The sequence below is a fragment of the Vitis riparia genome, chromosome 10 (genome assembly GCF_004353265.1).
Source record: "Vitis riparia cultivar Riparia Gloire de Montpellier isolate 1030 chromosome 10, EGFV_Vit.rip_1.0, whole genome shotgun sequence".
NCBI classification, from domain to species: domain Eukaryota; kingdom Viridiplantae; phylum Streptophyta; class Magnoliopsida; order Vitales; family Vitaceae; genus Vitis; species Vitis riparia.
In genome coordinates, this window is record NC_048440.1 from 10,840,224 (window position 1) to 10,912,312 (window position 72,089).

General features: G+C 32.3%; 3 protein-coding genes and 1 long non-coding RNA gene across 5 annotated transcripts in view; 2 read left to right on the top strand and 2 right to left on the bottom strand.

Moving 5' to 3' along the window:
- LOC117923094 (LRR receptor-like serine/threonine-protein kinase GSO1) overlaps positions 1 to 617 on the bottom strand; it is a 3,822-nt gene extending 3,205 nt beyond the window's left edge. Inside the window, 3 exon segments of the mRNA XM_034841342.1 lie at positions 1 to 6; positions 120 to 191; positions 272 to 617. The exon segment at positions 1 to 6 is cut by the window's left edge and continues 2,262 nt beyond it. Of these exon segments, the coding sequence (XP_034697233.1) occupies positions 1 to 6; positions 120 to 191; positions 272 to 617 (424 nt within the window).
- Positions 618 to 18,187: 17,570 nt separating this feature from the next.
- On the bottom strand, positions 18,188 to 28,891 carry LOC117924351 (receptor kinase-like protein Xa21). Its single transcript, XM_034842963.1, has 3 exons — positions 26,296 to 28,891; positions 18,989 to 20,443; positions 18,188 to 18,858 (listed from the first exon to the last, which is right to left on the bottom strand). Exons 1-3 carry the CDS (start codon positions 26,444 to 26,446, stop codon positions 18,521 to 18,523), a joined length of 1,944 nt encoding a protein of 647 aa, XP_034698854.1. The 5' UTR covers positions 26,447 to 28,891; the 3' UTR covers positions 18,188 to 18,520.
- A 7,017-nt stretch (positions 28,892 to 35,908) lies between these two features.
- On the top strand, positions 35,909 to 36,837 carry LOC117924164. The gene is made up of 2 exons (XR_004652735.1): positions 35,909 to 36,164; positions 36,356 to 36,837. It is a non-coding gene; the product is annotated as an uncharacterized LOC117924164 (long non-coding RNA).
- Positions 36,838 to 56,697: 19,860 nt separating this feature from the next.
- Positions 56,698 to 72,089, top strand: part of LOC117923951 (nuclear transcription factor Y subunit A-7-like) — a 17,835-nt gene continuing 2,443 nt past the window's right edge. Inside the window, exons 1-4 of one of the 2 annotated variants that reach the window (XM_034842465.1) lie at positions 56,698 to 56,716; positions 56,797 to 56,863; positions 59,403 to 59,466; positions 65,595 to 65,740. In XM_034842465.1, coding sequence (XP_034698356.1) covers positions 59,439 to 59,466; positions 65,595 to 65,740 — 174 coding nt within the window. In that variant the 5' untranslated portion in view covers positions 56,698 to 56,716; positions 56,797 to 56,863; positions 59,403 to 59,438. The other variant, XM_034842464.1, reaches the window with a different exon arrangement.

A 72,089-nucleotide genomic window follows, 5' to 3' on the forward strand; every position in this document is an offset into this window, starting at 1 on the left:
TTTCTCCTGCAATAGAATTAAAATGAGTGGGTTGGAAACACAATAAGGTTTTGCTTATATCTTTGAGAGCTTCAAGGAAAGTGAGAGAATAAAAAGAAAAAAAGAATAGATGATTTCACCTTCTAGGTTATTTGCCATCAGATTCAAAAACCTCAATGAAGAGATGTTGAACAGTAATTGAGGTATTTCTCCTACAACACATTTAAAATCAATGGGTTGGGAAAGTGAGAGAATAAAAAGGAAAAAAAAATAGATGAAAGAAAAAGTGTACCTGTGAAGCTGTTATTCCGTAAAGACAATCTCTGAAGCTCCACCAAGTTACCGATTCCACTTGGTATGCTTCCCGTGAAATCATTATATGCTAAGGAAATTACTTGAAGCTTTATACATTGGCCTAAACCAGTGGGAATCTTTCCACTCAAATGATTTGATGAAAGATTAAGCTCCTTGAGCTTTGGATTGGCGTAGCACATATCCATGGGAAGACTCCCAGAGAGGTTATTATTGGAGAGACTAATATTGAGCAAAGAAGATATGTTGAAAACGGTGGCCGGTATGGAACCTGTTAAGTTGTTCATTAGGAATGACAATACCTTCAGATTCTGAAGATGATTCATGTTCTTTGGAATTTCACCAATCAACTGATTATTGCCAAGATATAGCTCTTCAAGTTTTGATAAATTACAAATGGCTTCTGGAATGCCTCCAACCAATTTATTATTAAATAAATTCAGCTGTTGAAGCTCCTTGCACTTACCTAACATTTAAAAAAAAAATGATTTGAAATATTATTATCATCAACATATAGACTATGTTTGGTTCCATACAAGAATAAAAGAAAGAAAGAAATATTCAAGGAAAATTAGTTTCTCATGATTGATTTATAAGGACCATAATAAAATATACTTAAATTTAATTAATTTTTATTCATTTTTAAATTATTAATTTCTTATATAGAAAGATTAAAATATGTAAATGAATTTGAAGAAATAAATAAAATCAATTTATTTACTTTAAATCTATTTTTTAAATTTTAAATGAATTTGAAACAATATATAAAATTAATTTATTAACTTTAAATCTTTTTTTTTATATAATTTTCTTTCACTTTTTTCTTTTAAGTTTCCTCTTTATTTTTGTTTTCCTTCATATTTTTTGGGAATCAAATATAGCCAAAGGTTTTGCCTTATTCGAAGAAAATGCGAGTGAAAGAAAATAAAAAAAATATATATAAAAAATAAAATAAAAGCAAAGAAAAATAGAAAATAGATTTGAAGTCAATAGATTATTTAAATGTTATTTCAAACACATTTACTTGTTTTAACTCTTCCATATAAAGATTAAATAATTTAAAAATATTCACTTACTTTAACTCTTCTATATAAAGTTTAAATAATTTTAAAATAGATAAGTTTTAATTTATTTTAATTATATTTGAATTTTTATATAGTTTTCATAGTAAAATTAAATATAAAAAAATTATTTTCTTTATATTTTTTAAATACTTTTTTGGAATCAAACATAACGATAATATTTGAAAGAGCCACTAATATTGAGGAAAACTTGTCATGAATCTCACTAATATAGAGAAAAACATATCATGAATCACATATTGATGGTTAGTTTGATTGAATACAATTTGTAACCTATATGATGGTTTGAATTGTGTACAATAATGTTTCTTACTCTATAATATATTATCAAATAATTTGTAAAATTAACTGTACACTTAACACAAATATTGAGTATAGAATATAATTAGCTAATTAATGCATTAATTTTATTTTTTGTTAGGAATATTAACAACAAAAATATCTACTGTTGTTGTCACAAGTAAATATTATATTATATTATAGCTTTAAATATATTATATTAAATTAAATTAAGTTATGTGTATCTATATATATATATATATATATATATATATATATATATATATGAAATTATTGATATCTATTAAACAATTGATTACATTTTAATGTATAATATATTTCCTTAAAATGAATTTATTAATTTATTTAATTATTTTATATCTATAATAACTTATTAAGTAAAATGAATTTCATATCAAAATAAAGAGAATAAATTAAACTTTTTATCATTCTTATTTTTGATATTATGATTGATCACAATAATTTAACAATCCAATTGATCAAATATTTAATTATTATTTTTGAAACTATAATTTATCAATTACCCAACTATCTTTATCACAACTTAATTGTTTTCCTTTCATCACCTTTGAAAGACCAAAATAATCATAATCTCAACCATGCCCAAGATTGGAGAAGAAAATTATTTATAATGAAAATCAATTGAAATTTTTGTATTTTTAAATTATTTAATCTTTATATAAAATAGTTAAAATAAGTTAAATGAGTTTAAAACGAGATATAAAATAATTTATTTATTTTAAAATATTTTTTTTATTTTACTTTTCCTCTTTATTTTTTTACTCATTTTCTCTTAAATTTTGGGAACCAAACATGAATTGCCTTTATTGATATTAAATTTTTACTTGCATTTCTCTTAAATTTTAGGAACCAAATATGAATTGCCTTTATTGATATTAAATATTGAAGCAGGAAACACAAGAAAACATGAGTATTGACTCATAAAGTAGACAAAATTTATGAGAATCTTGCCAATATCCTTAGGAAGAGATCCATGAAAGTGGTTATTACTAAGATCAAGGGAAACAAGAAAGGAGAGGTTGCCGACTTGTGGCGTAATAGTTCCTTCAAGACCCATGTTAGAGAGGTTGATTGCAGAAACACTTTGTTGAGGAGCGTTGCAAGAAATTCCAATCCAACTGCAGTGGGGGCTTTTGGTAGACCAATTTGTTGCCAAAATACCTTGGGAATCATATGTAATATGGGTTTTCAAGGCAATAAGTGCAAACTCATAAACCAAATTGATGGACAACACCATGGGTGCGAAGCAATGCACCCAAAAACACACTAAAACATAAGATGAAAAAAGATGCATCTTTGCTATGAGAAAGTAAGAAGAAAAGATAGTTGATAATGGTTGAAGGAGACGATGAGGTTTGTAAGAGCAGATGTTAAAGAAGGGAGACTAGGTGGTGGGCAACAAACATGTTGGAAGAAGTGGATCAAGGAGGTGGAAAAAGACTTAAGTGGAGTCTCATCTAAAGTGTCAATCTTTAAAAGCATTGGTTATTTGGCTTGGTAGTCTCACTTTCGGTGCCACTCATTTTTTAAAAGATTGAAACCTATTTAATAATTTAATAAATTACTTTAACAACTTTTATATAATTACAACTCAATCATGAGTGTACTCAAACTAAACCCATGGTGCCCTAGTCCATATTCCATAGGAGACTTAATTCCACTTGCATGTAGAGCTGTCTACATTTTGTAAATGGATTGGTCATCCACTATCCAATACAATTATTTTGCCTCTTCGTCTTTTCAAGGAAAAAGGATAAAGAAGCAAAAAAAATATATAAATTTTTATCAAATTTGATTTTCTATGGTATTTTTTATCCCATAACAAACAAGAGAATTTAAAGGCCTCTTCACCCATGTTTTAAAAAATAATTCTCAAAAACAGATTTTTAAAACTGTATTAAAAAGTTTTTTCAAAATTGAACACAAATATTAAATACAATCTTCTAGGCTTATTCTCTATAAATATATTATATACCTATGTATAATAAAAAAAATCAAAATAATTTTTATTTTTTAATTATTTCTCAAAAACTATTAAATAAAAAACAACAACTTAAAACACTTTAAAAATTATTCTAGAAAAAACTTGTTTCGGAGCAAATTCTAAAAAATAAACTTGTTTTTTCATCAAAAGTTTGTTAAACTCAATTTTTAAGTTAAAATTTTGTTTTTCTTTAAAAATACTTTCCAAATAGAGCCTAAGATTTCTTTACATTTTCTTTTTCTTTTTCTTGTAATTTTTTTTTTTAATTCTGACCAAATATAATAATAATAATAATATAATTGGAAATTGGAAATTGGAAATTCTAGTATTGTGCATTTATTAAATTAAAATACCTTTATTCTTATGATTTAATTTAATAATATAAAAATATAAAATGATATTATGATTTTTAATTTATTCATATATATTTTAAATTTTTATAATTAATTTTAATTTTAATAATATACAAATTATACATTTATAACGTTATTCAGCCATACTAATTCAATCACCACCAATCCCATTATTTTCATTACTTTTTGCTTCCTGATTTTTATTGGTTTCTTTCTCTTTTAATAATCGCATTGACTAGACCCTCATTTACTTTTTATATTATATTATATATCTATAAAACGTTTTTTCTATCATCCTTCACTTTCTATTATTACCATTTATTTATTTATTTTGCTTTCTCTTCATAAGAAAACTCCATCCGTCCACATGAAATAGTTGGGAAAGAAAAGAACAAGGAGACCCATCTATACATTTTAATTTTAACTTCTTCTGATTTTTTATTTTTATTTCATTCCTTCACTTGCCGTGAAAAGGAAGCTAACTTTAAAGGACAATAATTCATTAGGTGAACCCACATCAAAGGAAATGAATGTCACGGATTTATTTGCGTCTTCACCATAATTGTTGTTAGGCAAGTTCATAATTACAACATAATCACAATTGTCCACCCAAATATTCTCGAATAAAAGAAAGAAAAATTTGTAAATTAATAATTTCAGAAAATAATTTCCGATATACCCTCTAATTAATGTTATAAAGATAAGAACACCATTTTAAGTAATTTAGTACTTAATTTTGGATCAAAAAGGATTTCATCAACAAACGATAGATTATAAAGTTTTTCAATAAAAAGGAATCTTCAAATCTTCTTTTCCTCAAGAAATCTTTAAATCTTCTTCTCTTCTTAAAGAAATCTCCAAAGAAAAGCTACACAATAGTATTATCTTCTCTTCTTAAAAGGAGTGAATATGTATTAACTTCTTTTTAATGAAAGTTTTTATTTTTAATTCCTCTTTAACTCATACTAAATCCATCAACCTTAATTGTGCTTGGAATTCTCTATCTTAATTATACTCAAAAAAATTTATCCACGTTTTATAAATTAATTGAATAACATGTTAAAAGTTTATACATTTTGATTATGAAACATAAAGAGGGGTGAATATCTAATAACTTTTTTGGTACAAATTTTTGTTTTTAATTCTTCATCAATAATTAGAAAGAAAGAAGAGAAATCAACGATTTTTATGTGGAAAAGCATCTATGAAGTCTTTCAAAGATCATATAGATATAAAAATAACAGGATTAAAGACTGTAAAAGAAAAATATACAAATTTACGTAGTGGATATATATTATCCCTAAGTTTTATTCACCAATACATATACTAGTTTTCAAGTTTGCAACGCAGCATGCATGTGCAACCAATAGACTATCTCAATACCTGAAAGGATACATATTTTTCTCACGAACCCAAAGAATGAGACCTATAAAAACCTAGGAGTGTGAGAATGTAGTAAAGGCTAATAATCTCTTTTTCAAATTTGCATCAATAACAAAAACAATTTTTAGGCATAATATTTATATAGGGATGAAACCCTAGTGGATAGATATGTAATTGAAGTTTCCAAAAACCAATTCTTAAAACAAAATTGAGAATTCAAAATTGGAAAAATATGCTTCAAACACTCAAGCTTCCCTTTCTTGAGTGCTCTCAAAGCGCTTAAGTGCCAAGTATGAGCACTTGAGCATTAGGTTTGAGCGTTTGTCCGGTTTTTAATAATCTAATAAAAATATTTTAGCTCAATTAAAATCCTAAAGTCCACCATATCTTATAATTGGGAAAAAAAAAATGAAGCAATGTGACTAAGGACATAGAACAATTAGATCATGGTACAAATTAATAGAATAAAGGATTTATAACTTTTCCATTGAAAGTAAAATTAAGACATATATGTATATTAGAGTGGAATAAAGCAGAATTAGGAATTATTAGAGAAGAATAGTATTATATGAATTATCGCAGTGGAATAACGGATTTATGGGTGTGAAATTAAGGATTATTGGAGAATCATATATACATGAAGTCTTACATTTTCTAGAAGTAAGTTCCAAACCTATAAACATGAAGATTTACATTTTTTGAATGCCATGATTGAACCATTGAATAATCATCAAAGAAGCCAGACTTTTCTAACTCCCATCCAAATTATAATTCGAGAGAATAATTTTCTGCATGACCATTGACCAAATAGAAAGTTTGATACTTCCTACACATCATCGAATGCATGGACTATGACTAGAGTTGCTGCTACTGTCTCTCGTTGGACATATTTACTCAAAACAATTCAACAACATTTGAATGTGTCATAATGCAATTGGAGAAATGTAATAAGAATGAAGAAAGAACAAAGTAATTGTTGGGTAACCCGGTGTTGTGGACCCTACAATGACAAGAACACCCTCAACCTCTTTTGGAGAAGTGGGTTAAGCCGGTCAAGAAGGGGCAAAAGACCTAGTCTCGAGTCAAGTCTCATGCAGTGAATAAGGAATTATTAGAGTAGAATAAAGCAGAGTTAGGGATTATTAGAGAAGAATAATATAATATGGGAGCATGATACAAATTATAGGAGTGGAGTAATGAATTTATGGGTGTGAAATTAGGGATTGTTGGAGAATCATATATTCATGAAGATTTAGGACCCATTTGGTCATGTTTTCTTAAACTTCTTTTTAAAAATTGTTTTAAGTTCAAGAATAAAAAATAGTTTTTAAAAACAAGTTTAAGAAAATATGGTCAAATGGGTCAATGTTTTCCTTTTATTTTTAAAAACTAGTGGCAACAACTCTTGTTCTCTAATGAATGTTCTCTATTCTACTTTATTTTAAAAAATTGTTTCTAGTAAACAATGAAAAAACAATGTAATAAATTTTTAAAAACAATTTTATATTTTTAAAAGTAAAAAACTGTTTTTAAATCACACAGTCAAACAAACTTCTACATTTTCTGAAGAAGTAGTTCAATCCTATATACATGAAGATTTAAAGCTTGTTTGACGGAGTTTTTTAAAACAGTTTTTAGTTTTAAAAAATAGAAAACAAATTTAAAATTTTTTTATATGTTTGGTAATTGTTTTTAAGTTACAATTTTCAAAAACAAGATTCTCTATTGTTTTTGAAAACTCAGGCTTGGGGTACCTGAGGTTATGGGCAGAAGACTGCAGAATAGCACTGAAAGAAGTGTTTGAGGTGTAAAAGGCCGTGGGTACTGGGACAAGAATCTCGGAATTGAGACACATTGAGCAAACTTTTCCACAGTAGGACCTGAAGCTAATAGCAGAATGAAAAGTAATGGAAGGATGGCAAGTTTTTTGTTATTTTGTTTTTAAAAACTATTTTTTAAAACATCTTATCAATCACTCTCGTTTTTTAAAAAAATTAAAAAAAAAAAAAAACTGTTCTTTTTCTGCATGACCGTATACCAAACACAGTTTGATACATGGATCATGACCACAGCTGTTGCAACAACTGTCTTCCGTTGGACATACTCAAAACAATTCAACAGCTTTTGAATATGGGGCTCCCTAAAATGACAAGAAAACCCTCAACCTCGTTCGGAGAAGTGGGTTAGGCCGGTCAAGAGAGAGCACCTACAGTGCAGTTTTCCAAAAGGGGCAAAAGAGCTAGCCTCGGGTCAAGCCTCATGCAGCAGAAGAGTGCGGCCTACGGTGCCCTAGTCCACGTTCCACAGGAGACTTAACTCCACTTGCATATAGAGGTGTCTACCTTTTGTAAATGGATTGGCGAATTTATGGGTGTGAAATTAGGGATTGTTGGAGAATCATACATTTTCTGAAGAAGTAAGTTCCAAACCTATATGCATGAAGGTTTACATTTCTGGATGCCATGCTTGAACCATTGGATACTCATCAAAGAAGCAAGACTTTCCTAACTCCCATCCAAATTTTAATTCCAGAGAGTTATTTTCTGACTGACCATCGACCAAACAATTCAACAACATTTGCATGTGTCATAATGCAGGTGGAGAAATGTAGGGAGAATGAAGAAAGAATAAAGTAATTGTTGGGTAACCCTGGTGTTGTGGTCCCTACAATGAAAAGAACCCCTCAACCTCTTTTGGAGAAGTGGGTTAAGCCAGTCAAGAAGGGGCAAAAGACCTAGTCTCAGGTCAAGCCTTGTGCAGTGAAGAGTGCCGCCCATCACGGTGGCCTAGTCCACACTCCAGAGGAGACTTGACTCCACTTGCATATAGAGGTGTCTACTTTTTGTACATGGACTGGCCATCAACCATCCAATACTATTCTTTTGCCTCTTCTTCGTCTTCTCAAGGAAAAAAGGATAAAGAACTAAAAAATGATTTTTAAAATTTATTTCTCTTATTTTCTCGTTCATGTAAGAAACAAGAATTTAAAATATACAAAGTATAATCAAATTTGATTTTTATGGTATTTTTTATCCCATAACAAATAAGAGAATTTAAGGGCATCTTCCACCCACGTTTTTTAAAAAAATTCTCAAAAAAATAGATTTTTAGATGGATACTAAAAAAAAATGTCAAAATTGAACACAAATATTAAATACAATCTTCTAGGCTTATTCTCTATAAATATATTATAAACCTATGTTGATAAAAAAAAATTTCAAAATATTTTTTATTTTTAATTATTGCTCAAAAACTATAAACAAAAAAAGAAAAAAAACCAACAACTTAAAACACTTTAAAAGTTATTCTAGTAAAAACTTGTTTTCAAAGCAAATTCTAAAAAAATAAATTTGTTTTTTCATCAAAAGTTTGTTAAACTTATTTTTTAAGTTAACAAAATAAAATGAAGCCAAATATTTCTTTACATTTTCTTTTCCTTTTTCTCGTACTTTTTTTTAAAAAAAAATTCTAACAAAATCTAATAATAATAATATAATTAAAAATTTGAAATTCTGATGTTGTGCTTTTATTAAATTAAAATACTATAAAATCAAGGTAAACTATTAATAAGAATATATTATAGGTTGGGGTAATGAACCATAATTGTGGTAACATAACTTCATGATTTAAAAGATTGGATTTAGGTTCCCAATTTTGACCTAAGTTAATAAATTGTTGTTAGGCAATTTCATAATTACAACTGTACACCCAAATGTTCCTAAATAAAGAAACTATGGAAAAATAGTAATTTTATAATTTGAGGGAAATAATTTCCAATAACAATGACAAAAACACCATTTTAATAATTTAGTACTTGATTTTGGATCAAAAAGGATTTCATCATATACAAATTTTCTGATAAAAAGTAATCTTCAAATCTTCTTTTCCTAAAAAATATTCAATTCTTCTTCATTCTTAAAGAAAAATCTGAATCACTTTGATTCTTGAAGAAATCTTCAAATTTTCTTGAAGTATACAAGAAATCTTAAGTTTTCCAAAAATTTTTCAAGAACTCTCTAAATTTTCTTTGATCTTCAAATTGTCTCCTTGAAATTTTTATTTTGATATTATCTCTTGATTTTCTAGAGATAATTATCTTATTGATTATCATAATTATCATTTATTTTAATTATAATAATTAATTATCGAGAATAATTATTTGTGGACTAACATTTTTCACGTGTGTTCCATTTGATAGTGAGACTAGTTTTTTATTGTGAAAAAAATAATTTTTAGAAAAGATTTGGAGTAACCACTTATTTTTGTTTTATTTTTTATAGAAAAAACAAAATAAGAAAGAAAACCCTAAGTATGACTCTTAAAAAAAAAACAGGTCTATGAAAAACAAAGTATAAATTCGGGGATCATGTTATATATAGGAAAGATACGATGGTAAGTCGTAACACCCCTTTAAACCCTAAAATCAGGTCACTAATAATAAGTTAAGGAAATGGTTAATCTATGGATATCGAGCAATAAATACAATATACAATAATCAAGATATGGATAGACATATAATCAAATATGAGAATGAATAGAAGGCGTACTTGAGCAGCTGACTAAGTGCTTCATGAGAAATTAGGTTAGTGTATAATAGCAATAATAGCAAGCATAAAATATCTCATGCATGTCATAGAACCGAGCAAAATCAATCGATATCCAATAAAAAAAAAATTAGAGATGTTGGGCTCCACTAATGCCCGATTTATTTTTGTATGAATTAATTCTATAAATTCCATTTTGCTGATGAGGAGGAAGGATCATAGGAATTTGGAGAAAATTCAATTACCGTAGAATTATAGAATTTATTCATTTTTATTAAAAATTGAGAAAATCATAAAATTAAGAAATTATTTAAAAATCAAGAAAAATAAAAGAATGCATGCCAGAAGGAAATTTGGCAACAAATAATTTATTAAAATCAGGATTTTATTATTCTAAAAGAAATATTAAAGAAGAATTTTAAAAGAAAAAGTTATGTGGAGATAAATTTATTGAAAATAGGGTGTAAAATCAATTTTAAAGCATGAAAGAAGGTGCAGTATAAAACCAAGAATCTGCACAATTGGCAAAGGCACACGTGTGCTTGAAAATGGCACACCAAAAGTGGCCATGTAAACCATGCAAGAGTGGGTCCCAGGATGCCAAGGTGTTGTTGATTGCAGCTTCAGGGAAGAGTGTGAGCTCTCCAATTCTGCTATCCGTGGTCCAACAAGTCTTTGTATTGCTGAGAAAAGTTTTTATCCGCCGAGTGCAGCTGCATGACATAATGCTTCCAACAAGAGGAAAGTAGCAACACTCCAGCTTTGAGAACTTTTGAGCGTCATATTGAGAGCAGCCATAATGCTCTTTTATCAACAGCTTCTGGATGACAAGAACCCACTTCTGTTTCAAGTTAACATCATCACTTATGTTGACATCAGCAAAACATTTCTCCAATAGTGGTAGAAATTCAAGAACATGGGCATTAGATAGTGCATTCTAATCAACAAACCAAACTGGAGCTCCTACACTTCAATGCAGATATCATCTAAGGGTCCCTCATACAAGTTCTTAGCATGCACTGAAGTGGCCATGCATTCTTTTGGGAAACTGCAAATGCAGCTTGTTCTGGAGCCATGTTGTCTTGAAGAATCTCTAAGAAGATGGCCATGCAGCCATGCAGAAGTGCGACCTTCTGTTATCTAGCCTCCACACTAGGATGTCTCAGCTACATTAAAGCTGGACTCTTATGTCAACTGCATTCATCCCAAAAATCACAAACAAGCTGCACTCTTGGACCACCATAGATAGTGAAGTACGGTGTATATAAGAATTTTTTTTTTTTTTCAATATTCTAAATTTTTTCTATATCTAAGTATTGCTAATAGAATACTAATAAGCATATTTATAAATAGAAGCTGAGAAATCATTGCAATAGCCGTAAGAAAATCATGTTGAAGACTCTACCCCGAATAAAAAACCATATACATCTCCTCTCCTATACCGGAGTGTGCATATATATATATATATATATATATATATATATATATATTTAAATTAAAATTAAGAATCTAAACACCATTATCTAACCTATTGGAAAAAATCGAAATTGGTAGAGGAATGTGGTCCGTTTATTGAACACCGTTATCTAAAACCACCTCTCCCATCCAAAATCTCATCTTCCCTTTGTGTGTTTAAAAAAAAAAATTAAAAAAAAGTCTATTTCAACAAGCTTTACCAAGTCTATTTTTTTGGGAGGTCTTTTTCTTCATTTTTAATTTTGTAATATATATGTATAAGATTCTTTATATTATAAAAATAATAATCTTAATAATAGAAGAAGTTTCATTTTTATAGTGTCATTTTTTCTCCTTATAAAATATTTGATAATAAATAATATAATGTTTGAATTCTCATTATATTGTTAGTTGTGAGTTTATCTACTTAATGCTCTATGTTCAACATAATAAATTACAAACATCTTTCTATATATTTATACTTCACTCTAACATTTTCAATTTCCATATTGGTTTTCATGCAATAAAAGGACATTTATCCTCAATGACCACTAATAAGGTATTACATCTTAAATATAATATTCAAAATATTAAGTTTTAAATGTGTACTACAATTACTAATTTAACCAAAATAATCTTAGTTGAAGCTACAACTTTATAGTCCATAATGGAGTGCTACAGACAAAGTTAATCCGCCAAATTCTATGGATGATGCTCAAAAATATTTTGACAAAATAGAAGAAACAATGGTTTATTTTCTTAACTTATAAAAACTAATTCATTTTTATCATGTATTTATAATAACTCTAATTTCATATTTTTACATTAATCAAGAATACAATTGCTATATCTTTAGAGTTTGAATTGACTATGGTACGTATCTCTTTATCGATAATATTACACAAATTAATCTTTATACTATTCTTAGTTGGGTAAAACTCATCAAAAAGACGATGGGATGTCGACTTTCTTAACACGAATATCCTATATATTCTATAGCTTATTTCCAAATAATTAAATTGAATTTTTATAAACAAAATCTATCTTCCCACCAATTCATTTCAGGAAAAAAAAAATATATGAAAGAGAAGAATTTTATATTAGTGAGGTAAGTATATGTTAGTATCATTATAAATGAATGTTAAGTTTCATCAATATTACCATTTTCTAAGTTAAATTTAAAATAATAAAACTTTTCTTCAATGCAAATTATGCAGTTTTTTAAACATCAAGAGAAAAATGAACGATATATATATATATATTCAAAAAACAATATAAGGTAATATACCCTTAACTTAGATAAAAATGTTTTGCACATATTTTTTAAAACGTTGTTTTTCTATTTTATTTAATACCTTTTCAAATATGTGTTACTTTTATGAAGGAGAAAAAAAGGAAAGGAATATGACCCAAACTATTGCAAAACAAACAAGTAGTTAATGATCATTATAATAATGATTCCTCCAAAGTTTTACAAGAAGACAACTAAGTTAATTGTTTAAATGATACATCACAACAATGGTTGATTATAAAACATATAGATTATGACACAAATATGTTCATTGAAATTTTATATTCTATCTATTTTTCTACAAGTAAAATGTCTTAAAATCATAATAATAAATATTGATTTAAATAATATATTTCAAATAATGATGAACAACAAATTCAAATTTTTAAAAACAAATATATGACCTTTAAGATGGATTTCATACCTAACTTAATTACTTAATTATAAAAAATATAAAGAATTTAAAGCAACCTAAAACATCATCTTACATTACAATAATATATTACATATATTATCTATCACTATAATCATATACAATAATATATTCCATATATATATATAATTATTATTTATGGATTAATTAAATTATAGGTATGCTACATCATTTTATATATTATTTTAATCAATGTAAAATTATTTATAAATAATTCAAACCAAATAAATTATAATTCATTCACTAATTACCTTTCTAGACGTTCTTTATCCCCTTCCATTAATCTTATATATCAACATCACCTATCTACATACACACCTTCACATGCATCGCATGTGCTTTCTAGACAAAAACTCATAATTTTCCCGACATTCTTTCAACTTGAGCACTTTTAATTTGAAGATGAAGCCCATATATAAAGTTGGCTTTACTCGATAATATTAATCTTCAATACTCTAATTAGGTTGGAAGCAGAGTTGTCACATAATTGAGATGGATTTGTCAAAATAGTTTGGAGTTTCACTTCAAGTATGAGCCTGTTTGAATAAGTGATTTTTTTTTCTTAATCAAATTCTATTAATTTATTCCATATTTTTAGTATCACCAATCCTAAATTCTTTAATATACTTTATGAAAGAATTATTTATCATATTTTCAATTCCTAAGTTGAAGTATTAACAAGAAATCTAAGTTATCTCAAATATTTGATTAAAAAATTAATTTGAGTTCAAATTTGTTGATTACTATATATGTTAATTTGATGAGATGGAAACTTTTTGTTTATAAAAATATAACCGTAGTTAGCATTGCCTTTGTGATTTTATTTTTAGGAAAATTTGTTTCCTTGACAAATCAACTATAAATATTATCTCAAAAGCTAATCTTCATTCTTTTTTTCTTTTTTCTTTTTTCTTTTATAACATTGTACTGGTTCGTTGTTGTTGTTTTTTTTTCCAATTTGAGATTTTAATTCTCACATATAAAAAATAAAAGATTAAAATTGTAAGATTTCTCAAAATTGTTTGAATTCAATTATAAATATTGATCATGTCATATCTTTGATTGAGTAAAGCAAACACCCTTTTTACTCCATTTTTTCAACAATCAATTGTTATCAATTTATATTAAATTCTTTTGAAACATAAAACATATTTGGAAAAAGAAAGATGTATTTGAATATCAATTCCCTAATTGTTTAATCCGCACATGTCAGGATTTTGAAATAAGTCAAATCCAACTATGCATACGTGTTAAGTATAATTAGTTTGTAGTTAGAAACTAAGTTTATTATATTATTTAGTTTTTTATTATTAAAGATTGTTATCTATCTAAATTAGTATTATATATGAAATAAAGTTCAAAGTTGTCATTTACAATATGAGTCTTTCATAGTTATTTCCTTTAAATTTTATATTCTATTTCCGTATCATAACTTGGTATCAGTGCTTTCTTGACTAATATAAATGGCAATCGATCAACGCAATCCTGTCCCTACTTCAATCTCATACATTAAAACTTCTCATTTTGTGAATCCTCAATCAACCATTGAAACTAGTACGATATTGCAATGGTATCAACTGCAATTCCTTTCTCTTCTAACCTAAATCCTATTTCAATCAAGCTTGATAGGAACAACTATGGCTTTTAGAGATCTTAAATTCTTCCAGTGGTAAGAGCCCACAAACTTGATGGTTTTCTCATTAGAACCAAAATTTGTCCACTATGATCCATCGAAGTTAAGATTGAAGATTCAATTCAGGTCATTCCAAACCTTGAATATATGAAAATTGGATTGTGTTTTTATTAATTTCTCATGAGTTGGTTACTGTCATCCATCTCTGAATCAATGTTAGACATGTCGTTTGTTGCATCAACTCTACTGATATTTGGTCTACCCTAGAAATGCTTTTCATCTCAAAATCCAAAGTAAGAACCATGCAACTCTATTATATGTTGCAATCTTGCAAGAAAAGGTTTCCTTAACATCAATGACTATGTTCTTAAGATGTAAAACATATTTGATACTTTCTCAGCTTTTAGAAAAATTATTTTAGATGATAATTTGACTCTCTATGTTCTTGAAGGTCTTGGATTAGAATATGATTCTGTAGTAGTGAAGATCGACTTAAGGAATGACAACACCTCCTTATAAGAAGTGAAATTCCTCCTCTAGAGCCAAAAACTGTGTTTAGAGTAGTTAAATACTGTTATCCATCGATATGACAATTTCTGCAAATTATGCAGGAAAGGAAGACTACACCTACAATATCAGTTAAAACAAAGGTAATTTCCAAAGAAATTACAACCAAAACACACAAAAGCATGAATTTCAAGATTAACAATGTTACCACTAAGCAAACTAGGTCACATAGCAATCAAATGTTATCACAAATTTGATCTTAATATCACTGATACAAACATTAGTCAGAACAACAATTATACAACTTGTTAGGCCAACAACCCAAATCAAAATTCTCAAGCATACTTCGTTAGTCCAAAAACTGTGAACGATCCTTCTTGGCACATGGGCAGTGGTCCAACAAATCATGTTACTTCATATCTCAATGGCTCGTCTCTCAAGAATGACTACGAAGGCAAAGGCAAATTAATAATAGGTAATGGTAAAAAATTATCTATTTCTCATATAGGTTATTGACTTAAATGCACAATCTAAACCTCTTCATCTCAACAACATTTTACACATTCCTCACACTACCAAAAACCTATTGAGTATATCATAATGTACCAAAGATAATAATGTGATTGTTGAGTTTCATCCTTATTTTTGCTTTGTCAAGGACAAAAATATGAGTATCTTACTTCATGAGAGACTTAAAGATGGTATGTAGCAAGATATTAGCACTACCATATTTGTCATCAATAAGATGCAAATCGTCCTCATGTTTTCTTGATTCAAGTCAATTTCGTGTTAGTTCTACCTACACTTCTGCCACTAGTTCGTGTCAAAATAACAATAAAAGCAAAATGTTTTATTTGTGACATAGAAGATTTTGTCACCCTTGTATTATAGTTTTATCTCATTTATTAAAACACCTTTATATTAATTTTAATTCTACTATGGACCTTTCTTTTTGTCAAGCTTGTTAATTAGGTAAAACTAAACTAATCTTGTTTCCTAGCTCAATTAGTAAAACTTTTTCTCCCTTTGAACATGTATTTTTCTATTGAAGTAATTTCAACTCATAAGACAATAACTAAAATATGTCTACAAGGTTATTCATGGATGATGCATGCTGTGTGTCATTGGCTCTTTATTACCGTAACTTTATTGTAGTAAACTTTATCTAGGTTTGGAAGGCATATCAATCCCATCTTTGACAAATCTTGAAAAGAAAAACACCAAATATTCATTCTAGAAGTTACTCCTCAAGTACCTTCTCCTAACACTATGCTGATTATAAAAGATGAATAAACACATACAAACCCATGAATTATTCAAGCTAAATGATGGAGTTAACTCTCAGCAAGGATGAAGGTTGAGGCTCTCTCTTTAGAAGACAATGGCTAAGAGTATCCAACCCTAAATGCCTGAGGGTTTATATAAACTTCTTATAGGTGAATTAAGCCCATCTTAAGCTTGGATCACTTAATCTAATCCACTTGGTCTTAATTAGTTAGTTGTCCTATTATCCATTAATTTACTAGCCAATCCAAAAAATCATTCATAAACTCTTTCGCAACCTTGCATATTTACCAAACATATATGAATAAAAACTCATAAATCACTGAAAATAATATGTTACCAAGGAGTGTGAACTCAAATAAGCACCACTAGGACCCTAAGGAAATACTAGCTCCCTTAGAATCCAATTTTGAAGTTAACTCAACATTTTAGAGAGTTAACTAGAATATTCTTGCACCCTATGATATTAGATAGAGAAAAAATTGATTAAATCCAATTTAATCAATCTTTCGAGTTTGTGACTTAGTAAGCATTGTATGTAAGCTCTTCATGAACTGGTGTTTGTAATATAGTGAGGTATAGTCATCATCCTCTTAAGATTACTCTACTATCCTTGAGTCTTAAATCCTCTTATTATGTAATCAACTGAGACACTCTAGCTCATAAGAGCTTATGTCAAATTCCACCAAAGGAATTATTATGACATAGATTTCATGATCACAAATGATAACCTAAGGGAACACATTATCTCAAACCTATGAGATATCATGGTGTATGTCTTGAAAATACCTATTGTCACTTATCTTAATCAATAGTAACTCAACCATAGGGAATATATAACCATCTTAAGGTCTCACTTGTACGTTAAAGCCACTAATGACCTCAACTATCGATATACCTATGAAAATCAATAATTTTTTTTAATATTTTTCAATATATCCCTAAAATCCAACTCTCGATATAATAAAATGTAAAATTTTACAAAAGAAATTTTTTGCTGATTGTATCTTATTTTCCCTTTTTTTCATCCATTTTTTAAATTGTGGAAGGATTAAAAATATGATTGCAGCCATATTTTCAAGGATTTGATTTGCTCATCTGAAATTTGAGTAATAATAAAAATCATTTTTCATAATCCAGTTTTCTTGCTCCAAATTCATCTCCATAGCATACAATTCTATCTACAAGTTTAGTCTGGGTTTGTACATAATTTGTAATTACTATTCATATTTTTATTTGGGTAGTACGTTTTTCAAGTAGTAGAATCATTAACAACTTAGAGGACTATTTTGAATATGAATTTGTTTGAATGGTTGGATTTTAGTTTTTCTTTTCTTTTTTCAATGTCTCAATTGTTTCTAAAAATTTAATGAAATTGTGAAGAATTTACTCAAGTTAACAAACAATTATGTTTTCATTTTATATTTAGAGAAAATTAATCCCACTTACAAATTAAATGTATGTCAACTAAAATTGTACTATAGACTATCAAGGCAAGAAAAAGAAATCCAGATGCTAAATTACTTGAGGACACAACAAGCTTTAACACATATAGCTCATTAAAACTGCATATATTTGGAAACTATGTTTCTATTGAAGATATACTTAAGAATAATACCTTGATTTTCATGGTCATTTGATCAACTGGTAGTTGTGTTGAGATAATCTATTACCATGATTCCTTTAGTTTATGTTTGGGTCTCGGGAAGTATTAAGGAAAGAAAAAAAAAACAGTATGGAAAATTATTTTCTCATAATTGGTTGTCTTATGGAAAATACCAAAGAAAATCAAACATATATACCCATGACATACATATACCTAATAGTGCCAAGGGTGTTGTTTTGTGTACTCTTAACTAGCTCCGACTTCCGACTTCCGACTTCCTTTGAACTATTGACATGAAGTATTGTGTAACACTTTGATGTTCTTAAATTCCATCCCATCTTTTGAAGTAATCCTTACATCAACAGTTTGATTTTGATCTTCTTGAGTTCAACTACCACATCTTTCATGTTGATCCTCTCCTCAGGTGAATCAGCTATACATGCCAAAGCTAAAGCCATAAGTGAGGATAAATAGCTCAGCTTTGTGGCAAGGTCTTCATCCTCTCTTCTCAATAGATTGGCATCAACAACCTCTATCACTGAACTGGATAATGACTCCACCCAAGTCTTCAAGGTTACATCCCCAATGAACATTTCATCCATAGGCTTCTTCCTTGCAAATACTTCCATAAGCAAGATCCCATAGCTATAAACATCGCCCTTTGTGGATACTATCCCATCTGAGCCATACTCTGCTTGCGTGTGATGTTAGTTTTGGTCATAAATTCAACAAAAAAAATATAATAAAATAAGGTAGATACTAATTTTTTGTTTTTTTTGTTTTTTGTAGTAAATAGGCATATAAGTAGTGAGGAACTTTACCTGGTGCCATATAGCTTATTGTGCCCAAGGTCTTTGTTTGCTGCATAGACTCTGTTTCAGTTAAGAGTCTTGCAATCCCAAAATCAGCCACATGAGCAACCATGTTGTTATCTAGCAAAACATTACTGGGCTTCAAGTCGCAATGCACCACAAGGCTCGAACAATCATGATGAAGATACTCCAATGCCGATGCTACATCTATCATAATATTTAATCTTTGGAAGAGATCCAAAAAATAGTTATGAGAATACAACCACTTATCAAGACTTCCTTTAGGCATATATTCGAGCACCAATGCTTTGAAATCAAGGTTTGAGCAACAGGTAATTATCCTGATAAGATTTCGGTGGCAGATCCCTTGCATCACTTCACATTCTGATTCGAAACTCCTCAAGGCTCCTTGGAATTCTAAATTGAAAACCTTTATAGCAACAGTTAAGCCATTAGATAATACCCCTTTGTATACCATGCCTAGGCTTCCTTTCCCAATCAAATTGTCTTCACCAAAGTCGTTTGTTGCATAAAGAAGTTGCTGCTGTGAAATTTTTTCATGTGCTCCAGGAAGCAATGAATCAATTGGAGCTGGTATTTCCGTGTTATCTCGTCTACGTATCCACAGAACAATGAAAGCCACTAAAGTTACTGTTGATCCGACTGGTAGTAGAATATATTTCAAGATGAATGACTTTGTCTTCCATGATTGAGTGCGGTTGTTTTTATCACATGCTATGACTTGAAAATGAGGTGCTCCACATAAGGCTTCATTGAAGATGAACGATTCAGCAGTGAAATTTACGAAAGGTCCTCCATTCGGAATTTCTCCTTGTAGTTTGTTGAAAGAAACATTTAGATGCTTGAGATAAATAAGGGCCTCCAATGACTTGGGAATGGTTCCAGATAAATTGTTCTGGGATAGATCCATGGATTCCAAGCTTAGCAAATCACCAAATTCTACAGGTATTGAACCTTGTAGTTTGTTTTGGGACAAGGAAAGATTAACCAAATTTTGTAGTTCTCCCATCCTTCTTGGAATGTAACCTGAAATAAGGTTCTTTGACAGGTCCAATGTTGTAATGGACTTCATGTTTCCAACTTCGGGAGGTAGATTACCAGTCAAGAAATTTGAAGACAAGCTAAGAACCAACAAATCTCTAAGGCTCCAAAAGGACATAGGAATGTTGAAAGCTAACACATTGGAGTCAAGAGAGAGTTCTCGTAGCGCAGGAAGATCTCCAAAACAACTTGGGATTGATCCAGACAATTTGTTAGAACTCAAATGCAAGTATCCCAAGTTCTTCAAATGGCAAAGATCATTTGGAATGGATCCTTGTATTCTATTTCCAGCAATGTACAATCGTTGGAGCTTCTGTAGCTGTCCCAATGTAGTTGGAATCGACCCTGTTAAGTCATTAGCTCCCAGGTCCAGCCATATCAAATTGGTCAAATTACCAATTCCTGTGGGAATGGTTCCTCTGAAATGGCAGGCTGATGCTGTAAAACTTTCAAGAGCAACGGAAAGATTCCCTAGTGAATTTGGAAGAGTGCCTCTTAAAGGATTATAATCTATCCACAATGTTCTCAAAAATTTGCAATTTGTCAAAGAAGTAAGAAAACCAACCTCAGAGGTTAAGTGTTCATCAGTCAATTGATTGCCTGCAAGGTTGAGAACTTCAAGCTTCCTTAGGTTACTGAGATCTTTTGGCACATTACCAGTGAAATAGTTGTCCGATATGTGTAGCCGGATAAGTTTTGACATATTTGAAATAGACACTGGAATTGTTCCACTGAATTCATTGCCTCCTATAAAAAGCCCTTCAAGATCTGGGAGCCAAGTGCCAATACTTGATGGAAGACCGCTTGAAAGGTGATTTTGCGCCAACGCAAGGGTCTGTAGTTTAGAGATGTTAAAAATATCTTCTGGTATCGTCCCTGTAAGATTGTTGGACCCCAACTGAAGGAATTTTAAGGCCTTCAAATTACCAAATGAAGTTGGAATGGAACCTATGAGGCTATTGGTGCTTCCTGTGAATTTATTGATTGATAATGACAGTAACAGGAGCTCTCCACATAAAAATAGAGTTGTAGGAAGTTGACCACTGAGATGATTCTGAGAAAGATAGAGCCCTTGGAGATTAGGAAGATGTTTACAATTATCCATTGGAAGACCCCCTGAAAGGCTATTATTAGTGAAATCAATCCTGTGTAAAGAAGAGATATTGAAAATTTCGGCAGGAATAGGGCCATTGATTCCACTAGATGCTAAGTGCAAAATATTTAAATTTGAAAGATTCCCAATCTCTCTAGGAATTCCACCTATCAATTTGTTATAACCAAGATATAATTCTTCAAGATTGGACAAACTCCCTAGGGCTTGTGGAATGCCTCCAGTGAACTGATTGATTGATAATTTTAGCACTCGAAGCTCTCGACAATGAGAAAAACTAGAGATTTCACCTTCTAGGTTATTTATTTCCAAATTCAAAAACCTTAACGAAGAGATGTTGAATAGTGATTGAGGTATTTCTCCTGCAACACAATTAAAATGAGTGCATTGGAAAAATACTTATGCTTTGTTTATATCTTTGAAAGCTTGAGGGAAAGTGAGTGAATAAAAAGAAGGAAAAGAGAGGAAAGAAAAAGTGTACCTGTCAAGCTGTTATTCTGGAGAGATAAGCTCTGAAGCTCTACCAAATTACCAATTCCACTTGGTATGCTTCCCGTGAAATCATTATATGATAAGGAAATTCCTTGAAGCTTTATACATTGGCCTAAACCGGTGGGGACCTTTCCACTCAAATGATTTGATGAAAGATTAAGCTCCTTGAGCTTTAGACTGGCGTAGCATATATCCATGGGAAGACTCCCAGAGAGGCTATTATAGGAGAGACTAATGTTGAGCAAGGAAGATATGTTGAAAATGGTGGTTGGTATGGAACCTGTTAAGTTGTTCATTGGGAATGACAATATCTTCAGATTAAGAAGATTACTCATCTTCTTTGAAATTTCACCAATCAACTGATTATTGCCAAGATATAGCTCTTCAAGTTTTGATAAATTACAAATGGCTTCTGGAATACTTCCAACTAGTTTATTATTGAATAAATTCAACTGTTGAAGCTCCTTGCACTTACCTAACATAAAATTTAAAAAAAAAAATGATTTAAATTATTATTGGCGTGAACATATGTGGTTCTGGAGGAGAATAAAAGAAAGAAAGAAAAAAAATATTAAAAGAGAATTGTTTTCTTATGATAGATTTTACTAAAGAAAATTATTTCCTCATGATAGATTTTACTAAAGAAAATAAGAACGAAAATGAAATATAATTAAAATTAATTAAAAATTTATACATTTTTAAATTTTTAAATCTTTATATAGAAGAATTAAAATAAGTAAATGAATTTGAATAACATATAAATCAATTATTAACTTTAAATCTATTTTTATTTTTTTCCATTTTTTTTCTAAGTTTCATCTTTATTTTCTTTCCCTCATATTTTTTGGGAATAAACATAGTTAAAGTTTTACTTGATTTTAAGAAAATATGAGGGAAAGAAAATAGAGAGGAGAAATGAAAAAAAAAAAAAAGTAAAGAAAAATAGAAAATAGATTTAAAGTCAATAGATTGTTTACATGCTATTTCAAACACATTTCACTTATTTTAACTTTTCTATATAAAGATTAAATAATTTAAAAATAATAAGTTTTAATTGATTTTAATTATATTTTATTTTTATTTTTATATTTTTCATAGTAAAATCAAATATAAAAAAATACTTTAATATTTTTTTCTTAATATTTTCTTGGAATCAAACATCTTGATAATATTTAAAAGAGACACTAATATTGAGGAAAACTTGTCTTAAGTCACATTAATATGGAGGAAAACTAATCATGAATCACATATTGATGGCTGCCAAGCATTTAGGTTGCACATTTTGGTTTGATTGACTACAATTTCTAATCTATATGATGGTTTGAATTGTGTACAATAATGTTTCTTACTCTATAATATATTATCAAATAATTTGTGAAATTGACTATACACTTAACACAAATGTTGAGTATAGAATATAATTAACTAATTGATATTTTATTTTTATTTTTTATTAGGAATATTAACAACAAAAATATCTACTTTGTCATAAATAAATATTATATTATAGCTTTAAATATATTAAATTAAATTAAATTAAGTTTTATATATATGAAATTATTTGATATGTATTACATATTTGATTACACTTTAATGTACAATATACTTCCTTAAATTAAGTTTTTTTTCAATAATTTAATTTTTTTGGATCAAAATTTTCTAGAATTAAAATTATCTATCAAATGAAAAATGTTCTGATTTGTGTTTGGTAATACCCATTCTAAAATTTAAAATAAAAATTATTACAACTACTATGATTATGTTTACTTGAATTCATTCAAAATAGAAAGAAAATAATAATTTTTAAGAAATGAAAAAAAATAAAATTGTATAATAATTTATTTAATTAAAATAAATTTTATATCAAAATAAAGAGAACAAATTAAAATTTTATCAGTCTTTTAGATATTATACATAATCACAATAATTTAACAATCTAGTTACCAAATATTTAATTATTATTTTTAAAACTACAATTTATCAATTCCTCAATTATCTTTTATCACACCTTAATTGTTTTACTTTCAACACCTTTGAAAGATAAAAATCATCATAATCCCAAACATGCCCCAAGATTGGAGAAGAAAATCATTTCTAATTAAAATCAGTTAAAACTTCTGTATTTTAAAATTATTTAATCTTTATATAAAAAAATTAAAATAAGTAAAATGAGTTTAAAACAAGATATAAAAATAATTTATTGGCTTTAAAATTATTTTTTATTTTCTTTCACTTGTTGTTTTCTTTTACTTTTCCTCTTTATTTATTTTTTACCTTTGCATTTTCTCTTAAATTTTTAGGAACCAAAAATGAATTGTCTTTATTGATGTTAAATATTGAAACAAAAAACATGAGCATTGACTCATAAAGTAGACAAAATTTATGAGAATCTTACCAATATCCCGAGGAAGAGAGCCATGAAAGTAGTTATTACTAAGATCAAACGAAACAAGAAATGAGAGGTTGCCGACTTGTGGCGCAATAGTTCCTTCAAGACCCATGTTAGAGAGATTGATTGCTGAAACTCTTTGTTGAGGAGCATTGCAAGAAATACCATACCAACTGCAATGGGAGCTTTTTGTAGACCAATTTGTTGCCAAAATGCCTTGAGAATCATATGTGATATGGGCTTTCAAGGCAATAAGGGCAAACTCATCAACTAAATTGAAGGACAACACCATGGGTGTGAAGCAATGCACCCAAAAAAACACTAAAACATAAGGTGTAAAAAGAAGCATTTTTTCTTGAGAAAGCAAAATGAAAAGGTAGTTGTGAAGGAGAGGATGAGGTTTATAAAAGCAAGGGTTAAGGAAAAGAGAGGGATTGGTGGGCAACAAGGAGAGTAATTGGTGGGCAACAAAGAAGCAAGACTTTTCTAACTCCCATACAAATAACAATTCCAAAGAGCCATTTTCTGCATGACCATTGACCAAACACAAAATTTGACACTTCCTACACATCATCGAATGCATGGACTATGACCAGAGCTGATGCAACTGTCTCTCATTGGACATACTCAAAACAATTCAACAGCATTTGCATGTGTCATGGCGGAATTGGAGAAATGTAGGAAGAATGAAGAACCCCGGTGTTGCATGTGGTCCCTAAAATGAAAAGAACACTGTCAGCCTCTTTTGGAAAAGTGGGTTAAGCCAGTCATGAAGGGGGAGCTACGGTGCAGTTTTCCAAATGGAGGGCAAAAGAGCTAGCGTCGTGCAGTGACGAGTGCCGCCAATCACGGTGCCTTAGTCCTCATTCCATAGCAGACTTAACTCCCCTCGCATGTAGAGTTGTCTACCTTTGGTAATAATTCTTTTGCCTCCTCTCCATACATAATTATTCTTAAAAGAACTTAAAAATAAATAATAATAATAATATAATAATAAAATTGAAAATTTTGAAATTTATTAAATTAAAATACCATAAAATCAATATAAACTATTAATAAGAATATATTATAGGTTGGGGTAAGGAATCATAATTGTGGTAACATGAGTTACATGATTTGAAAGATTGGATTTAGGTTCCCAATTGGACCTAAGTTAATGAATTGTTGTTAGCCAAGTTCATAATTACAACATATATAATGACAATTGTACACCCAAATGTTCCCCGAAGAAATAATTTTTAATATGCCCTCTAAGACACACCGTTCTAATAATTTAGTACCTAATTTTTTCTTTAAGTATTCAAGAAATTACTTCAAGAACTCTCTAAATTTTCTTTGATCTTCAAATCTTCTCATTGCAATTTTTATTTTGATATTATCTCTTTATTTTCTAAAGATAATTATCTTATTGATTATCGGACCTGCATTTTTCACATGTTGCTACTCAATAACGAAACTCTCAATTTTTATTGTGAAAATTTGATTTTTAGAAAATATTTGGACTCACTACTTATTTTTGTTTTATTTTTGAAGACCCTAAATATGACTCATAAAAAGGAAAAGCGGTATCTAAAAAACAGAATTTGGGTTTGGAGATTAGGTTACCTATTGAGAAAGTATGATGACAAGTCGTAATGCCCCTCTAAACCGTAAAATTAAGTCTCTACTAATTAGTTAAGCTAACTATAACAATTGATTAGTTAATCTATGGATACCGAACAATAAATATAATGTACAATGATCAAGATATGGATGGATGTATAATCAAATATATGAGGATAGAGGGCGTACCTGAGCAGCTAACTGAGTGCTTCTTAATTAGGTGCTTCAAAAGAAATTATGTTAGTGCAAAACAGCAAGCGTAAAATATCTTATGCATGTCATAGAACGAAGCAAAATCAATTGATATTCAATAAAAAAAATAAGATATGTTGGGCTCCACCAATACCGATTTATTTTTGTATAAATTAATTTTATAAATTCCATTTCCTTGACATTCATGGAGAATTAAGGAGCATAGGAATTTGGGGAAAATTCCATTATTCTAGAATAACATAATTTATTCATGTTTATTAAAAATCGAGAAAATAAAAAAAAAATCAAGAAAAATAAAAGAATGCATGCCAAAAGGAAATTAGGCAACAAACAATTTATTAAAATCAGGAATTTTAAAAGAAATAGTTATGGAGATAAATTTATTGAATATAGGGTGTATAATCAGTTTTAACATATGTAAGAAGGTACAGTTATAAACCAAGAATCCGCACAATTGGCAAAGGTACACGTGAGCTTGAAAATGGCACACCAAAGGTGGCCATGCAAACCATGCAAGAGTGGGTCCTAGGGATGCCAAGGTGTTGTTGATTGCAGCTTCAGGGAAGAGTGTGAGCTCCACAAGTCTGCTATCCGTCATCCAACAAGTCTGTATTGCTGAGAAAAGTTTTTATCCTCCAAGTGCAGCAGCATGGCATAATGCTTCCAACAAGAGGAAATCCTTTTGCACGCATCTTCAGACCAGTTTATCAAAAGCTTGGATGATAAAGCCTTAGCCTTATACAATTTGATTTTTACTTCCAGAACTTTCTACTACTTCTGCTCTCCATGAAGAAGACCATCAGTTCATGGAAAGCTCGGAGAAGAACAGAAGGATCACCATAAATGGATCACCCTCACTGCGAGAAACAAGAGCCCACTTCTGTTTCAAGTTATCATCACCACTAATGTCGCCATCAGCAAAACATTTCTCCAATGGTGGCAGAAATTCAAGAACATGGACATTAGATTGTGCATTCCAATCAGCAAACCAAACCGGAGCTCCTACACTTCAATGTAGCACACACTGCAGAGACCATGCATTCTTTTGAGAGACTGAAAATGCAGCCTGTTCTGGAGCCTTGTTGTCTTGAAGAATCTCTAAGAATTTGGCCATGCAGCCATGCAGAAGTGTAACCTTCTGTTATCTAACCTCCATACTAGGGTGTCTCAGCTACGTAAATTTTGGACTCTCATGTCAACTGTATTCATCCCAAAAATCACAAACAAGCTGCGCGCTTGGACCACCATAGTCAGCGATCAAGGTTTTGCATGGTGGAGGTCCGAACCTTGTTTGATCGAGTTTATACAAAGCTCCATACAGTGTAGTTCCATCATTTGCCTGTATTTGGACCATCTCTGGAGGCTCTTGATGCACTCACTCCACTCAGCATCACAGTCAGACCCACAAAGAACTGCATTGGCTATATCAGTAGCTTTAACACGGACTGGACAGAGAGACTTGATTATAGATCCAAGCATCTGAGTAGCATTGATCGCTTTGCGGTAATTCTCGACTCAGATTCAGTTGATGCTCTCTAAGGAATATTCGTCGTGCTTTCATCCAATGTTCTATTTGTGGATTCACCCACCTGTGTTTGATTTTCTCCCGATCTGGATGTTCCTGCGTGTGAAGCAGTTGAAAGCATGGATTGCTGAATATCTGAACCATTCACCAATGAATCCCCTTTTACTTTTGCATGCACCGGATCAGATTTCACAAGTGAAACATTTTTTGTTCTCTCCAACCTCCCATTTACAGTTTTTGCTCTTAATACCTCCAAATTCCTAACATCTAAATATTGGATTCCAGTAATAGGTAAGGTTGTGGCAGTAAGTTGAATGGGGCTTGGCAAAGGACTTAGTCCAGAAACTGCATGGGTGACAGTCCCAAGTGGGCCCACCTGTGGATGAGATGAGGTAACACAACAGTGGGGAGAAATCCTTGGTGCAACAGGAGGGACTGTCTGATTGCAGAAAGCAGAACCCATGCCATTGAACAATTCTCCTGCCAAGAGTCCTGGGTACAAGTAAGAAGGGAAACCTCACCATTGTTGAGCAAAACAACGCCTCCATCTGTGTGATTTTTTTTTAGGTCCATGGTAAAGATAGCCTCTTGCAAATTACCGAGGAAGGAATCCATGACTAGAGCACCCGATGTCATTTAAACACCAATTAAACTGAAATTAGGAGACATGCACTTGTTTGTGGATTTAAACATCAGCTGTGCCAGATAATTGAGGAAAGCCAAGGATCCCTTTTGATCGACATTGCCATTGTGAATGTCTTCGTTCACACATTTCAAGTTCTTGTGCTGAAACTTCTGTAATGTCAGACTCCATTCAACCATATGTATTTGCAATGATCTTGTGAAGTTTTTGAACTTAGATGTACTGCGAAGAAGATCAGTCATGAGAGTTCTCGTCTAGGACCCAACTCTACTAGATTCACTTTACTGGGTTGACCCAACAACTTTCCTGATTCCTCAACAGTTTCATCATAATTCTCAGCATAAACACCCACAAGATCTACAGCTTCATATGTTATACCAGTGCTTGATGTGTCCAACTCCAGACGTATGCAGGAACGATCAGGCTCCAGTGTATGCAGCTCTTGCTGAACTGTAAAATTGACTTCTATATTCAAAGATAACAGTTATTCGAAGAATGGACACAGGACTTATATCATCTTCATCTCGGACTAATAGATTTAACTCAGGCCACACTAATTCTCTCCAAGCAGCAAATCATCTTCATGCACTGATCGTCATCGCCAAGACCAACTGGAATAAGGCATTTTGCTCCTTGCTCGCTTAGTAGTTTAGATGTCAGAAGATGCTAAAATACAATCCCGAGTTCACATTGCTCTCTCTGGAACACGGAGACATGTGACATGCGCTAAATGGAAGCTCCATCACCACAAACAATTCAGGAGAACTGCTTATACTCTTAAAAACAGGATGCTCTTCTCTACCACCCATTGTTTCAACACCTTTAGTTGTTGAGGCCGCCTATCTGCTTTCACAAAGTAGAAGCCATACAGTAGAGTATCCTCAACTTGCCTAATCAGAAATTCTTTCTTCCATGTTGCTAAGATACCCTTGGGAAGTACAACAAGAGGTATGGCTTGGGAAGACATAGCTAGGAAACTCTGCATGAAACTGATGATCATGAAAGTTTTCCAAGACCCTGGAGCATGAACCAGAATGCCACCCCTGGGATTTTCTGCCACCAAGTTGCTTATCAGAAAATTGAAGCCCTCCATTTGATGGGGGTTCACTTGCATGTTGTGCCTTATCTCCCATTCTGGTGTCCACTTTCCTGTTTATCTATGACTGGTTTGGATTTCCCGAAAGTTTCTAGCTTAGCTGATCATGAAGGTGCCTCGCATTGCTTGTCATTACACGCGCTTTTAAATTTTTTTGGTCCATGTTCAGTTGAAAGAAAGTATCCCCAAGGGGGGATTCAATGATTGCCCGTAATGAGTAATGAGTTCCCCAAAATAGAATATAATTATTGTCAGCCTTACAATACTACTCTCTTAAAATTTTCTGCTCCCTCAACAGTAATAGCTCAGCCCACCAATGTCAAAAGACTTTTCCGGGCAATGTTTACAATGTTATCCAAATTGATAACAAGTGTATATAATAAATGTAAAAAGTTGGAACTCACAAATAAGGTTCATCAAGGCTAAAGTTTGATTTTATGTCTTTAAGACGAATTTGTCCCGCTCAAGTGTTTACGGTTTATTGACAATTGTCTTCTAAAATGCAACAATTAGTTTCTTGTAATAGTAGCACTTTAAATCACAAGAAACAACAAATCACTTAGTGATTTGTACTCTTTTGTATATCAAATATTTGGTAAAAAAGAAAAATGACCAAACTTGAAGTTAAGGAGGACTTGAATGACAAGAAATGAGAAAGAGTGTCATGGGGGGCTATTTATAGATTTGAAGGTGACTTATTAGAAGAGATGTGTCTTTAAAATACTAGACACATCCTTTGAAGGGTTGTGTCTTAAGACATCAAATACATCCTTTGGAAGAGGTTTTGTCTTTTAAATACAAAACACATTCTTTAAAATAAGTTGTATTCATTAAGAAATAACATGTCTTCTAAAGGAAAAAAAAATAATATCCTATATAAAAATTCCAACATACAAGGCAAAAATTACTTTCTTCCTCCAGTCTGGGTACTATACAAATCTGTTTTTTTCACTGAATTCTGTCAGAATAGTAGCTGCATTTAACTTTTTGTCCATTGTATTCTACAAAAGTGCATGCTCACACTGTCTTGCTGCTACTTCATCCACCTCCCTGGAATTTTCTCCACTTATAATTTCGCCCATTGGATAATCAGATGATCCCATACTCTGCCAGCCCCTCTTGAGCCTATCAGTTTTTACAAAACAAATGCTGCCTGCTGTGGGTTGAAGCTGTTGCATATCCTTGGGAACATTAACTGGGCATGCTTTAAGCTTCATGGAAACTTTGGGAACAAAGTAGATTCCACTAAACACTTTGCCAATTTCATAAGACGAGCACGGTTCTCTCCAGGCATGGTACGAGTGAACAAAATAGACATGAAGGTTTCCAATATCATCCAAAATTTCGGAGTCTTTCACTGTGTGTAAAGCATTCCACCCAATATGAGGTACTCTGAAACCATTAGACGAGTCAAAATGCCCAACAACACCAGGTATCAAACCAAAAACTCTCATGTTCAAAGGAGTCAAAATGCAGCTACTATTCTGACAGAATTCAGTGATAAAAACAGATTTGTATAGAATGTACATGAGAGTTTTTGGTTTGATACCTGGTGTTGTTGGGCATTTTGACTCGTCTAATGGTTTCAGAGTACCTCATATTGGGTGGAATGCTTTACACACAGTGAAAACTCCGAAATTTTGGATGATATTGGAAACCTTCATGTCTATTTTGTTCACTCGTACCATGCCTGGAGAGAACCGTGACTCCTTTGAACCGTGACTTCTCACAAACCTTCATGTCTATTAGCTCCATTCTTTTCCTTCTCACAAAAAAAAAAATCAATCTATGAAAAAGAAAACAGAAAAAGCATAGAATGTACATGTACCGAAACACAAGCTCAGTTCAAACATATAGAAAAAGTGACATTGAAGACAAAAAAAAAAAACCAAAAATACAGCTAAAAATTAGCATTACAGTAATTAAAAAGAGATAAAAGAAAATCATCAGATTCACTCAATCACATGCAGAACACCTAGAAACAAAATACCTGCTGAGTGTTTCTTTGTATTTAACGAACTTTTGAAACTAGTTTTCTGGATGATTAAAAAGAGAAGAGACCAATAATGAAAAAATTATTTAAAAAAAAAATCAAGGAAAGAAAATGAAGAAGAAAATCGGTAAGTTGTGATGAAAGACAGAAAAGTAGAGAGGATTTTGTCGGATCGAAAAGCGAGGAAGAGAAAAGAGGCTCGGTGTCCGGTACCGGAAACGCAGGAAAAGAGAGAGGGAAACACTCGCCTTTGGATTCAAGCGCGTGCGCTACCATGGAAATTATTCGATTCCTCCTTTGTATTTCTCGTTCTCTCCTGCTGTTGCTCACGATACCAGACAAATTGGCATTGCAGGCGTCACCGCTTACGGCGTTATTCAAAACCCATTGACAAATCCCAAAAAAAAAAAAAAAAAGGAAAATAAATTTATTTAATCCTATGTTGATCAGAGATACCATAAGAAAGAGAGAAGCCGCCACGTTTGAATGGAACCTTAATATTATAATAATAATAATAATTATTATTATTATTATTATTATTGACATATGCGGTTGGTAGTTGGTACGTAGCCATACTAAGAGCATTTCCTTTACAAAATGATAAAAGAAATGATGTGCTTAATTTGTAAATGACTTACTTCTTCGAGTCAATGAATATGAAAATAAGACTTGTATTTTGAATTTTCTTCTTTAAAAGTCATATTTTTCAAAATGAGTGGGTTAGAAAATTGTTTTTGAAAGTCATTTTCTATTTTGAAAATAGAATTTGCATTTTTAATATAAATTATTTTTAGAATAAATTTTAAGTAATTTTCATTTGTATTTATGTAATATTTTTATAACATTTAAAAAATATTTTTTAAAATTTATTTTTATCTTTAGATTTTTTTAATAATATTTTATTACTAAAAATAGTTCGAAACGTTTGCTAAAATAATTTATACTCAATACTTAACTGGGTATGAAAATAGGGGCAGTAGGGGATGAATCCACCAAATTGCCATAACTTTGACAGCTCAACCTGTAGGCGTATGATAGGGCTAGTTTCGTCTTTTTACGATAAATTTTTCCCTTTTATAGAAACAAATGGTAGATGGTCAACTTCTTCCAGTTTTACAGGCTGTTGATGATTTGGGTAATTATTTGGGGGCAGTTAGGATGGGGTCGTCCTCATGACCTTTTTAAAGGCCTTTCCAGTTTTACAGGCTGTTGATGATTTGGGTAATTATTTGGGGGCAGTTAGGATGGGGTCGTCCTCATGACCTTTTTAAAGGCCTTTCGCCCGCTCTGTTTCTTCAGATGTGTGCTGAGGTGATTTCAAAATCAACGGCAGGAGATTAGAGTTCAGGGAGCTTTTAGTTTTGGGAAAACTGTGTTTTGGCCCGCCCATTTGGGCCTAATAGCTTTTTCATAACCCAACTTTCCATAACCCAAAATATGTCCACGGTTCCCAAAAAAAATATAATTTTCATGCACTATCCACTGTTTATAATTTAATTTCCAAAATTACCCCTCCAGCCTTCCATGTCAGCAGCCATCTCCTTATCCGTGTCAGCACGGGAAGTTGTGTTTTTAATAATTGAACACAAAAATATTAAGCTTTAGAGTTAGCATTTGCAAAACCCACGACCCGACTCAAAAATTTGGGGAAACGCTCTGACTTCCTCGCTTTTTGCCCTATTCTCTCCTTTTGCCTGCATTTTCATGGGTGGTTTTTGGAATCGGCGGTGGAGCTTCGTCTTCCTTTTGGAGTAATCGCAGGTGAGTTTCCATTCAACAATTTGTTTGGCTGTTGAGAAAAAATTTGGGGTAAATGTTGTTTTGCATTGTTCACGAGCTATCCAAGCTTTTTGATTTTTTTTTTTTTTTTTTTAAACATAAGATGCTATTTCGTAATCTGATTACGATTTGCAAGCAAAGGTGGTATTTTTCTGGCTGGCTCAAAAATCGTGGGTTTAGGGTTTTTGAAATTTAATTCCAATGGCACAATAAGATGCTATTTGGTAATCTGACCACGATTTCCAGGCAAATGTGGTATTTTTGAGCCTGGTTCAAAAATCGTGGGTTAGGGTTTGTGAAATTTAATTCCAATGGCACAATAAGATGCTATTTGGTAATCTGATCACGATTTGCAGGCAAAGGTGGTATTTTTCAGCCTGGCTCAAAAATCGTGGGTTTAGGGTTTGTGAAATTTAATTCAAATGGCACAAAAGCAAAGAGACCCCTAGATCCAGAAAACAGAGGGAGGGAAAAAAAACACAACTTTCCCTATATATTAGATGAGTGTCTCCCAACTCCCATCCCACTCTAAGAGAGAACTTATCGCCAAACAGGTCCCTTTTCTTTTATTTTCTGGTTATTTTCGACTGTCTGTGACCTTTTAACTTTCTCTTTTTAGTGTAAGTTTTGTTGAATGCGAAACTTATTTCTGATTCTGGTGTTTTGCACCTTGTATTATAACCTTTCGATTGATAAGATTATGCGAGTATTTGTGTGACTTTTTCAATGTTTTTATGGTACTCGGATTGCATAGTTAAGTTTCAATTAGGTTTTAAATTTTCTATTTCAGAATGGACATTTGAATTTCTGATAGAGCTCTTAAATTGGCCTGAAATACCTCTTTTACCTAGAGCTTTACTAGATTCCAATGTTTTTCATGGTGTATTTTATATGGAGGTGAAAATGGATTTCCATTCTCTGAATTTTATTTTTTCCAATTTTTTCTAATAATTTGTTAGAGTAGTTTGCCTTTATTGTGATTATTGTAGAGAGCATGCGTATTATTTTTTAATTTTTTATTTTTCTTCATGATTTCTTTTTATGCTATGCTAGAAAATTTTGCATGATGATGCTGAGAAAAGAATGCTTGATTATTTTTTTGTTCTACTTTTTCCTACGTCCAAGTTGCATTGGACTTAAGTGAAGATGAAAAACAACATCTTCAGAATTTGGAAGATGAAGAAGGCAGGTATTAATAGATGTTATCTTCACTTTTGGCTTATTCTGTAATTTACTATAAGTATTTGTGAAATTCTTCTTTCACTGTTAGAAGTACCTTGAGCCGTCTATTAATGGTTGTGTTAGAAAGGGTGTCATAAACTTACCTTATGTTTGGTTCTTGGAAAGTAATAAGAAAAGGAAAGGAAAAAATGCTAGTGAAAATGGTTTTCTCATGTTTGGGTACCATGCGAAAGATGAAGAAAAAAAAAACCAAAGAAAAGGGTTGGGGTGGTGGAAGTGTCCATTTTCCTTAACAAAAAATGAGGAAAGTTAGTGGAAATTACATTCTTTAGCAATTTAATTTTCTTTCCTTCAACTTTTCAATGGACAATCAAATAAAAGAAAACTTTTATAATTTTTTCTTATATTTCTCTGCTCTATTTTTTTTCCTTAAAACTTTCCAGAAACAAAACATAGGCTTAGCTTATATGGTTAGAAGTCGAATATAGCTGTAACAGTTATGATATTGAGAAGCTACAGATTGCTGATCTAGTGTGGTGGTTCCAAACATTTATTCATGTTATGGATTTGTTAAAGTTTGTGTTCAAAAATATTTCATGCTTCATAGGTGTTCTATCATGTTTGTATTTATCGAATCTAGCCACCTTTCATAAATTTCATTTTCATGTTAGTGAAACATATTTCTTGTGCTTATATATCTATTATTCCATCCATTGTTAGACAAAAGTATATGGCATCCAGTATTTTGGTACTGTATTAATGGAATACTATAATTAAAATACCAACACTAACTTGTTTAAGTATTTAACTCTTCTATCATGCTTCGATATTTTTTTCTCCCGTTTAATGTCATTGCCTTTATTAGTTCTGGTCTCCTGTATCCCCTTGACATTTATGCTATTTTGGGATAAATTGAATGGTGGAAAATGGTATAGGACTTGTTAGAATGTACCAAGATATTTGTGGATACCTGAGCTCTCAAAACTTTCCTGAGGTTAGAAGGGAGTAAGATTTTAGAATCTTTCGAGTTTAAGCCTGATTCCTAAGGGCCTAAAGGCTAATGAAAGAGAGGAACTTTGTTAATGGAATTTAAATTACTCAATCTTATCCCTGGAGGTGTCTTCCAAAAGTCTCATGAGCAACAAACTATGGCTGCTCAAGATGTAGACAGGTGGGCTTATCAAGCAACATGTCTCCTCTTCAATGTTCTTAATCGCTTAAGTCATGTGAACTAATGACCCCAATATTTGTATATGCAGTTTCACTATATTGTGTCAACAATTCTTAAATTCTCCAAAAAAATAAAAATAAATTCAAATATCCATCTTTGGGTAATTTTGCATTATTAATAATAGGTCACTGACCCTTTTCCTAATGGGTAATGAGGTCTCTAAGTAAAAACTGGGGACTTTACACAGGCTACCCTGTTGTTTACAACATAGCCCCCCACCTCTCCCCCTCCCCCTCCCCCTCCACTTTTTTTTTTCCTTTCTTTTTCTTATGATACAATATAGGGAAAACTGTGTTTTGGCCCGCCCATTTGGACCTAATAGCTTTTTCATAACCCAACTTTCCATAACCCAAAATATGTCTACTGTTGCCCAAAAAATTATCCTTTTCATGCACTATGTATTGTTTTATAATTTCATTTCCAAAATTACCCCTCCACATCCATGTCAGCAGCCATCTCCCTCTCCATGTCACGGGTTGTGCTTTTAATAAATAAACACAAAAATCTTAAACGAGTTAGCAAAACCCACGCAACACCCGACTCTGAAATTTGGGGAAACCAGGTTAGGGCAAAAGGAGAGAAAGTCACAGAGAGTCCTTAGCTTCTTTCTCTTCTCTCTTCTCTCTTTTTTCTCTCTGTTGTGTGAATTTCTCAGTGAAAAATCGAAAGCTTGTAAGCTGTAATCGATTCACGTGTGTCTCCATACTACTGATCCGCAAATTTCTTCAGATAAAGCCCACGCAACACTCGACTTTGAAATTTGGGGAACCCAGGTTAGGGCAAAAGGAGAGAAAGTCACAAAGAGTCCTTAGCTTTGCCATACTACTGATCCGTAAATTTCTCCAGATAAAGCGATTTCATCTCCAGGTTCTCGCCTTCATTTAGAGATTTCCACTCTGTTATGAGCTCTCTTACACTATTCAAGTTAGATTCGCTTTCTAGTCCTTCTTTTAGCTTCTGTTTGGTTGCTCAGAAAACTGAGGTAAATGAGGAAAATATGAGGCGAAACTTATATGATTTTTTTTTTTGTATTGTTGTTGGTTTCTTTGCAATGAAAGAGAGCAAATGTTTAGGCGCAGCTGTAAATCTCGAGCTTTGTTCTTTATTCCCGTTTTTTTCTTCCGACGACCACACGAACGAACGATAAATATGTACATTTTTGTGTATTCTTTACTTGGTCTTTCCTGATTACCATTTTTGTTTGGTAATTTTTTTCATTGATTTCATGCATCTGGAACTATTTAGTGCACGTAATTTAGGTTTCTGGCCTAATTTTTGGGATTTAGGTTCTCTTGAGATTGACAATTAATTAGTGGTTTTATTTTTAATTGCAATTTAGCACCCGAGGAAAGCTGAATTTCTGAACTTCTGTTGTGTGATTAGATGCTTAGTTTGTGACATGACTGATTTTCTCGAATACCTATGTAATTTCTACTCTGTGGGATGGTTGATTTTGTTTGACCTTGATTGAATTTTTAAACTCTTTTTTCGCTCTTGGATTTGGTTCTTGAGGTAAGATAAAGTTGTGGGTATGTTTTTATTTTATTTGTTTTTGTGTTCTTTTAATAAAAGCTTGCTGTTTTTATGTTGGGTGTTTGTTTATTAATGTTTTTTTAGCACTTTGTGTGGATTGATTGATTGTAATCCTAATTTTCTGTGCTTCTTGAACTTGAAATTAGAATTTCATTTGAGTTAGAAAGCAATTCTGGAATAGAAGATACAAATGACTCTTTAGGAGGGCACTGTTTTCACCCAGTTATGAACACCCAAAATCTTTTTTCTAAAAATAAAATAATAGAAGACTTTTTAAATTTAATTCAATATTTTTTTCTTAATTCTAGACTTCTTGAAATTGACCTTAGACATATAAAATATTAAAAAATATGCATTTTTGAGGGAGATATGATTTTTCAAAGTTGTACCTACTGTACATGATGGAATTTGGACATTTGATTAGTTAGAGTGTCTTAAAAATATTTTTGAGTACTACCCGACCCTAGATTTATTTTTTCTACGATATAAACACTTTGAAAAATGTGTGTGATTTTTGTACGATTTTACGTTATCTATTATTATTTTTTTAAAAATTTGTTTATGCATGTCACTATTTTTTTTTTACCTAATCTGGATCTTTTGGAACTTTTGGGTGTCTTTACTATAATTTGTCATTTTAATGAGTGTTTGGCTTTTGGTATGTTGTTCTAGATGTGTAGGAGTTGTTTCCTGATTTTTTTGGTAATTAAATCCTACTCTAAGATATTTTTTTAGAAATTGTTTTGTGATGCTTCCTTTTCTAATTGCATGCTGATAATCTTGTACTTTGCTTGAAATTGTTATTATTTTTTAAGTCATTTGACTAACATTGGCTCAATTTTAGCTTTGGTACTATATATTAGAAATAATAAAGATGTTATATAATTTATACTTGTCCTAACCACTCTATCATTTTTGGAGAAATCTTATAAATTATGCATGTTATCCAGGTACGCTCTCAATCACTTACTTTTTAGAATTTTATATAAGTGATAGAGAGCGTACCTGGATAGGATGCATAATTTATAAGATTCCTCCAAAAATACTAGAGTGGTTAAGACAAGTATAAATTATATAACATCTTTATTATGTCTAATATGTAGTACCAAAGCCAAAATTGAGCCTAGGTAAGTCAAATGACTCCAAAAATAAATAACCAATTCAAGCAATGTACAAGATCATCAACATGCAATTAAAAAAGGGGGCATCACAAAACAATTTCTAAAAAAATATTTTGGAGTTGAATTTAATTACAAAAAAAAATCAGAAAATAACTCCTACACATCTACAACAACATAGCAAGAGCCAAACACTCATTCAAATGACAAATTGCAACAAAGACACCCAAAAGTTCCAGAATATTTAGATTAGGTAAAAAAAAAAAAAAAAGTGCCATGCATAAAAAAAATTTTTAAAAATAATAAGAGATCACATAAAATCATACAAAAAAATTACACATATCGTTTAAAGTGTCTATATCACAGAAAAAACAAATTCAAGGTCGAGTAGGACTCATAAATATTTTTAAAACACTCCAACTAATCAAATGTCTAGATTCCCTTATGTACAGTAAGTACAACTTTTTTAATATTTTATGTCTAAGATCAATTTCAAGAAGTCTAGAATTAAGAAAAAATATTGAATCAAATTTAAAAAGTTTTTTGTTATTTTATTTTTAGAAAAAGATTTTGGGTGTCTAGAACTGGGTGAAAACAGAGCCCTCCAAGAATTCATTAATATCTTCTATTTCAAAATTGCTTTCTAACTCAAACAAAATTTTAAATTCAAGTTCAAGAAGTGAGGAAAATCATACTAGTTTTGGAAAAAAATTTAAATATTATAAAGTTGCTAAAACGAATTTTAAAACTAAAGGGGTAATGTTTGAGTGAAAACTGGCAGCAAGGAAGAGTTTTGAAAGAATGATTTTATGTAGGGGTTCCATCAATTCCCCAATTGATATACACAAATCTAGCCTATAATTATCCCATTTATTTGGGACCACAAGCTTGGATTTGTATTCCACTCAAAACCAGAATTTTTATTGAAAGTTGAGAAATATGCAAACCGATCAAGACATGGTTGCATATTATTTAAGAAAATGAGATTTTAATTCTAAGAACTCTAAATGAGTTTTTGAAATGCACTTTAACAAAGAATATTTTGAGAAAAGGTTTCTTTTTAAAAGGAAATACATTATTCACAAACAACAATACATAAGGGTCAAACAAAGGCAACCTAGAAGAAGACAAAATTTCAAAGTAAAATTTTCAACAACCAACCAAACCAATATGGTGAGAGTAGGAGCCAACCTTCATGAGTTTTTGATGACCTCCAAGAATTAAATTTAACGAACAAACGTCAAACCAAATAACTAAACAACCTTAAATCAAATAAAGTCAATCAGATATCAATCAAGAATTAACAAGGAGTAATCAAGCGCATAAACTGAGGATATAATCAACAATTAAATTAGATCACTCGAACACACAAACCTATGATTAAAGTAATGTAAAATATAGTACCATAAACTGAGGATATAATCAACAATTAAATTAGATCACTCGAACACACAAACCTATGATTAAAGTAATGTAAAATATAGTACCATAAGCGCTTACAATTCTAAAACACTTGAACTAAATAAGGATCAATGGATCAATCAAGAACTAGAGCTTAACACACTTGAAACATGAATATAATGAAAGAAGGTCAGATAAATTAATTAGTTAAAATTCTAAAGACTCGTAAACCAAATATGATCGATCCAAAAAAAACCAAAATTAGCAAACATAGCGATAATGACATAGAATAAAATGAATTAATCGCCTAAAACCCAAAGCATCACATGAATCAACTAAGATGAAATAAAAGAGAATTAAATAACATTAAAACATGATGATAATGACATAGAATCAAATAAATTAATCCACTAAAATTCTAAAGCATCACACGAATTAATTAGGGTGAATCCAGAAACTAAAATTAAATAAAAACAAGATGATAATGACATAAAACCAAATAAATTAATCGACTAAAATTTTGAAGACTCGAAAACTAAATTGAATAAAAAAAACTAATAAACAAAACTCTAATATTCAATCTAATAAAGAAAAACAACTAATAAACTAATAAATAAAAAAAGAAATCAAAAACTAAAGAACAAAGAAACTCACTTACCTTTTTGAATAGGTGCGCGGACTCTTGCAATGTCTCCAAGCTGTATGTGTGTGGCCATTCCAAGATGTAGCCTCCACTTTCATTCTTTAATGGTGCAACCTACCTTTCATCCTATGGTGCGTCATATGGAGAAATTCTGTGGTGCCGCTGGTTGTTTCCCCTCGAAGTTGTTGCCCACATGGAGGTGCATTGGACTCTGCGGCTACCATATGCTATTATCTCCATTAAGCCGTTATAAAAGTCATCCATGGAGATTTTATGTGCAAGGCCATTGAAACCTTATTGAAATCAAGTAATTAGTGTTCACAAAGTGGCTGCCCATTCTCCATCAAAATCAAAGTGTTAACACAGTTGAAAATGTGTATAGAATCTTCTCCATTAAATCAAGGCATCAACACGCATAAAGGGGATGAAATTTCTCCATTGAAAAAAAACTTTCCACTAAAATAAATTCCATCAAGCTGCCATTTTTTCCTAAAAATTCAACTGCAATTCCAAGCATTAGTGCTCAAAAATAAAGAAACCTGATGGTGCGCGATGGCGATTGCTGATGATGCATGTTGATTCCTCCTACAATGATCCACACTGATTGCTCTTCAATGGATGAAGTTCTGCTGATGAATCACAATCTGGTGCATCTCATGATGGTGTGTGTTGATCGTCTTCAAAGAAAAATAATCGAAGGCATTCCTCAATTCTCACCAATCTGCAGATCCTTAAATTTTTGAAAATTCTCCCCTCCACTACTCTAAGAAAATATGCCATTTGGTTCCTTTTTTTTTTTATTCTCATAGCCCCTGAATCTGCTTCCCAATCTCCATGGAGTGTGTCCAGAATGCCTGCTGGTTGCAGTTCCCAATGAAAAATTCTCTTGATCATGCCTGCGGGTTCCATCTCCTCCTCAAAAAAAATTCTACCATCTTTTTCTTCCATAAAAAAAGAATTCCAGCCCCTCAATAAATCTGCTACTTTCATTTTTCATATAAAAAATCTACCACTTTCTTTTTCTTCCCAAGGTAAGTTCTACCATTCTCCTTTTTCCATATCAAAAACTCTGCCACTTTCCATTTCTCCATGTAAAAAGTCAATCATTGTCCTTCTTTATAAAGGAAACTGCTACTTTCCTTTTCTAAAAATCTTCAGCTCTCTTAAAAAAAATGCCACCGCATCTTCTCTTGCAAAACCTTATGTGCCATGTAAAGAATCTACTTTCCAATGTGGCCAAACTTTCCATCCATAAGCCACTGGGGTGTTTCCTCTCGAGTCAAACTTGCTTGGAAAGTGAAGATTTCCTCCTTTGGAAAATCTCATGCAAAATAAAAAGTAAAGAATAGAATAAAAAAATCATGTAATTGAAAATTAAAAAATAAAAAATTAAAATTATGCAATTAAAACTAAAATATCAAATGCATACATATTTAAAACTTATAATAATAAAATATAATTTCAAATAACTTAAAGAAAGAATCATTAATATTAAGCAATTTCCTAAAAACAAGTAAATAAATAAATAAGTGAATAAAACTAACCAATATAAAAAAGAATCAAGCACATGCAAGTTGTACAAGCCATGCAAGTCATGAAACTATGCAAAACATGCAGGAAAGTGAGTCAAAAAATTTCTAAGTGACGTAGGGTGAACTAAATGGAATCACTAAAGTGCACCCAAGTGAAGCCTGACTTAAACTCAAAGGACTGCCAAGGTTACAATAGGGAGCGCCAAATAAATTCCTCAACCAAAGTCTCTAGGGTGGTTAAAAAAGATAAGTAGTATGAGTAGCAATGGGCCATCACGGAACTACTGTAGAGCATTGGGAGTGAACTTAAAGACATGTGCTAAAGGGACAAAATGGAAAGTCTACAATTAGTCCAAGGCTTTGAAGAACAAGCAATTTCATTTAAGCCATTGTAAATGCTTGCTAACACCGGAACATCAAGGCTAAATGTCTCACCTTGAGTCATTCTACTAGCTACCTTGAAGACTCTAAGACGAATCAAATTAACACCCCCCAAGGAAGAACGAACTTACATAACTAGCATGCCAATAAAATGGCCAAGTAAGTTTCCTTAACATCTGTCTCGGCCATGCCAAGGTCGTCAAAAAATTTCATCTCTGATTGGGGTACGAGATTTAATAGGATCAATATCCCCAAAGGGGTTATGAGTGTCCTTAAGCCTCTGTGTCTTATTCTTTGTAATCTTATTTGGGGGTTTTGCATACTTCATGGAGTCTTTGTACCAAAATGACACCCAATAGGCTAACTTGACTGAAAACTTCCCCTTCATCTTAGAGAAAATTCGATGATATACAAGGAATAAGTTTTGACAACTTAGTGGGAGTGAAAACTTCATTGCATTATTAGATAGCTCTTCCGCGCTCGGTACCATATCATCATAAAAAGATCTAATGATGGGTAGTCCAACAATACAATACAAGTCCCAAAGAAAGATGGAAACCTCTCCAATGGAAGTATACAAGGTGTTAGTGGTAGGACACTAACGTTCATAAAAGGCCCTAATCACAGAGACATGGTGATTATAGCTAAATAGGGATGTAAAAATAGCTTCATAAAGCTTTCATCCTTTAAGAAATGGTCCATACCAACCCAATACATCTTCTACCCATTCCCAATATCTTTCGGTAAAGAAAGATTCTCCAAGTACCTTGAAGGAGCTTCCCCATTTGGTTTCTTCATCACAAACACAAGAATCCAACAATCTAAATTCATCATGAACTTCAATAGTAGTTAGGTGAGAGGAATTTAGCAGCAAGACATCATAAACAAGTTTTACCTTATTGAGTTTTGAATTGTTGACATTTGTAAGCTTGCACGTTGCAATTCGAGACCAAGAAGAAATGTATAATGGATCCTTTGTCACTAGCACTGACAAAGATTGAAGGTCAGTAAGTGACTTATGCACTAACAAGGTAGTCCCCTCCTCAAAATCTTCACTATCATCCTCAAGAATGGTTACAATCTTCTCTATGAAACATTTGAAGAACGTCATCCTACAAAAAAAAATAAAATAAAATAAAATATGGGTCTAAGTTTTTAGACACCACTATGCATTTAAGTCAAGTCAATTTGCATGAGTGAAGGCCTTAGCACTTAAGTCGTTTAAGTGTTGAAAGTGCAATACAGCGTAGCATCAGAGCCATAACTTGTTTGCATAGATACCAAGTATTATTATGGTTTTAATTAAATGTTAAAACTTGAACATCATTATGCATTCAAGTCAAGCCCATTTGCATGGGTGAAGACTTTAGCACATAAGTGCTGAAAATATGACACCGTTTCGCATCAAAGCTATGCCTTGATTACATGAGGGTCAAACTTCAAATTTTTTTTTATGGATATTTGAAAAAAATACCTAAAATCAAATTCGTCTCTGCAAATGATGAAGTCCAACACGTGTTCGAAAAAGGTGAGTCTTTTTCTTCCTTGACAAAAAAAAAAAGTTAGAAAAAAAAATCGAATAAATAAGGAGATTGCATATCAATATATATATATATATCACTTATGGAAGGTTTGACTTTTTCCATGCATATTATATACATTAAAAAAAAATCTCCACCACTTTTCAGGAGATTATCTATACATACATACATACATATATATATATATATATATATATATAACCCAGTCATTGAAACTCCATACATATACATAAATATATGTATACACATGCATTCTAGTTTGGCTCCACAACATGATTTTGGCATGCCACAAACGGCCTTCTATACTCGGCCACTATTGATGCCTCCCCACAGCTTGATGTTGAATGCCACAACATGATCTCCAATGCATATATAATACAAAAAAACAAACTTATAGGTTTGGAAATTGATCTAAGGTTGAAGATGATTGAAAAAATGGAAGGATTCTTCGTGGAGAATTCATATTGGGTTCCTTAAAATTTGGTTGAAGATCACCCAAAAATTGAAAAATTTTCTAAAATGATTCAAGTCAAGTTTCTCAAATTAGGTCGAAAAACATCCAAGGATAAAAAAAAACTCTCTGAAAGTTCAAGTCTGTTTTCTCAACTATTGTCCCATTTATATATATATATATATATAAAGGGTTGACAGATTGGAAGAGGATTCAAAGTGTAAAGTAAGAAGGAAAACGAAGTGAAGTTTGGTAAAAAGTGATAAAAAAATATTTTTAAAATAAAATAGGAAACTTCCTATTAAATATTTTTTTGAAAAAAAAAATTACTTCAAGACTCACCTCATCCACATGACAACAATACATGTACATGATACGTCTTGAAGTAGGGGCATTTGTAAACATAAAAATTTTAGTGGATTAAATTACCACAATTTTGGTCTTCAAAATAAATAAATAAATATCCTATTATGGATAAAATTTCCTAAAAAAAGTGGAACTAATCTTCAATTATAAAAAGGAAAATGATAATATATTATTATCCTTATTATCTCGATGAAACCTCCAGAAGAAGAAAAGTTGCTAAAATCAAGTAACTAAATCCCTTGAATTAAGCAACTAAATTCCGAGAATTCAAAATTCAAATTTCATGTCTTCACCTATAAATACAAGTAACTACTTTCAAGAAAAATAGGAGAAATTCAAAAAAAAAATCCAAAAAGGAAATCTGGAAATCCTAAGCAGAAAATCTAGAGACCACTTAAAAAAAAACCACTTAAAAAAAAGTTTCATCAAATCTCCCTGTAAGTTCGGTAAATGACAAAACTACTACACACATTCTTCGTCATTCAACGAGTTCATTTGGGAATAAGCCACTTGTGGTCCTTGATTAATCTTCGAAATCAAAAAAACGTCATCATCGTCTTCCAAATTGTGGTCAAGACAAAAAAATCAGAGGGAAAATATTTTGTAAAGAATATTATTTTTTATATTATACCCACGATATTTTAATTTCAATAAATTATTTGTTCGCGTTATTTTTTTATTTTTTATTTTTTGCTAATTTTGCAGGACTTTACAAAATTCGAGCGTACGTACAACATAAAAAATAAATATAATTTTATTATTTTAAATAAATTATCATAAAAAATGTGAAACAAATTTTTTAATGTCACTATTTAAATTGAGAAATTTCAAAAAAAATAAATAAAAATAAAAATTACTCTATATAAAATATTATTTAAAAAATTATAAATAATTTAAATTTTTAATCAATATATAATAACTATTATTTGCTTAAAATTTATAAATGAATGGATATATATTAAATTAAATACTTTTTCTATAAAATTAGGTAAAGGAGGATACAAAGACATAAAACTAAAGTACAAAGGAATGCAATCAGGGTGCGATGATTGGACATTTAGGAAGTGACATTGAGCAACTAAGAAGTGGATTGTGAAAACACGAGAACAAAATCATTAAAATTATGAAGAAAAAAAACATGACAAATGGAATTGTCAATCATCTATACATTTTCCAAATATTATGAATTTCTTTGCTCTCTTAGCAAAAAAATTTATATTATTTAATTACATATTCTTATTTAAAGCAGTCACATAGGACATAAAGTTATAGGACCAAGGTACAAAAATATAAGATGTGATATAACAAAACGAGACTTTGAGTATAAAGCCACAAGACTACTTGTAATTCTTTCCTTCAAAGTGGAATTGGACAACTTGGAGGTGTAATTGGGAGACTAAGGAGCAGAATTTGAATGTATGAGAGCAAAATCACAAAAAATGTTTAGACATCACATTTGTTAGATTGGAAAAGCACATACATGTTATAAACATGATAAATTAATCAAATAATTAACTTTATTATAAAATTACTTAAATACACTTTGGGTTTTTTAAACAATGAGCTCAAGGGTATAAAGTAAGGAGACAAAGTAAAAGAACAAATAAATAGAATTAGGATATAAAGAAATTGGATCTTTGAAAAAAAAAATCAACAAAAAGTCATATTGTAGCTTTAGATAGCAATTTTTACACTCGAACCGATGATGAGTTTATTTATTTTTAATATGGTGCCATAGTTTTGTTTTTTTAAAAAAAAAAGAAAAATTATTTCCCATATTTATCACTTTAATTTTATATCTTAATAATTTTCTTATAAGTTATTCTTCAAAAATAAATTTATTTGAAAAATATATAGCTCTCGTACCTACCAAAAAGGATGACTTTGATGTCTTAACTAAACCCTTTGTTTATACCTTCCATTGCATTGAAATCAACAAATGGTGGAACATAGATGCATTGTATGCTATGTCAATTTCTTAGACAACTATTGTTGTTTATTATTATGATTTATTTAGAAGATTTAAATTAATATTTCAAAATTATTTCAATAATATAAATATGTTGTGTTCTTTGATTTAGTTTTCATAATAGTTATACCATGTCCAACACATTTTTTCTAATATCGATGTGACAACACATCATGATCACTCTCATTTTCAATCAAACTCATGAATTTGAGTTTTTGACCAAAATAGCCCCTTTTGAAGGAAATAAAATAAAATAAAATTTAATGACTTTGTCAAACTTATATTTGAAATGATTTTTTTATTATTATATAAGAATCATATGATTAAAAAAATATTTTTTAAAAAAAATAAGTTGAAATCTCAATTCTTAACTAAGACTTCATTTATAAAAAAAAAAAAAGTTTTAATTATCAATTATGACTTTATTTTTTAACCTAAAATCTCAATTACCAATTGAAGTTTTGATTTAAAAAATATTAGTTATGAGAAGATGATGTAAAGTCTCAATTATCAACTGAAGCTTTAATTGCCAATTAAGACTTCAAATGTATTTGATACTAATTTTAAAAAGTGTTTCTAATATTTTTTTTAAATACTTAAAATTTTTTTATTTTAAAAAATTAAAATATTAAAAATATTTTTTAAATTACAATCAAATACACTCCATTTTTATACCAAACTCTCTTCATTTTTAGGAGAGGATGATCCAACACGATGGGAAAGAAATCACATTAGATATAAGTTTTAAAAAGGGATTAAAACTTGTATTTTTATGGTCAAACACATGGATTTACTTCTAAATAATTTGTTGGGAGCATATATGCCTCAAAAGGAAATCTATAGGGAAAGTTGTGTTTGTAGCCAACTATTTGAAAGTATTATGACAATCAAACTGCAATGAACTGGAATATGAGATTTGACCGTGAAAGGGCAAAATATTATCTTTCTCATGCACTCTTTGCTGACTCCATTTTATGTTCCTAGATTGCCCCTCCATGCCTCCACGTCAACTGCAACCCTATCTCCATATTAGCAGGAAACCCTCCATGTCACATGAGAGATTGAAAATTTATAAAACAAAAAAATCTGAATTTGAAACCTATGAAAAATCACCCGACCCGACAACCGGTTGTTATTTTCCAAATCTGAAACCTTTCTTCTCTTTGATTTGGGAGTATTTCTCTCTCTCTCTCCTTCTCTCTCTTTCTTGGCTTCATTACCCACACAATCCCGAGACCCATGTAAAATTTCCCAAAAATTGTCTCATTTGAGAGAAAAAAAACCATTAATCCAAGACTCCAACCTGTGTGTTTCTCTCTTGTCTACATAAAAGTGCAACAAAATAGAGCATTCCATCCTAAGAATGTCCGGTTAAAAGACGACTTCAAGAGGCGTATCTGTGATGGTAAATCTACTACAGCAGTGTGTACCGGAACGGAAAGGTGGAATCCAAAATATTAGGTTTGTGAACAAGATATCTCTTCCTGTCATTGAGTGGCCATTTGCCCTAACCCCAAACCAAAATTTGAAGGTAAATTATTTTCATTTATTGTTATTTAGTTCATTTATTTGAAATAGAGCACATCAACGATTTTGGAGTCGTTAGTGGACTTGAACTTTTGTGTTGGGTTGTGGGAACCATATTAATCCCAAATAACCATATGACCCACAAGTCGTATTAAATCTAGATGAAACTTACAACATATCTGGTTGTAAGTCGCATTGTTATTTTGGGGACTGTATCATAGGTACTACCTTAATAGCCCTTAGGTACCACCTTAATCTACCTTAGGTACTACCTTAACCGACCTTAGGTACTACCTTAGTTAAAGTTGGGTTCTACTTGTCTGAAGTCTTGAACCTTCCTTTGTGACCCTTAGAGCATGCCATTATGTGATTCTTTTCTGTGGTCAAGTGGTTCGCCTTTAGTTTTTTTGCGGACTGTACCTTAGGTACTACCTTAATAGCCCTTAGGTACTACCTTAATAGTCCTTAGGTACCACCTTAATCTACCTTAGGCACTACCTTAAGCGACCTTAGGTACTACCTTAGTTAAAGTTAGGTTCTACCTATCCAATGCCTCAGACCTTCCTTTGTGACCCTTAGAGCATGCCATTATGTGATTCTTTTGTGTGGGCAAGTGGTTCACCTTTGGTTTTTTGCGGACTGTACCTTAGGTACTACCCTTAAGTACCACCTTAATCTACCTTAGATACTACCTTAAGCAACCTTAGGTACTACCTTAGTTAAAGTTAGGTTATACCTATCCCACGCCTCGGACTTTCCTTTGTGACCCTTAGAGCATGTCATTATGTGATTCTTTAGTGTGGTAGAGTGGTTCACTTTTGGTTTTTTGCGGACTCTACCTTAGATACTACCTTAATAGCCCTTAGGTACCACCTTATTCTACCTTAGGTACTACCTTAAGCAACCTTAGGTACTACCTTAGTTAAAGTTGGGTTCTACCTATCCGAAGCCTCGAACCTTTCTTTATGACCCTTAAAGCATGCCATTGAGTGATTCTTTGTGTGGTCAAATGGTTTGGTTTTTTGCAAACTGTATCTTAGGTACTATCTTAATAGCCCTTAGGTACTCCTTAATTTATCTTAGGCACTACCTTAACTAACCTTAGGTACTACCTTAGTTAAAGTTAGGTTCTACCTATCTGAAGTCTCGGACCTTCCTTTGTGACCATTAGAGTATGCCATTGTGTGATTTTTTTGTGTGGTCAAGTTGTTCACTTTTAGTTTTTTGCGGATTGTACCTTATGTACTACCTTAATAGCCCTTAGATACCACCTTAGTCTACCTTAGGTACTACCTTAAGCGACTTTAGGTACCACCTTAGTTAAAGTTGAGTTCTACTTATCCGACGCCTTGGACCTTCCTTTGTGACCCTTAAAGCATGCCATTATGTGATTCTTTTGTGTGGCCAAGTGGTTTACCTTTGGTTATTTGTGGACTCTACCTTAGGTACTACCTTAATAACCCTTAGGTACCACCTTATTCTACCTTAGGTACTACCTTAAGTGACCTTACGTACTACCTTAGTTAAAATTGGGTTCTACATATACAAAGCCTTGGATCTTCCTTTGTGACCTTTAAAGCATGCTATTATGTGATTCTTTTCTGTGGGTAAGTGGTTCACCTTTGGTTTTTTGTGGACTGTACGTTAGGTACTACCTTAATAGCCTTTAAGTACCATCTTAATCTACCTTAGGTACTACCTTAAGTGACCTTAGGTACTACCTTAGTTAAAGTTAGGTTCTACCTATCCGACGCCTCGGACCTTTCTTTGTGACCTTTAGAGCATATCATTATATGATTTTTGTTTTTTGTGATCAAGTGGTTCACCTTTGGTTTTTTGTGAACTGTACCTTAGGTACTACCTTAATAGCCCTTAAGTACCATCTTAATCTACCTTAGGTACTACTTTAAGCGACCTTAGGTACTACCTTAGTTAAAGTTGGGTTCTACTTATCCGAAGCCTCGGACCTTCCTTTGTGACCCTTAGAGCATGCCATTATAAGATTCTTTTGTGTGGGCAAGTGGTTCACCTTTGTTTTTTTGCAGATTGTACCTTAGGTACTACCTTAATAGCCCTTAGGTACCACCTTAATCTACCTTAGGCACTACCTTAAGCGACTTTAGGTACTACCTTAGTGAAAATTGGGTTCTACCTATCCAACGCCTCAGACCTTCCTTTGTGACCCTTAGAGCATGCCATTATGAGATTCTTTTGTGTGTGCAAGTCGTTCACCTTTGTTTTTTTGCAAACTGTACCTTAGGTACTACCTTAACAGCCCTTAGGTACTACCTTAATAGCCTTTAGGTACCACCTTAATCTATCTTAGACACTACCTTAAGCGACCTTAGGTACTACCTTAGTTAAAGTTGAGTTCTACCTATCCAACGCCTCAAACCTTCCTTTGTGACCCTTAGAGCATGCCATTATGTGATTCTTTTGTGTGGTCAAGTGGTTCACCTTTGGTTTATTGTAAACTGTACCTTAGGTACTACCTTAATAGCCCTTAGGTACCACCTTATTCTACCTTAGGTACTACCTTAAGCGACCTTAGGTACTACCTTAGTTAAAGTTGGGTTCTACCTATCTAAAGCCTCGACCTTCAATCACAGACATTACTAGTTATATTTTAAATTTTTTAGTTAATCATCATTGTTATTATCCTATAATGTAGTACACATGTATGAATTATATACGTTTCGTACTATATTTTTCAATAGTTATTACTTGATTGATTATAAAAAATTAACAACAACAATTATGTCATCAAATGATGAACAAGCAAACATACTTGTAGTGTTTGTGAGTCATAGACATGGAGTGTACGATTCTTGGGTTGAATGTCAAAAGAATGTGCTCCTTTATAAAGGGAGTGTTTACAAATCATATACTTCTAGAGAGGAAGTTGTTCGAGCTTGGGTGTTCTATGCACCAAGATGGAAAAGAAGTGATGAATGTTCATCAGTTGGCAAACCAAAGTTTGAACTTGCAGTTGATGATCAACATTCCTTGCAAAATATTTCATATACACATGTATTCAATTTCTTTGTTGGCTTCTTCTTAGCATGTGTTTTGCTTATTGTAATATCTAGTTTAACATAGGTTGTGGAAATATGTTATGAATATCAATGTCTAGTAATGTATTTGTCGTAGTGTTCGCAGGTACTATGTGATTATTATTATCAACTTTGTTAAACTGAAAATGGTCACTCAAACGTTTAGATCATAAGACAATTTGTTTATTAAAGGTCATAACATTAGAGAAATTGAGAATTTTTGACACATCATAAGCTTTGGAATAAATTTTTAGTTGAGATGTAAAGCTAACAACTATATCTATGGAAATTAAAGTTTAGCATTTTCCAAATTTAAATTTTACCTAATATGTACAAATTTTGTCAATATAAGCTAAAATAAATTTCTAATTATTTAAATTATGTTTGTTTCTTTTGATAGAAATTATATTTGGATAATGCAAAATTAATGTAATTAAAATTATAAAAAGCAAGAAGAAGGGCTAAGAAATTTTATGTATCTATAATTTAATCATGGACAATAAAATGATAGGAATTCTTTTCAACTCAAAAATTTATGTCCCCCTTATTAACAAACATAAATTGCCTGTAGTGACAAGATTTGGATAAATGTTAACCAACATAAAACATTTAGGTATCTCATAGCCAGAATGCCCACATAATGTTATATGGGGTCTCTAGTTGAATCTCTTAGTACTTACAAACTCAAAATCAAAAGTCCATGTCAAGCCTCTTCATTTTCTCATCATCCCCCACAACTTTCTTACACACTTTCACTCAATTTCTAGGAAAGTAATACTTACCTACAACAAAAAGGATCCTAAAATCAACCCAACAAACTTCAAACAAGCAATAATCAACAATATAAACCAAACCCCATTTCACATTTCAACTTACACTACACTTACAATTAACAAAACAGACCCATAAGAAAACAAAAGAGCAAGAAAATCTAACTAGACGCAGACGGACATAAATGAGAGTTTGATTTCATTTGCCTGAAAAATCAACCCATTTTTACAGCTATAATAATTGCCCTACACTAGTCCAAAAAGAATACAAGACCAATAATTTGTGGATTCGCACTTTGTCTAGGATGACTACGTATGGAATAAATATGAGGAGTCACAATACTGTCTGTTCACACTCATAATATTCAAATAATGTTTGTACTAGACCCTATTTGTACTTTAAATATTTACAAATCAAAAGACTTACATGCCCAAAACCCTTTATCTCGTCCCCATGATGAACAACTTTCTCACTCTTAACCAACTTTAAAGGGAAAAAAATTATTTAGGCACCATACTAACATTCATCTAAAAATGGTACAAAAAACAAAATTGAGTCATCTTGTCCTTAAGACAAAACATAAAACAAATACAGGATACCCAAAAAGTTCTTCATTCATGCTTCATCCCACTTTCTCCTACTGGGTATCCGTTCTCACCACCCCATCAAAATCCTACTGCTCCAATTGCGTTTATGCCTTTACTTCTCAGTTCTATAATAATCGGTTTTGCATCTTCAAATCCTTTATCCTTACAACAACAGCAAAAAGGAATGTCATAGTAAGGCTTATGAATAAAACTTACATAATGATGCAAATGTAAATGAAAAATAAATGCAACTCTATTTTGGATAAAATCATAAACAAACCATTCCATGCGCTTTTTATCCATACTGGTATATTGGTTTCAAGTAAAAATGGATCTCCATAGAAGAAGTCATGGACCGCCACGTTGAATCCAGCACCCGCAACTTTGTCAGCAAGGCTCCTTTAGAGTCAAAGTAGAAAGATAATGATATTAATCTTAAAATCTGCACAAAATTATGTGCTATAATCTACTTAACATCCAGTCCCAATGTGAAGAAAAATTTTCTTCCTTTTTTGTGTACATAAATCTAAAGGTGAAAATGATGAATAAAGACATTAAGTTTTAGTTTGTGGATTTTCTTGCTACACCTTATTCTATTTGCCCATATCAAAAGCTAGAGAATAAAATAAAAAAAAATAGTTGGCACATACTACAATTCTAGATAGGAAAAATCAGGGGGTCTTCGGAGTTGAAACTTAGAATCAACTAAAAATATTAGAGGTAAAGTTATCTTTCATTACCCTTAATTAAAGGAATTCAAGCTTAGCATGCCTATGCAATTCCATAATTGTCTTTGAGTAATCAATAGGCATGCTATGATTAGCCTAATTAGATTAGATTGTCCTAACCAAGATGCAGGATGTAGCTCATGTAGCTTCATGCATGCCATCTTTGATGGGTCACCAAATGCTTGATGATTGGAATTTCCATTGTTGATGAACTTCATAATCCTGCAATAAATAAAAGATTAGCCTCTTATCAGTGAAATATTAACCACAGATAGACTATGGGTCAAGAGCAGAAATGATGATTATGCAAGAATGGTAGGAAGATGAAGAGAATTTAAAAGTTAACAAAATAGCTAATGCTAGACAAAAATGGAAAAAATAAAAGCTGAAAAATCAATGTTTTTCCATTCAGCTCTATAGACACCCACAGTCTAGTTAAATCATAATCTTTCGTCTTCTCTTACTGTTTCATCCTGTTTTCATTTTGGCCATTTCCTCTTTGTCCTCATGCTAACCTTAAACATCTATGCTAGTGCAATCATTGGCATTCTTTATATACCATCCCGACTTCCTCATTCATTTATGATAATTTTTTAGATGTATTGTTTCTCGACTGCCCATCATTCTGTTCCATAAATCATGGGTGGCCTTAGATCAGTTTCACAAAATTCTTCCTTCAACTTGACAGAAACCAAATGAACACTATGGAAGCACTTCTTCCCATCACCAGAAGTGGAATATAAATAGTAACCTTGTTTTGTTTTAGTTATAGAGGGGTTCAACAAGAGGCCCACATAAATCCTATTTACATATTGCTTTCTGTGTTTTGTTTTGTCACTGCATATTGTCCTATAATTTCTACACATTTCACCACTATTTCAACAAAAACCCATTAAAGAAATCACAAATTCAACAATAAAAAATTACCCCACAATTCATTTGTCCATTTGCCACATGGCTAAACTAAAAAAAACGAAAAATAAAAATAAAAAATTGAAATGTATTTTTATTGACCAATTAGAATTGTCTCCCAAGATTTATAATTGCTTCAAAAGGTCCAACATACATACATTATTAGACCTCTTAAATAAAGTCAAAAAGATTTTGTGAAAATCGAAGATATTCGCATAGAAGTAAACACTTCAAATTAAAACATATAAGTCGAAATGCGAATTGGAAGTACCTCAAAATTTGAGGTGTACAGGAAAAAATAAAGAGAAACAACAATAGAGTAGCAAGAACTTACTTGTTATGTTGTGGCTTTCATATTTGTGGCTGCTCAGATTCAAAAAACTCAAATACAAGCTCATTATTACTTGAAAATGCAAGTAAAGAAATTATACTCAAAGACTCATTTCCATCATATGGGGACGCCTCGAATGAATGGACAAGCTCCTGAGCTAAGTCAAATTTCAGCAGTAATTTTATTTCCTCCTGAATATGCTTCATATCTTTTGCTTCTAGAGAAGGTGCATAAATCTGGGTTTCAAAAGGAGAATAAGATTTGACTTCGCTTATGTCCTGAATTTCAGCCTCCATATGTTCTGTACTTTGACAGTTGGAGAATTGTGGGTAACAAACCAACTGAACGGCTGAAAGGAAAAGAACAAAATGGGCATGAAATGATAATGAATCAGTAAGCAGACCTTTAAGATTTCAGGAATCTTTAGCCTTAACATCCAATCCATAATTTCCTGGCTTCTCATACCAGTTCCAAAACAGCATTAAGTGACACATCATGTATCTGATGTTTGCAAAGGGAACCATGGGAGGGCTGAATGTGATAAAAAGTGATAGAAAGCTAAATTGGTTGTTTAGGCCTTTCCACAAGCTAGGGCCATTGATTATTGAAAAACTTTGTTGATATCTGAAAATTTCTTTAACCAAAACAAAATTTCCCTCTATTTCATTCATGCGAAAATGAATCAAAATACAACAAACCCCAAAATATAAGACCTTCAACCCCAATATTTTCTCAACAGCCAAACGAATCCTTAAATGGAAAACTCACTAATGATTGATTAATCCACAGCAAGAGGAAGCTCCACTTCGGTTTCCAGAAACCTTAAAAAAAATCCACATTTGATGAAGAAATATGAAGATATGCCTCAACTTTGGCTTCATTGAAGGTTTTTGGAAGATTCCTATTGGGTTTGGGTGGTCAACTCGTGAAGAGAGACATACTAGGGTTAGGCCAAAATGAGACGAAGACGGCTTTGGGAAGATGGGTATCCATCACCTGGTCAGAACGTCAATAAACGGATCGGTTGCCTATCTTCATGTATCAAACGAGCTATGAAAATGAGAATTTTCTGATATCGGGTTAGGGCAAAACAAAAGGAAGTGACAGAGAGAGTTTCCCAACTTTCAAATGTTTCTCAGGTCGGGTGTTTTGTGAGTTTCAGATTTTGGTGCTTATTAAATTGTGCACTTTCCTGATATGAACACCGGTGGTTGGCTGCTGATAGGAAAACATTAAAGGACAATTTTGGAAATGCATACCTATACAGTATATAGTGCATGAGAAATATAATATTTTCCCTATTAATAGGGAAATCTCATATTTCACTTATGTAGGATTCCAAAACCATATATTTTTCTAATCATGGGCTGAAAACACAAGTTTCCCAAATCTATAATAGATGGACCCGAAAGACCATCAAATCATCAACCAATATACTACATTGGGAGTACCACATTTCCTTCTAAAGCTATGAGCTCATCATTAGAGTCACTAGTTGACTTTAGTGATGGAATTGTTCCTTAATTTCAGCATTCAGCCTCGACAACAATCCAAAATCGAAGGGAAATAAGTGATTAGATGAGAATACCTTTTATTCAACCTTAATCAATATATGAGCAATGGGCATGATTAATTTATTTTTAATTTTTAAATAAATACAAAATAGGTTACTATTAAATATTATTATTTTTAAATTGAAACTCTTGTTTGTGTGGATTTATAAATATCCCATTAAAAAAAAACAAAAAATCAAGATATTAATACAATAATTAGAATAAGATTGAAGGCTCAATTCCTAAATGCGATTTTTTAATTTGAATTTGAATTAGAATTTGAATTTGAATTAGAATTAGAGTGATAGTTTCTAATTGTGAATTTTCAATATAATTTTAAAAAATAAAATAATTATTTAATTGTTACATGATGTCAATGAGTTTGAAAGCCTCGGAAAATTTTATGCTAACATTACCACTACACCTTAGATGGATGATACCCCAGTTCTACCGAGGAGAGTTAATTTAGGCACGTGGGAGCATCACAAATGCTGAGTTGGCAAATTTGATGATGCCATGCGAATGCTGAGATGGCAAATTTGACGATAATATGATCCTACGAGATATGGAATCACGGAAAGTTGCCGTAATCCAATCTTCAACCGGCGGGCTCCCACTGACCATACTTTTCATCCCATCCACACAATTGCTGGACCCCACGTAAGTTGTGGACGAGATTCGCTTTCCTCACTTATCGGGCAGGTCCACAATCTGCCCCTGCCCGTCCCCACATTTCTTGCAGCCCCAAATTTTCTTATCCTCTCTTTTTTTAGCCTATTCTTTTTTATTTTCATAATTTTTAAATTTAAATTAAATATTTTAAAATTTAAATTTTCATTTAAAAACATAAATATTTGAAATATATTCATTATCTATATTATTTTGGTAAACCTATTATATATATTTATTTTAATATGAATTTTTAAATTATTATAAATTGTAAATTAATAAAAAAAATAAAAATAGTAATAGTGAAGAGAGAAAGGGGAAAGGTGTGGGTGGATTTGCAGTGAAGTACGGAGGTAAAAAGAAGTCCAAATTTGAAAATTCTCAAGGTTTCTCGTTTCCCAAACAGACTTTTTATTTATTATTATATTAGCAGCTGAGAAGAAGAAGAAGAAGAACCCAAAAAAACTGTAACAGGGACGACACAAAGAGCCATCTTTAAGGTAAAAGATCAAATCTTCAAACCCTAGCTTCTCGATTCTCTTTTCCCTAATCCGTTGGGTTGCTGAGAAATGGTGCGGAAAATATAGAGAGAGGAAAACCATATAGAATTTTGGGTAATTTGAGTTTTGGCTCCTGGAAACGAAACTTTGGATTTTGTTTTTTCTTCTTATGTTTTTCCCGAAAACCAAACGGATTGCTCTGTGATGTTGAATTGTTTTGGATCTTTTACATGTTGGAGTTTTGCTTTGTGGCATTGGGAATTGGCAGGGTTTGGAATCTATGCGAAGTGTTTAGGTTTTGTTTGTTGGGGAGATTTTTGGTTGGTTCTTCGGATAGAGTTGAATTTTGGGATTATATATGTTGGTTGAGGAGATTTTCCATATGTCTAATTCAGTTGGTTTTCTGGGTTCGTGTAATTTGATTAAGTTGATTTCTTTGGTCTGTGTGATTCATTTTCTGATCTGACCTTTGAGTTGTCCAGAAATGAATCGGATGAAATCTTGCCTGAAAAATAGTGAAGACTGGTCACTTTAGTTTTCCTTTTTGCTGGAGTTAATTCGGTTGATATATTTGTTAATCCACATTAGAAACTAGCAAAATAATAAAAATAGAGAAAGGACAAGAAACTCTCACTTTGAGAGGGGTGTAAATCCTTTTACAGATAATGTACATTTTTAGTTTGATTTATTCTCAAGGAACATCTGCTGAAGACAACCCCTAATTGAAGATGATATATTAATTTTATCCTTTGATATTTATATACTTGGAGTTTGATTGTTCCTCTTTTTCTAAGAGGCCAACCCACCATGAAGTATTTGTTTAACATTTGATATATAAAACACAATTTTGTCAGTCCCTCTGGGTCATTGAATATTTTTTTCTTCATAATGTGTAAGAGATGTTAAATGGATACATGCTATATCCTTAGTGAACCTACCTATAATAAATCTGTAAAGAAGTTGCTTGCTAAATGTTTAATTTTTATACACTCCATGCTTTGAGTCGAGCTTACCTTCATAGCTGCCATTGCCAATTCATGAAACATATTGTGTATCATTTCTGTTTCTTTGCATGGTGTATCATTTGTTTTTTTATTTTTTTATTTTATATCTGGAAATAGTTTGAAAAATATTTTTACATATATGAAACTCTTATGTATTGCGGGCAAATTGAATGTTAACTTTTTTTTTTTTTTTAATGTTATAATATGTTAACATTGAATAGTACAGTTTTTAATATAACCAACACAAAACCTGACGTTTCAATGCAATTTTTTTATCATAAAAATTTAAAACTAGTGAAATACTATCAATAGTATTATGAGCATCTTTCCTATCCAAAAAAAGGGGGGGGGGGGGGAACAAAAAAAAAAAATCCCAAAAAACCCGTAAGTATCTACAAAGTATAACTACATACTTATGGTTATATCTATCAACCAAGTTCCAAGTTCTTGAATCCTCTTAGAAGGTGCTATCTTCTGTTCTATTCCTTAATCACTACCTAGATCAAGATACATATCATGGGTCCTGCTCAAATTCCCATTAGAAGTAACACCTCATTTAATTCTAGAAAGAGGAGAAGGGAAGAAAGCATGGTAAGGGCAAGGAATTTTTTTAAAATTCAATAATTTCCTCACACCTAAGTGGAGAAGGAAATCCTAGTGGGCATGGGAGGAAAATATTCCAAATGTATGTTGAACAAGTTAGTACAGTTTACGACTTACAAATGCTATAATTGCTTGGGTATCTTCTTCTCTTAATTTTTTTCTTAAGTTTCCTCGCCTGGGCAGACAGAGAGACAGAATTTTGCTTCTCAACTGTTTGTTTCCTGTTTTTTACTTTCCCTTTTTCCCCTTATATGTAATGAAGTAATGGATCAAACCAAGTGTAAAACTCACGAGACACGTTGTATGATACAAGGAGAAAATATTCCCTCTATTTCGATCCATAAAATTGAATGTTGCTAATCAGTTATCAGGACCTTTCTGACAAAGATGTCATAGGCTGAAAATAAGACACATGGTTGAAGGCTATAGCAGTTGCCATTCTCATCAATTCTTTCTTTCACTGGTTTATTGTGGCTTATCTATTTAAAGAGCTTAATATTTTGAAAATAGTGAAGACTATCAACCTCTAACTCATCTATTTTTTTAAACACTAAGCAAGGTAAGGATTTCAACTATATTGTTATGCTCTTTACAAGGTATTGGGAAGGTGATAGTAAGAGAAGTTTTACTATGATTATGGAGTGTGTCAATTCCTGATCTCTTTGTATATCACCAGGAGTCAAAAAAGAAGAAAAAATCCATTATTGTGATGACATGAATTGTTGCTTGACTTCTTAACTTGCTATTGCTATCTCTCTTTTTTGCTGCGTAGTCTTGCTCAGAAATTTTCCATGTAGGAGGATCATGTCTGGCATTCTTTTGCACTTATCATTTCTTATTGCCTCTTCATGTTACCATACTTTTTAAAATATATGCCACAAGGGCTATTGGTACATGCTAACCTGCATTTATGCTTTTGAATGTGTGAACAGATTTGAGCCTGGGTATTCTGTGTCCATAGCAGCATCATGACGTCTTCTGTGCATGATCTTTCTGGTATTTTCTTCAGATATTTTTTGTTAAACATAAGTTTGTGCAATATTGTTCTATGTATTTTTTTTTTGGTCATGGCAGAAACTTTATTTTTCATATGGTAAGGTCTGTTAGGAAGGGTGTGGGGGATATTATAATCTTTGACAAGGTCTAATTCACATGAGATGTCGTCTTTGTGTCGATGTAACTGGAGCTTATTTATCAGGTTCATCAGTGAAGAATCTGATGTGCCCAGAAAATTAGTGCCGGCCCAAAAGTTTTATTTGTAACATGCTGACCGCCTTTAACTTATGGCTGCTGCACCCTGAGAAGGAAGAAGTGCATGTGAAAATTGTAATAGTTGATATGTAGATCAAAAGGGTTAAAATAGTGATGTCAAGATGTTTTGATGCCTTTTGGATTAATTTTCTTTTCCTTTGTTTTGATTAGGTTTTGTATTTAGGGAAAGATTTCTCATGCTTCACTTGTTTACTCTATTAATGAAAATGTTTTTATTTCTGATAAAAAAAAAAAAAATCTTATAATTGATTTCCTGTATGAAAGGCCAATGTTCAGAAACTCAAGCATATGCATGCTTTAATTTTCCATTTTTTCACAGTCATTTATCCTTGTGTCATTGGTACAAGTTTATCATTTCATTATGATGTGATTTCATGAAATGAAGAACTATTCCTTTTTAATGAAGAATTTTTGCTGAGTGTTGTAGAGATTTTCTTGCTATTGCAGACATTCATTTTAATCAAAGGTTAAAGGATATTCTTTATCTTTAGAGGATAAAAAGACAAATGGCATTTACATTATACACACATGGTGTACAACATGAGGAAAACAGAATCAATTATAAAATCAATACCTTATCCCTCTCTTTTGTGCTTTATTATCTTTTTAATTTTTTAATTTTTGGCAAATTGTGTTTCGTACAAAAGAAGATAATAAGAGTCATAAAAGGAGAGATTTCGATTCGGAGATTGAGAGCTATGAAAAAATAGTCTTGTTCAGCTCATTTTAGTATACCAAATAATGGGAATGATCCACCCTTGCTGTATAGCTCCACATCACCACCCCAAAAAATGCAAAAAGGAAACGCCATAATTCACACATGATGCATGAAGGAATGGATAAGATGGCAGTCAATTGATTCAAAATCATTCTTACAGATGAACTAAGCAGTTGACTGCAGACTGCTAGAGTAATATTCAACACCTCTATCTATGCAAACATGCAATCTTAGATGGGTGCTTCTGAAACATATGCCTATTAGAAAGGGAAGGATCCTTGGCTCTGGGAGTTTAGTGAGAAAATTTTGTTTCTAATTGAATTAGTAGCATTGGGAAAATTTGACTTGAAGACTGTGATCTTTCCATTGCCAGTCTGCTGCCTTGTTCTTATCCTTCATGAATTTGAACAAGTACATGTTTGGTTGTCTTAAAAAAAGTCTTTATGCATGTTCTGAACACTGTTTCTTACGTATTTATTTATTTTTAGGCAAATCAATTAGATGCACATTTAGGTGTGTTTAATTGGTGCCAGACAAAAAAGGGGATGCAAACAGTGCCAGTCTGCTGCCTTATCCTTTTCCTTTCCTTGACGAACTTGGGCAAGTACATTTTTTTTTTTTTTTGATAAGTAAAAAGAAATTATATTAATCAAAAAGAGGAAACACCAAAAAACCAGTGCCCTCGAAGTATATAGGGAGTATACACACCGCCTTCCCTTACTAGGAGCCTATCCAGTCTAAAAAACTTACAAGAGAAGAAGGGCTCTCTACTAAGGAAACCCTGACCCAAGACCAAAGATTACATACAAAAGAATATTTCAACCTTTGAAGTGAGAGTTCCTCATTCCCAAAAGCTAGTTTATTTCTCTCCTTCCATACTGACCAAAATATACATAAAGGAGCCATTTGTCAAGCCCTAATGCGCCTTTTCCCCACAAAAACTCCATTCCATCCAAGAAGGGTTGCCTTCACTGTACACGAAAGAGTCCAAGATACACTAAAAAGGGAGAAAAGAAGGTTCCACAGGACCCGCATCTTAACACAATGAAGTAAGAGATGATCCACCATTTCTGCTTCGGATAGACAAAGCAAGCACATGTTTGCCAAAAGTTAAGACTTTACCCTAGGAAGCCTCCCAAGCAAAGAAAGCTACCTTTGGAGGCACTCTTACCCTCCAAATTCTTTCGCTAGGGAACATAGAAGAACCCCCCGCTCCAACATAGAATAAAGAGACTTAACTGAGAAAACACCATCATTTGAAGCTGTCCAAATCACTCTATCTTCCTCCTCCCTTTGAACCCTGAAGGCATGGATCTTCTGCATCAAACGCTCCACCAAATCGATCTCCCAATCATTAAACACCCTTGTAAAAAGAGGAGTCCAGCCATCCCCATCTCCAACGGAGTTCCAAACCTCCGAAACCCAAGCATTCTTAGACATGGAAATGGAGAAAAGAGAGGAGAAGGACTCACAAAGTGGCCCATCTCCGCACCACTTGTCTTTCCAGAATCTCACTCTTTGCCCATTACCCACATGGTAAGCTATCCTACCATCTAACATCCACCACTTCTTCCTAATTGCTTTCCAAAGCCCAACACCGTTTCTCCCAATTACATCCCGAGTACGCCATCCCCCCTCCTCTTCGCCATACTTGAGGCTAATTACACGCCTCCACAACGCCTCTCTCTCATTAGCATACCTCCAATTCCACTTGCACAAAAGAGCACTATTCATCAAAGCTAAATTTCTCACACCTAGCCCACCTTTTTTTTTTCCAAGCAAACCAAGTTCCATCTAACAAGGTGAGGTTTTTGGACGAGAGCTCCCCCACCCCACAGAAAATCCCTCTAAATCTTCTCCAATCTCAACCTCACTTTTCTTGGCAAGTAGAAAAGAGACAAAGTAAATAGGCATGCTAGAAAGAGTGCTTCTGATTAGGGTGAGTCTCCCCCCTTTAGATATATACTGTCTCTTCCACATAGCAAGCCTTTTGCGAAAACGCTCTTCAACCCCATCCCACACAACCAATGAATTGAAAGGTGCCCCTAAAGGCAATCCCGGATAACAAGAAGGAAGCCCACCCACTTTACAACCCAACTCCAAGGCCAATCCCTCTATATCATGCACCCTTCCCACCGGGATCAGCTCACTCTTCTCTAAGTTGATCTTCAACCCTGAACACGTCTCAAACCACATGAGAAGCCAACTTAGATAAGTCATCTGATCTAAAGACTCCTCACAACAAACCAATGTGTCATCCGCGAATAACAAATGCAAGATTTGAAACCCCTCACCACTCCTACCTCTCACCCTCCACCCAGATAAGAAGCCCCCACTAATAGCCCTTCTCAACATACTACTAAACACTTCCATGGCTATCACAAACAAGTAAGGGGACAGGGGATCTCCTTGTCTCAACCCCCTCGAGCTTTGAAAAAAACCAGATGGAGAACCATTAATTAAAACGGAGAATTTCATAGTGGAGATGCACCAATCTATCCACTTTATCCATCTCTCCCCAAAACTCATCTTTTTAAGAACTGCCAACAAAAAGCTCCAACTAACATAATCATAAGCTTTCTCTATATCCAACTTGCATAACACCCCTCCAACATTGTCTTTCAACCTTGAGTCCACCGCCTCGTTTGCAATCAAAATTGCATCCAAAATCTGTCTACCACCCTCCACAAAGGCATTTTGGGACTCCGAAATCACTTTCCCCATCACCTTTTTAATTCTATTGGCCAACACCTTGGCCAACAACTTGTAGAGTGCCTACAAGGCTAATAGGTCTGAAATCTTTCAGATATTCTGCTTCTCCCTTCTTTGGAACTAAGACCAAGAAAGTTGCATTCAGAGATTTAACAAATCTACCCCTCTCACTGAATTCCTTGAAAAAACCCATTATCTCAATCGTCACTATGTCCCAACAAAATAGCCAAAAAGCCATGGTAAAGCCATCCGGACCTGGGGCTTTATCTTGGGCAAGTACATGTGTGTTGGTCATGAAACAAATCTTTCATGTTATTAACTTTTTAAGCTACATTTTTGAAATACATGTATATATAGACAAGCAAATTGGAGATCTTTGCAAACTAGGGGCTTGTTTGGCAACGTTCTCAAAAAACAAATTTTGAGAATAGTTTTTAAAAATAGTTCTCAATTTTTTTAAAAAGCAAAATTTGGTTTGGGAACTTAAATATGAATAACAATTTTCTTAGCTTACTCTCCATGAAGCTACTATACACTTATGTGCAATTTAAAAGTTTTTAAAATATTCTCCATCTTTTCAATTTGTGTTTAGGACACTCTATAAAAGCCAACTAATTACCTATCAAAAAAAAAAAAAAAAGGCCAACTAAAAACATCCTAAATTTGTTCTAAAAAATAACAGAATTTTTTTTGAAAGAATTGTTTTTTGTCAAACGTGTTTTCTAAGTTTAGAAACAGTTTTTTGTTCTTAAGAACAAAAAAAATGTTTTCAAGAACAGTTACCAGATGGGCCTTAAGTTTCTGCTTTAGTTTTTTCTTCTTTTTTTTTCTTTTTTTGATGGGCAGATTTGAGAGATGCGTGTATGATTGGTGCCTAACAGAAAGGGGATGGATTCTTAGTACACAGGATATTTAAAAAGTGCACCAAAAGGCAAAAATAGAGACCTTCAAACGGCCAATACCCCAAACAAACAATTTAAGAATGGAAGATGTCACCAACCCCAAATTATCCCTAGACCCTTGAAGCAATGCTTTTAGGAATTGCTCCTTTTCTGTGTGATTAGAGCTCTCAAGACCTTCAAATTCTTCAGTTGTGCTCTTCTCTGATGCACCAAACAAGCACAAAATTACCATCCTCATACCACAAGATTTAGGCTTTCTGTAAATGGTTGAGAATAGGTGGCTGATTTTTTTCTTATGCTTACATGATCCACAGCTATTATTAAATGATCAACTCCTCATGAGTTGTTCAATCAGCAAAATCTTCTTCCCGACCACCTCTACTTATCACAAAAAAAAAAAAAAAAAAAAAAAAAAAAAAAAAATCTTCTTCCAAACCACCTCCCAAACAAAGAAATAGCCTTTAAAGAAGCGCTCTTTATGGTTATTGTCCCCTGAAAGTATTTTCCTCAACTAAAATTGTTGGTTTTGTAGAGGAAGAAAGGAATCCCATTTTTTTAACAGGGTACTGAGGAGGCATGCCTGAATAGAATGTTTAAGACTTGTTTGGTAGAAGCCATGAGAACTACTTTTTGTTTTCAAACATACCAAAAATGAAAATGAGACAGACTTGTTTGATAGCTCATTTCCAAACATTTTTCTAAAACATTTCCTGATCATTTTTAGCAAATGAAAAATGCAAGCACTTTAACCATTGAAAAAGATCCAAATAGGAGCAACATGTTCTTTCCCTCCATTTCAAAAAATGAAGGATTTTTCAAAAATCTGTTTTGCATGTTCACTAATATCTGAAACTTTTTAGAACAATTTTCTTATTCTTGTTATGGTTATTGAGAAGATGAAGGTCTGTCTTTGATAGTTAGCCATTTTTGTTTGACTTGGATCTTTGAGCCCAACGAGATCCAGATGTGTTGCTCACTCTAGAGCTTGGTTTTGAATCTTTTGATGTATGAAGACCTGTCCCACATCCTATGCGCTGAACCCAAAAGTGCTCAGTTTTAAATATTAGGTTTCATTTTTTTATTTATATTTTGTTTTGGGTGTTGGTTGTGGTTGGTTTTGAGATGGCATGGGAACATTGACTGATTTAAAATGTTTTTTCCTTCTAAATTATAGGAACACAAGTTGTAATTAAGAAAAGGGAAGAATGATTACAAAGAAGGATGTGCTGATTTGGGTACTTGAATTTAACCATACCTGTAGCATTCCATGGGAATACTGATATTCCTGATTATTATTTGCTTGAATATTCCCTCTAGTGGTCCTTGTATTGTGTTTTAATCTCTTGGCATATATGATTCCCTCACTTTTAGTTTGCTCGTAATGGTTCTCCGAGCATTGAGTTCCTTGTTTTTCATTCTCTTTTCTTTCCCTTTGGAAGTTTGGGTGGACTCCTTTGCCTTCTGTCATGCATCTGCTGCATCTTTACCTTTTGATATGAGTTCTCTTTTCTTATTTCCAGATAATAGTGAAGCTGACGAGCCGCAAAAACACTCAGAACTTCAAGTTCAGTCTTCATCTCCTGCAGCTGGAGCGTCCCATCCTGGCAGTGCAGCTGCAAACATTCCATATGCAACACCTCCACAACTTGGGGCAGGACATGCTATGGTACTATCTTCAAAGGGACCAACTTTTTAAATATTCACTTTTCTTGAAAGAAGAGGCTTTATCACATTTTCTGTTTACATGCAACATCTTTATTGCACTGTGTGTGATTGTATCTAGTTGATTGCTTACACATTCTGCTAAACATTTTGAAATAACATTTTTTATATGAGTATGTCTATCATGATTAGTTGATTGGATATGTGTTCTCAAATCATCTTGCACAAAAATGTTAACTTTTCTCTTCAATGTTTATTCTATTATTTGAATAAGGTTTCTTCATCATGGTATTTAATACATGCTATTCATCCTTCAAAAGGGACAAGAAACCCAAGAGTTTGGATAGTAAAGAAAAGGAATTGCATGTATGTGGCCATAGCAGATCTGTTTTTTTATGGGATAGTCACAGCATGCATTTAGGGTTTGATGTTTTGTTTTGAACTTCATTTATTAAGAAGTCCAATCTCATAGCTAAAAGTTCTTTTGGTGCGTTAAGAGTATAGAATGTTATTATTCAATTTGATGATTGGTGTTAATCTCATAGCTAAAAGTTCTTTGATTATTTAATGTATTGAATATTACTATTTAATTTGATGATTGTTGGTTTTGTTTTGTGATAATGAGTATTATTATTATTATTATTATTTGATGTGAGGATTGCTTTTTTCTGTTACTCAATTTTTGCTGTTATTATTATTATTCATCTTTGCAACCATGACTATAAACACCAAAATGTCACCTCACCTAGGGATCCACTTTCTCAAGGAGTAGAAATCTGGCACACAACTTAAATTCAAATAAAATCAATAATTAAAACTACCAATGAAGGAGTTGTGAATGAGTTGGATGCAAGGTTTCAACACATTATTATTTTATTTTTTAATTGTATGTAAGCAACTTGGGAAAATAATAGCTGGTTCAGCCACAACACTAAAAGATGTCCATAATTATGTTGAATGCAGTTGAATTATGGAACACTTCAATAAGTCCCCATGAATAATAAGTGTTCAATCTCATCGCACTGGTTTTTTAATGAGTCTTTTGATGTCTCTGAAATTTTGGTGTTAACATCAGTTCTTCTAGGAATTATTCAATTGCAACTTGCTTCTCCTTTAAAAAGATGTCACCTCGTTTATGAGAGAGAAAGTCACTCACTGCTTATAACACTTCCCTCTTTGCCTTGATATTGGTGAATCTAACTCATCTTGACTGATCACAACATACATCTACATTTTTAAGAGTTAAGACATTGATGATGTTGTAGTCAAGTGTCATTAGGTGAGCAAGCATAGTGATTGTGCTGTGGTCAAATCATGTCAATGAGGAGGTGCATTGAAACACTGTTCATGTGATAGTTAAGCATTCTGTGATAGATAAATATGATGTTGCAATAGTCACATTATAAAGTGAGCTGGACCAATGCATTGGTCATGTTTAGTCAAGCTTGGTTGGATGACTAAATATCAAACACCAGTGATGGTGTGGTTGAGACTTCTGAGGAGCATATGTGCTTATGCACTTAAATTTTAGTATAGTGTTGTAAGCTAATCAAGTAAAGTCAATGATAAAGGTGTGATTAAGAGCTTTACACTCAGGCATTGGTCGCTAGTCACATCATTGGGTGAGTAAGCATAATATGACAATGATCATAGTTGTGATCATATTCAATTGTGCAGGTGCATTAAAACACTAATCACATCATGGCTACATGTCATGGATGAACAAACGTAATATGCAAGTGGTCACAATGTAGTCAATATTTGTGAACAAGCAGAAGTGCATTGGTTATGTTGAAAATAAGTGCTTTTGGATGAGCAAATACCATGTGCTAATGATATAAGTCTAGTCAAGACTTTTGAGTGAGTAGATGTGCTAATGCAATGGTCACATTGTAGTTAAGTGTTGTAGGGTAAGCAAGCTCAATGTAGCAATGATGAAGGTGCAATCAGGACTAATGAGTGTGTGGATGGAGGAACTGATTACATTGTGGTCAAAGTCCCGCAAAGTGCACAAACACAATGTACTAATGATGACAATGTGTTTTAGTCCCACAAGTGAGTAGGTGCACTAAAGCACTTGTCATATTGTTGTTAAGCACCACTAAGGTGAGTAAACACGATTCGCTAATGATAAGGGCACAATCAAGACTCCCAAGTGAGTCAATACACTAATGCACCAATGTTTCTGTTGTCAAACATGGGGAGATAAGCAAGTACAAACATAGGTGAGTAAACACAATTTGCTAATGATAAGGGCACAATCAAGACTCCCAAGTGAGTTAATACACTAATGCATCAATGTTGCTATATTCAAACATGGGGAGATAAGCAAGTACAAACATAGGGAGATAAGCAAAGACAAGATGACATCAAGGTGTGGAGGTCAAGCACATTGAATATGTAAAAAAATTGATAAGTTATAAATACTCGAGTCCATGATGAGAAGGTTTGTGCCTCTTAATTCAAAATAAATTGCATGCACATAAGATCAAAATATATGTAAAAGAACCCCCTTCCAAAAATGGTTTTTCTTTAGGATTAAAAACCACAAGGAAATTTGCTAATTTAAAAAGAGTTACAGAGTTTTCCCAACTCCAAGATGCATACTCCTTTTGAGGGAATTATTCTAAAGGTACCCATTATCTTCCTCTCATCATTGACTTGATGATCACAAATCAATTCTTAGTGTATGGTCTCCTAGTGACACTTTTCTTGGGGAAGATGAATCAAAATTTTGATCTTGAAGGTGGAATTTTTGGGTTTAAATGAAAGAATGATGATGCTACAAGTATGGTTGTTAAAAACTTATGATACACGATATAATACAATGATATACTACATTTTTTATGGAAATTGATGCATATCGTAATTCGTAATTTATCTTAAAGCTTATCTTACTATACATATACAACACACGATATGATACATGATATAACAATACAATGTTACATGCATCTTCACTATTTTCTATAATTTTTTTTTAAAAAAAAAAAATCAAATTAATTTTTTTGTTAAAAGAATTTATTATATTAATTGTTTAAAATGTACTAAAAGAATAAAAATTTGATCATAGAAAGAAGAAATAGGTAAATAATTTTATATGAAAAGCTATATTCTTGTTCTCAAATGCTATATTAGAAGTCAAGTGAACTTATTTTATTTTTGCAATGAATATTTTAGAATTGTCATTTGAAATGGTTTGAATGTTGACAATGAAAATGATGATGATTGGTGAATGAAAATTTTTACTTAGTATATTAGCTTTTTTTATTTCTTTTTTAGTGGAAAAAGAATGATTATGAACTTGAAAAGTTGGAACTTTAAACATGACACATAAAGACATATATATATATATAAATCAATCAACAACAATAAATGCATAAGTTAGAGAAACAGTGGATCATCTTTTACTCCATTGTGTTATGACGAGGACATTGTGGAATCTTCTTTTTTCTCTTTGGGTGGAGTGGGTTCTCTCTGGTACAGTTAAGGAAACTCTCCTGGGTGGCATGGAGCTTTTGTGGGAAATCCGTAAAAAGGCGTGGCAAATGGCCCCCTTATGTATATTTTGGACAGTTTGGAAGGAAAGGAATTCGTTGGCTTTTGGGAATGAGGTGTTGTCAATCCAAAGGTTGAAACATTCTTTGTAAGTAATCTGTGGTCATGGCGAGAATGTTTATAGTTTTGAGCCGCGGTCTTTGTTAGCTTTTGAGTGCTAGGTTTTGTTATAGGTAGGGTTCGGCTCGCTTCCTTGGTTTGAGTCGAGGGCTGCTTTAGTATACTCTTTGTATACCTAGAGGACACTAGTTTGGTGTTTCCTCTTTCATTTCAATATACTTCTCTTTACTTATCAAAAAAAATAAATGCATAAGTTAGAATTTGGAACTAAAAACCATAGCTAAAAATTGAAGAAGTTTATTTTTGTGGATTATGTGATTAATCTATGTATTAATTATTAAAGTCATATTTTGTTAAATTGAACTTGTCAAAACTAACATTCAATGTTTTGATATGATATGATATATTTTAACTCTTTAGGTCCTAGTATCTTCTATAAAATTGGTTATATTACTCTATACTTCATCCTTTCAATAGATATGCACACATATACATATTTTTTCTATTTTGTTTTACTATATATAAAAAACTTATGATATGTGTATTGTACGATGCACGATTTAGAAAAATCAAAAAGCGATACATAATACATTTTACCAGTTAACAACTACGGCTACAAGATAATCTATTTTTCTCTGACTATGCACTTAGGGATTTTTTTTTTCTTGTTTTTTAATCCCATTTATATTAGAAAATTCCCTAGAATAAATCAAAGTCAAACTCTTGGAAAAATGGGACTTCTAAACTAATAAAAATAGGATCCTTGTCAAAAATTTGAAAGCCAATGGATTGGGTAGGCTAAGGATTGATTAGGCCCTTTAAAACAAATGAGGCCAAAGGCTATTGCCTAGGGAACAATCAATTGGATGAAAGGACTGATCCATCTGCCTCTTAAGTGAAACACATCCATGAGGTACTGCAAGGGTCGCTCGATCATGGCCATGGACCAATTGATTGGCCCCAAGCTTTGATTTGTTGGTCCTCAAATGAACTATAATTGGATTTCATTTTGCCTTTTCTTGATGTTGTACACTTTTGATGCTTCTCACATACAAGTGCCATCAGGTATTCTAGACACCCAGAATATACTTACACAAAATAAGTAATCGTGGCCAAATTTGCATGTAAACATGAACTAGTGTTCTTCCTTATGCACACATTAGTCCTTTGGAAGTATCTGATTTTGTGTAGACTCCAGTTTGGATTGGAATTTCCAACCTAATGAAGCACTAACATGTACGGGATTGTGCATACTAGCTACTGGTGGTTTGTTGGTGGTGTAAAAGAAATGAAGCAAATTTGGGACACAATTTCAAGTAATACATGGGCAAAGGAAAAAAAAAGAGGAAGAAAAATAAGGAGAAAGAGAAAACTCATCTTAATCAAGGTGGACATTGGTGCATGATCAAGCTGCAAGATGATCACTTTGCTAAAAGAACAGGGTCACTGCAGCAAAGGAGAAGACAAGTACTTTGTGAATACAGAAGTTCATTGCCTCACTGAACTCCAAACTGCAAAATATAATCTATTGTTCACCATGTCTTCCTAGCCTCTATACATACCAAAAGGGAGAGAAAAAAAAAAGAGGAAAGCTGTTGACTGTCAAGAAAAATCATGTTGAACAAACTTCTTATACAAGTTGTTTTCAAATTCATCAAAAAGGGGACAAAAAGCATTTCCAGGACATGTTCCAAAAAAAAAATGCAAGCTTTCATTCAAATCCTTGGAACAGAAGTTCACACACCAAATAAAACTGCTTGTCCGACCCAATTTGTTGTGTAGGGCTTGATCTTCGCTTCTTTTCAAGAAAGGACAATGTCTTGCCCTCTTTGGAATCGACTCTGCCTTCTTTTTGGTCTTCTTTAGGGCACATTGAGATCTTTACCTTGGTTGTTCAAATGTTATCGAGGCTTGCACAGGCCACTTTGAAGTCCAGTCAACTCTCTTTTCATCATACATCTCTCCTTGCTGATTAATGAAAAGGTTGTTCTTTTCATCATGATTCACAAGTTGAGCTCATGTCATGGGCACAAGGTGCCAATGCATCAAATATGCAGGGTCTAATCCTTTGAAGGATGTACAGAGGACCCTAATGCATAGCTTGTATGTACATCTCCATAATCTACACTTTTTGACAATTCGTCATTGCAGTCAAGGTTTCACATAAGCCAACAGTTTATTTAGTGAACAACTGGTCTGTCCTTCCTCTGCTTTCTGTTGCTACATGATCAGTCTGATCATGCTCACTGTCTGGTGGATGCGATAGAGGGAGTTCAGGTATTCACATTCCATCTGATCCAAACTATTGATGCATCAAGTTCCAAGTTTGTCTAACAATCAAAAGTTTTCCCTGGAAGGGAATGAATGAACTTTTTGACAAGGAAGTTACTTTCCATGCTAGTGTTGTTGTGGGTTTCAACAGACTAGGAGATGTGCCCTTTGAGACTTCTTTTATCAATCCTTTGTCTTTTGCATTTTTCATTATAAATGGGATTTTCATTATTTTTAAACTGGGGAATGACCAGTATCTGGAATAGACTGAAGGTGCATAATTTATTGCTAATAGTTTGTTATGATTGTGTCTAAACTATTAATTAGTGTGGTAGTATGTCATGGGTCTGAATTACTCTCAAAGTATGTAGTATGTCATGGACTTTCCATTCTGTGTACATTTTATAAAACAAACCTAATTAAATAAAAATAAAAATTGAGAGAGAGAACTTGGCTGACATGGG

Excerpts from the sequence above, each read along its gene's own strand:
- LOC117924351 (XM_034842963.1), bottom strand. The coding sequence starts at position 26,446 with ATGACGGATAGCAGACTTGTGGAGCTCACACTCTTCCCTGAAGCTGCA. Across the intron at positions 20,444-26,295 it reads GTACCTTTGCCAATTGTGCG|GAATTGGTAATTTGACCAAT; the intron begins GATTCTTGGTTT and ends CCATTCCCACAG. Across the intron at positions 18,859-18,988 it reads AATAAGCTATATGGCACCAG|AGTATGGCTCAGATGGGATA; the intron begins GTAAAGTTCCTC and ends ACACGCAAGCAG.